The sequence below is a fragment of the Oryx dammah genome, unplaced genomic scaffold (genome assembly GCF_014754425.2).
Source record: "Oryx dammah isolate SB20612 unplaced genomic scaffold, SCBI_Odam_1.1 HiC_scaffold_27, whole genome shotgun sequence".
In the NCBI taxonomy this organism is placed as follows: Eukaryota; Metazoa; Chordata; class Mammalia; order Artiodactyla; family Bovidae; genus Oryx; species Oryx dammah.
The window spans coordinates 8,815,672-8,887,139 of record NW_024070211.1 but is presented as its reverse complement, the minus strand read 5'-3'; the positions used below and the strand labels follow the sequence as shown (position 1 = coordinate 8,887,139).

Here is a 71,468-nt window from a genome sequence, read left to right as displayed (position 1 = left end):
TGTCCCATCACAGCAGGATGCAGAAGCCAAGTGCCGCTGGCCATAACTGCGTGGAAACTGATGGCACCGATGCTGACAATCATCATCGTAATCGCCAGCGCTCACTGGGCCCTGACTGTGTGTCCCAGACTGTGACCAGGGCTTTACATGCAGCATCTCATTTGCTGTTCACAGTAAGCCCATGAGGTCAGATGGTATTAGCCTCAGTTCATGTATGAGGAAACAGGGTCGTAGAGAAATTATTCGATCCAGCTCTCCCAGAAAGAATTTGACAAAACTGGAATTCAGGCATCAAAATCCAAACTCTTAATCACTAGGCCCCATGGCCTAATAGGTAACCTTGGTTTTGCCTCATAGGTAGCCCTTCTCTTTAAAAGGACTTCCCAGCAGGGCAGTGGTAAAGAATCTGCCTGCTAGTGCAGGAGACACAGATTTGATTCCCTGGGTCGGGAAGATCCTCTGGAGGAGGAGATGGCAATCCATTCCAATATTCGCGCCTGGAAAATTCCATGGACAGAGAAGCTTGGCAGGCTACAGTCCATGGGGTCGCATAGAGACAGACATAACTAACCACACACACACCCCTTAAACTCTCAGGTTATAAGGAATGTGATTTAATGAGATTGAATCAAGAAGGTTAAACTCCCCAGCAATTTCTTTGTGACTTGCATTGAGATTTAATGACATCCTTAGTGTTACTGAGAAGCAGATTTGGGAGAGAACTGAGCTTTGCCAAGAACTGTGGGCCAGGTGCTCTGTTGATTTGCAAGATGAGGAAAGCAGTTCAGGGTCGAAGAACATGATTTGAAATCAGACAGCACCAACGCTATTAGTCCTGTGACTTTTTGCTAATTTGTTAACTTTTACAAGCTTCAACTTCCTCATTTGTAAAATGGGAATTCCGATAGTATTTTAGGGTTGTTGTAATAGTTAAATAATGTATGTTAAGTGCTTAACACAGTGTCTATATTAAGGGCTTAATCACGTTAGCCATGAGGACTTCCCTGATGGTCCACTGGCTAAGACGCCACGCTCCCAATGCAGGGGTCCCAGGTTTGATCCCTGGTCAGGGAACTAGACCCCACATGGCACACTAACAGTACATGGCACAACTAAGACCCTGCCCAGCCAAATAAATAATTTTTTTAAGTTAGCTATCATGACTATTGTTTATTTGGTCCTTCTTACGTACCTGTAAGTTTAGGGAGCATCTATCCTTGTGCTGAATGGCCCAAGATGGTCCTGGTCTAATTCTCATTCCAGCTTCAGTTTCAGTGAGCTCCCTGCTAACTGCCCCACTGTCATGGGAGGGTGGAACTGGATGAAGAGAGTTTTCCCATTCTCTCCGCTCTGATCTCCCTGCTCCTCACCTCAAAAACAAAAATTCACACCACAGTTGTAGTTTTGCGGTTTTCTTCACCACTAGGGAGAGTCTACACTCTTAGGTTCTGGTTTGAGTTTTAGTTTCATACCTGATCATCCAAACACAGACACCTAAGCAGCAGATGTAAACCGAAGGTCTGGGAGACTCAGAGAAGGTCTGTGTAAAGGGTGGGAAAGGGAGAAGGACGGGGGCATAGGGAGTTGGTTGAGAGGCTAGTTGGTGGATTTTTGTCTGCTGCCTTTGAGACTGAGGTCAGGGAGTTAAAGTGTCCTGTGACCTCCCCAGGAGAAATTCCCAGGCCTGAGGATGTCCTGCGAATGACCTGTCCACAACTCTCACCCTTACAGCCAGGTCCTCTCGTTTCTCCCTTTGCCATGATCCTCACGCCCAGCACATCTTCCTCACTTCACTTGAGTCTAGTCCCTCCATCAACTCACCCTGGAATCATTTTTACAGTCTCCCGGACTCAAACTTCTCTCTTCCTTTGCATTCTGCTGCCAGATCTGCCTGAAACACCACTGTGTAACACCACCAGCCTGCAAGGGTGGTCTGACGGAAAGATGACAAAACTGATTGCCCAGAGCCCCGGGTTCTTGTCCCCGCCTCTCTCTCACTCTGACCCGTGTGCGTGCTTCCCTTTCATGCTTCAGTTTCCCTGTCAGTTGGAATATGGGCTGGTGGTCAAGTCTCCATCACTTGAGTTGCCAAGAATCTTTGGGACTCCTTTTTCTCTGTAGAATTGCGTCTCCTCCCCTCACTATTCTTGCCCCACCTCTTCGGTTCTCTGCTTCTGGCTGTGCCGCCTTTTTCCTCGGTTCCCTTAATATGCCTACCCATCCCCCAAACAAACATGTGTGCCCCTTCTCACAATGTTTTCTTGCTTGCGGGGCCTTCCCAGTCTCCCATCTGTATATCCAAACACCTGTTCTTCCTTGAGGCTCATTTCGAGTTCCACTTTGCCTGCAAGAGCCTTCTTGATTAGATTCGGTCAACATCTGATCTCTTGGCCTCCTGCTCCCCAGAAGACACAGATTCTGGGCCAAAGTTAGTATTACACTTTACTACATTATTCCCAGAGCAGGACCCATCTGTTGGGTGGAAAAGCATCTGCCTGTTGACTGACACGGGGAGCAGGGATCACTGTCCCCGCCTCAGAATCCCCCCATCAGCAGGCTTCCTGTTCCCCATCCAGACGGGAACAGCTGGCACGCGCCCACCCTCAGATGTCTCCAGCTGCCCCTGCTTCCTTTTTTGAGGGGCAGAGGGGTTTCCCAGATCCCAGCTGTGGGGCCCAGGGCAGAGTCAGTGACGGCGTAGCCAAAGACAGGTGGAGTGAACTGAGATACACGGACATGTAGCATTTGAGAGTTAAAAAAGAGGCCCAAACTGAGCACGCATCTCACCAATGTGGAAAATGAGGGAAAGTAGTTTGACAGCTTATTTTTCCATCTTGCTTTCATCTAAAAAAAGAAGCTGCTCAGAAATGCAGCCCTCCTCAGCCTGCTAAGCCAGATGGTCCCTAGATGCTCAGCCTGCCAAGTGTGCATATATAATTATTCATTTTCATGGAATCACACCCAAGTCTGAATTCAGACACTGACACGTTTTTTTGCCATATGATCTGGAGCCAGGAAACCCTTCAGAGCCTTTCTTTTTCTGTAAAATGGGGTCACTAGTGTCTGCCTTGCCCACCTCAGGACTTGAGGGGCTGAGAGGGTTTTGGTGTAAGAGCACTTTGTAACTTATAAAGCACAAGTATATGTTGCCATTAATAATAAAAGGGCCACTATTTAATGAGCACTTGTTTTGTGCCGGATATTGTGCTAAGTGTTTTACATACATTGTATTGTTTAATCCTAATAGCATTCCTATAATGAAGTGCATGTCACCCCATACAACAAATCAGGAAAGTGAAGTTCAGAAGAATTTGCTAACCCAGCCACAGTCACCCAGCCTGTAAGTTAAGTGCAAGAGCTAGGAACCTAAACCCTTTGTTTCCAAAGTCCATGCTCTTAATATCTGTTCATTCCTATCTAAAAAAAGAAAGCAGTTCTTTACCCTGTGGAACCTAAAATACCCCATAACTTGATCTCCAGTAAATGTCTTAAGCAATTGGGTCATACAAAGAGTCATTTCTGTTGAAGACCTAGCTGAGTCCTAACAATACATCTTGAATTGCTCTTCTAGCAGTAGCAGTAACCTGGTTCTATCCATCCATCCATCCATCCACCTCATATAAAGTTGACAGCTCAGGGAACAAATTCATTAGTACTGTGCTCTGTAAACAATGGAGCCAACCAGCTGGCAGAAAAAAATTTTTTTAAGTCTCTCACCCTCACTTTGTAGATTCATGATTTTCAGCTGTAGGTGCATGTCAGAATCACTTGGAACTATATAAAAATACTGATGCCCTGGTCCAGAGACCCAGAGAAGCTGGTTCAGAAGGTCTAAGCTGGGAACCCAGAGAAGGCAATGGCACCCCACTCCAGCACTCTTGCCTGGAAAATCCGATGGACGGAGGAGCCTGGTGGGCTGCAGTCCATGGGGTCGCTGAGAGTTGGACACGACTGAGCGACTTCACTTCACTTTTCACTTTCCTGCATTGGAGAAGAAAATGGCAACCCACTCCAGTGTTCTTGCCTGGAGAATCCCAGGGACGGGGGAGCCTGGTCGGCTGCTGTCTATGGGGTTGCACAGAGTCAGACACGATTGAAGTGACTTGGCAGCAGCAAGGTGGGAACCAGGGGTGTGTATGTGTGTGTGTGTGTATGTGTGTGTTAGAGAAAGTAAATTCAGGGTTATTTCTGATACACGAGAGTTTTGAAAACCCTGGCTATGGTTTAACACTATTAGCCTATTTTATCTTCTTTTGTGGATCAGGAGTAATAGTTAACTGAAAATAAGCATTGTTAAATTTTAGAATTGGAAGAGTCCTTAGTCCAAGAGGAAACCGAAGCTCAGAGAAGTTCAGCAGGTAGTTGACAGACTAGAATTAAAATCCAGATTTTCTGACTTCCAGTCTAGTGCTTTAGATATATACCCATGGGTGCCAGAGTTTTGTTGAATTTTTCAGAAAATCATCAGGACCCATCCGCCATGACATCCATGATTTCCGGTCAGCATACCTTGGAGTTTCTGTCGGGAAGAATCCTGGGCTAAACTTGGGTAGCAGTTCTCATGTATGTTCTTTTATTCTGTACGTGCTTACTGGAGCCTGCACTGCGGCTGCCCCTTTCCTCCTGGGATGGAATACAGTAGACAAAAAAGGCAAGTCACAGGTAGGCCCTGTGTGCTGAGTGCTATGATGTGGCTGGGGAGAGAGAGGGTGTCAGACTCAGCAGCGGCACACGGGGTTCAATTCAACTTCAGCAGAGAAGCTAAAAAGACTTCACAGAGTGTCATATACCTGAGCTTGGTGTTTGAATAAGTTATCTATTGCTGTATAATAAATTACCCCCAAATTTAGCAGCTTAGAACAACAAACATCTCACAATTTAGGATTCAGGGATTCCAAAATGGCTTAGCTGGGTGGCTCGAGCTTAAGATCTTTCATGAGGCTGTAGTCAAGATGTCAGCTGGGATTTCCATCATCTGAAGGCTTGACTGGGATCAAAGAATCAAGCTGGCTCACTCACATGGCTGTTGGCGGGAGGCTTCAGTTCCTTACCACGTGGAGCTCTCCATAGGGCTGCTGAAGACATGCTAGCTGGCTTCTCTGAAAGCAAGTGATCCAAGAGAGGGGTAGGGGGAAGTTGTGATGTCTTGGATGACCCATCCTTGGAAGTCATACTCCATCATTATCCACAATATCGTTATCACACAGGTCAGGACTATTCAGCATGGGAGGGGAGCCACACAAGGGCAGGGATACAAGGTGGGGGTAATTGGGGGCCATCTTGGAGGCTGACTGCCCTGCTATTGAAGATGAATGGATTTTTCCAGATAGACAAGAAGAAACAGAGGAAATTATTCCGGTCAGAGGAAGCAACACATAAAGGCACAAAAATGCAAATAGTAGAACAGAGCATGCTCAGGTCATTCTAATTGGCTTGGAGAAAACAGGCGATATAGGGATATAGGGAAGCTTACTGGAGAAATCAGAGAAGGCCTTCTATGCCAAGTGAAGGAGTTAGGCCTTTATTGGGTGGGCCAGGGGTTTTCACATATTTCTGCATACTGGACTATTGTGAGGAAATTTTAAAACTTCCAGTGCCCAAGCTGTACCCATATCAATTCAGTAAGAATCTCTGGGAGTGGACCTGGACACCAGCAGTCCCTAAAATTTCTCACATGATTCCAATATGCAGTCAAGGCCGAGAAGCAGTGAGGTAGGCAATGTGAAGTAACGGAGAAGCTTGTTACAGGAGAGTCATGTTCTCAGATTTCCAGTATCTTCTCAGTGATGAGGAAATGTAGCTGTACCTTCCTCCTCTGATCACCTCGGAGATGAAATATGAAAACTAGAAAGACCCTATCATCAGTGCTCGCCCCCTCAGTCAGGTATTATATGTTTCATCGTCTCTATGACCAAAATTAAACAGAAATAGCTAAACTTGAGCAGTCCTAAATAAGTTCTCAGCATCCTAAATTGCCCACTTTTATAAACTTCCATACCTAACATTGATGACAACATTCTTGTATTACCATAATCACTCTGGAGGGTTTTTTTCCCCTTCGCTTAACCCTTATATATACATTTCTCTATTTCTGCATGGTTCTCATACCCAAGTCTGAGGCAGTGAATGTAAAGGTTAGGGTCTCGGCCCTCTGAATCAGGTGGACCTCTGGACTGAAGTCCTGCGGACCTCATTTATTAACTTGTTGAGTGACTTAACCTCTCAGGGCTTCAGCTAACTCATCTGAAAGATGGTGATAACGCCTCCCTCAGAAGATGCTTGAGGATGTTAGTTAGATGAGGTCATGTGTCAGGGCCTTTGCCTAGCACCTAGCAAAGAGTGGTCAATCAATGTTTGTTATTATTCAGTGTCTCAAATGGCATTTTAACATTCTGTCGCATCAACACCTCTCCCACCCCCAGGCCTGCTTAACGAGTGTTCTCTGTTGCCAGGGTATTTGAGCATTTCTAGTTGTTTTTGGCTGTAATATTATACTTTTTTTTTTTTTTTGGTATAAATTGGTGGAGTGTTTTTTAAAGTTATTTCCCTAACTTATTAGTATGGAAATGGAAGATTGGGTGGTGGAGTAACTTGTCAAACGGAAGTCATACTGCTTGTTGGTGGCTGAGCCAGGACTAGGGCCCAGGTCTCAGACACCCCAAGGATTAACCTTTCCACCCAGCCCCCATACTCACTGGAGACTTGAAAACTGGCCCTTCTTGGCTTCCCTTCTCCACGCGGAATAAGTCAGCTCTCCCATTGTGTATTTTGACATCTCGTCTCCTACCCTTTCATCATCCTAGAGATCCCTCATCATCCCAGTATAATTGGAGCAGCTTCCCAGCTGGCCCCCTGGGCTGTGGGAGCAGACGATGACGGATGCTTCAGAGACCTGGGCTTGCCCCTTGGCGCCTCGGGATCTCTCTTAGTGGATGTGCTGTCGGCCTGGGATGGGGATCCTGTCTGGCTCAGACACATCCCTCCCTCCTTCCTGGACCGCTCTCTGACTTCATTAAATCCAGCTTCCCAGAACAGTAGAGCTTAAAGGGACCAGAGGGACCGTTCTCTAACCTAGTTTCTGTTATTTAAAAAAAAAAATGAGGAACAGGCTCGGTGATACCAGGTTGATCAGTGGCAGATCTGGGGCTGGGACCTGAGCCTCCTGACTCCCAGTCTGGTGCTGAGGAGAGGGTACTGGAGCTGGGCGGGCCTGGGTGTGAGTCCCAACTGCGTGAGCTGGGGCAAGTGGGTTAAATGATCCTGAATTTCCTTTTCTGTAAAATAGCCACACCCAGCTTGGGGATGTTACGAAGTTTAAATGAGATAAGGAATGCAGAGTATAGAGCACTGTGCTCAGTAAATGGTAGTTACTAGGTAGAGAGTGGTTTAGAGTTTGGGCTTTGGAATCAGAGAATGTCTGTGATGGATAGGGAAGCCCGGCATGCTGCAGTCCATGGGGTCGCAAAGAGTAGGACACGACTCAGCGACTGAACTGAACTGAACTGATTCACATCCTAGACACACACTTATAAGCGGTGTGATCTTGGATGACGTGGTTTAATGAGATCTTTTTTTAAATTAATTTACTTTTGGCTTTTGGTCTTTGTTGCTGTGCGAAGGCTTTCTCTATTCGCCGCAAGTGGAGGCGCCTGTTTTGTGGTGCGTTGGCTTCTCATTGTAGTGGCTTCTCCTGTTGTGGATCTTCCCAGACTAGGGATCGAACCCATGTCCCCTGCACTGGCAGATGGATTCTTAACCACTGGACCACCGGGAAGTCCTAACAAGATCTTAATTAACAAGAGCTAGTATTTACTGAATTTTCTTGTTCCAGGCAATATGCCAAATGCCTTAGATATATTATTTCATGTCACTTTCCCAACAATTTTTTGAGATAGGTAACATCAATATCCAGATTTTATGAATGAAGATACTGCGGCATGAATCAATTAATTTTCTGATTATTCTCTAGTTTGAATTCTTTTCTGCCAAACACACCCCCCTTCTCTTCCTCAGTGCCTAAGGATTTTCTCCTGCTTTTGAGCCTTGTAACAGGCTTTAATCCCTGAAATAACCCTTTCCCCCTTCTCTTTACTGCATTCTGTTCCTCCTCTCTTTGTAGCTTTGCTACTGGCTCTCCTCCTCCAAGAATCCTACCCTGCAAACCTCACATCAGCCAGCCCAGCACCTTCTCTCTCCTGTCTGCCGGCAGCTCTAGATCTATTTCTCTCGTTTGTTAGTTTCACTTTTCTTGGTGTGTATCTCCGTTTGTTAGTTTTACTTTCCTTGGTGTGTATGTCCGATCCAGGAGCTTGGGGTGCACTCTGGTTCCTCCTTAACACAAAACACTTCCCAGGGGACAAGTATCCCTGACAAATGCAAGTCAACCAACATCATACCTGCTTGTGTCCCTCCTGGACCAGGAGCTGGGTGCTATCCTGACCCTTTAAGCCAGGCTGATCAATAACACACGACTTACTCCTGCTCCATAAAAGTGAGACTCAGGGGACTTCCCTGGTGACCCAGTGGTTAGGGACCCACCTGCCAATGCAGGGGACTTGAGTTCGATCCCTGGTCTGGGAACTAAGATCCCACATTTTGTGGGACATCTAATCTCAACTGCACCACAGCTACTGAAGCCCATATGCCCTAGAGCCTGTGCTCTGCGACAAGAGAAGCCACCGAGGAGCCCGTGTTCCACAGCTAGAGAAAGCCCTGTGCTGCAAGAGGACCCAGCACAGCTGTCAGTAAGTAAATACATGAGAGACTAAAAAAAAATGGGACTCAGATTTCACACCCAAAGTGTACAAGCCTGAAAACATGAGTGCCGGAGCACTGGACCTCTCACACCCTGCTGTGGGACAGCCGTGAGCTGGTGAGTTGGAATACAGAGCCCCAGATGGTCATATCCTCCAACCAACAAGCCTACCCCTAGGCGTACGCCTAAAGAAACCCTTGCTCACTCATGCACATGTGCAAGGAAACACACACACAAATGGTTCCTGCAGTGTATAAATATTTCCTCACAGCTAAAGCTATTGTTTCCCAGAAAGTTCCAGCTAGAGTTTTTAAGAATAATGAAAATATCGAATGGTTTAAAGTCACACTCTGTGAAATTTTTTCTTGTGGTAAAATATATGTAACATAAAATTTACCATTTAAACCATTTTTAAGTGTACAGTTCTATGCTATTAAGTACTTTCAGGTTGTTGTACAACCCTAAAATCACGTTTTTTTGATGAGCATATGTTTAAATATCTAGATGGCAGACACTTATAAGTTAGGAAACATTAAATAACTAATATTTTAATTCATCTTAGCATTTAGCAGCCTCTTTTTTCCTGTTGACATAATAGATATGTATCATTTTTTTCTCTCTAACCTTTTTTCTTTTATTTTTTCCAACTTTTAAATTATGAAAAAAAATTAAAATGGAGGGAAAAGTTAAAATAATAATACAAGGACACCTGCAAATTCACCACCTGGGTTTAATAATTTGGAGGCTGTTCTTCATGCAGTTTATGAAATGCCACCTTCATAGGTCTCTAAGGCTGGTTCCCCTGTTTCCTGTCTCCCACTCAAGTCCCATTTTGTTTGGGGATTCCCTTTTCATTTTGCTAGAGTATGAGTACTTTTTTGAAATGAAGCATGAGAGGGAAACTCCTAGGACCTCAGTCTTATGTATGCTAAATGAATTTGAATTCTAGGTTCAAATTCATTTTTTCCCTCAGAACTTTGAAGACCTCATCCGTTTTTTGTCTTCCAGGATTTAGTCTTGTGGCTAAGAGATCTGATGTCAATCTAACTCTTGATCCTTTATTTCTAGAACCTTTGGAGGCTGACCTTTATCCTCCAAAGTCAGATGCTTCACTAATACATATCCAGTTATGCATCTCTTTTTGATCGAAAGACATTTATGAATGAAGGACTTGGTTAATCAACCCTAATCAAACCTAAGCCTTGGTTTAGGTTTCTCCTGAGGCATCTAAGTTTTCCTTTCACAGACGCTCTCTTTCCTGATTGTGGGCTCTGATAAGGGGCCTGGGCTTGTCAATAAGCAGGCTTCTCTTTAGCAGTCTTGGGATCTCCATAAGTGCCAAAATAAAGAGTGAAAAGTGTTAGGGGTCTGTTTGTTGCCACTGACAGAAAACAGACTTGATCCAGGTTAAGCAAAAAGAATTTCTCGACTTAGGAAGTTTGAAGTGGGATTGCCGACTGCATGGTGGCAAGATGGCTGCCAGCAGCCCAGAATCGCCTCATCTTTATAGTCCATAATCCCAGAGGGAGACCCTGGAGATGTCCTCTCCAGGCACCTTATTGTTAGACCCCGTGGGAGGAGGTTGCCTCTGCTTGGATTCTGTAACCTCTTCTTGGACCAGTCACTGTGGACAGGAGTTAGGTGCTGAAATTGGCCAGGCCTGAGCCATGGCCCCCTCTGATGCCCGGGGCAGGCATGGCACTGGGACTGACTGTTTACAGAACCATGTGGGATGGCAGAAGGGCCGGGAACCCTCTAAGGGCAAAGTTCCAGGCAGATAGACTACCCATATCCTCATAAGAATTCCAGGGTATTTCATTCCCAGATGGCATCATCTCTTTCTCTTCCAGGACCTCTGGCTTTTTCACCTGGAAATCCTCCCTAAGATCTCTCACTTTATTTAGAAAGTACTTCCAGTCCCTTTGGCAGATTTTCCAGCAGCCATTCAACTGTGGATGCTTTGATGCAGCCCTATATTTATATGAGGAAATTTATCCTAAAATTAAACCATTAAATTTATATGTCTTTTTTACTTTCAAGTGGTACATGCTAAGCAGACATCTTCAGTTCCACTCTGAGCCCCACCCAGTGCCAGCCTTTGCCTCTGGAAATCCGGGATGGTAAGGGGCTCAGTGACATGATAGGAATTAGGAATGGAGTCAAGGTTAATGAAGGTATGAAAGTCAGGGGTAGGGTGAGCATCAGAGAGAAAGGAAGGATTGGATTTGTCTTTTATAAGCTACTTGATAACTTTCTAAACGGTAATTTTATATTTTGACTCAGTTCTATCAGAATATCTCCCATATCAAATTGGCTTTGCCAAACTGCTCTGCTTTGAAGCACAGTTGGCCTGAGACTCAGATGGCTGACTCCCAGGCCAATACTCTTATCAGATAGGGCACGGTGTCCTGGCCAATTGGGTGTGGGCCAGGGCCGGACAGATTCCAGGCTCTGCCCTCATTTGTCTCCCACAGGTCACTGCCTAAGCAGTTGGCTAGAGCAGAGGCTCCACCCATCCTTTGTCTCACTTTCCACACTCCCTTCCTCTCCCTCCAGGGTTCCAGATCTGGAAAGTGAGTGTGGACTGGGCTGCTTCCACCCCCAGCCCCAAGTCTCAGCCCTGCCACTCAGTCTCTTGGCCTCTTTTGTCTTTGATAAACATCCATATCCTCATAAGATATGAGGATGCCCTCACTTTCTCGTTTTCCTGCTGGACCCAGTTTAGGCTTGGGAGCTGCAGAGCCTGTAAGACTTCCTCTAAACTGCGCTGGGTGGCTGGGAAAAGAGGCCACAGCCCCCTGGATCCCCGGACCCCTGATGTAAACAGAGCAGTTACCTCCCCTGGGATCGGTCCCTCTTCACCATAGAGTCTCAACCTTGAGTTGCTATTTTTATCAGGTTATTTTTTTGCTTTGATTTTCCTTTGTTTTTCCCCCCATGTTTTTTTTCCCACATCCCACTCCACCCCATATCCTATTCCTGATTAAATGATGCTGTCTGAGTTAGCTCAGGCTGCTGTAATAAAGTACTATAGACTGAAAGGCTTAAACAACAAACGTATTTCTCATAGTTCTGGAGGCTGGAAGTCCAAGATAAAGGTGGTTTGATTCTGGATGAGGGACCCTTCCTGTCTTGCAGACAGTTGCTTTCTCACTGTGTTCTGTCTGTCTTCTTATTCCTATAAAGCCACTAATCCCATCATGAGGACCCCACACTCATGGCCCCATGTAAACCTGATTACCTCCCAAAGGCAGTACTTTCAACTACTAGCACGTTGGGAGTTAAGGCTTCGACGTGAATTTGGAGGGAGGATACATTCAATCCAGTCAATCCTCAAGGAAATCAACCTTGAATATTCATTGGATGGACAGATGCTAGAGCTGAAGCTACAATACTTTGGCCACGTGATACGAAGAGCCAACTCATTAGAAAAGACCCTAATGCTAGGAAGATTGAAGGCAAAAGGAGAAGAGGGCAACAGAAAATGAGATGGTTAAATAGCATCACAATGTTGGACCCAGTTTAGCTGCAGAGCCTGTAAGACTTCCTCTAAACTACGCTGGGTGGCTGAGAAAAGAGGCTGCAGCCCCCTGGATCCCTGGACCCCTGGTATAAACAGAGCAATTGCCTCCCCTGGGAGCAGTCCCCCTTTATGATAGAGTCTCAACCTTGAGTCACTATTTTATCAAGCTTTTTTTTTTGCTTTGATTTTCATTTTCCTCTATGGGTTTTCTAACATCCCACCCTATTCAACGGACATGAATTTGAGCAAACTCTGGGAAATAGTGAAGGACAGAGGAGCCTGGTGTGCTGCAGTCCATGGGGTTACGAAGAATCGCTCATGACTTAATGACTGAACAGCACATTCAACCTACAATAGAGCTGATTATAGAAATATTTGAAAAATACACAAAAATAAAACAAGAAAAGCATAACCTAGTTTACCATCAAAAGGCAAATAGTGTTGGAAACATATTTCCATCAAGTATTCCTCAACATTTAGTTTAAAATATACATATATATCATACATAAAACTTTGCGTCTTATAACTTTGTGTTAAGTGCTAAGTTGCTTCAGTCATGTCCAACTCTTTGGACTGTAGCCCACCAGGCTCCTCTGTCCATAGCAGGCAAGAATACTGGAGTGGGTTGCCATGCCCGCCTCCAAGGGATCTTCTCTGACCCAGGGATCCAATCGATGTCACTTAAGTCTCCTGCATTGGCAGATGGGTTCTTTACCACTAGCGCCACCTGGGAAGCCCTATAAGCATTTTCCCATATTAAACAATCTTTACAATCATTTTATAATATTTCACTGCAGATGGTGACTGCAGCCATGAAATTAAAAGACGCTTACTCCTTGGAAGAAAAGTTATGACCAACCTAGATAGTATATTCAAAAGCAGAGACATTACTTTGCCGACTAAGGTCTGCCTAGTCAAGGCTATGGTTTTTCCTGTGGTCATGTATGGATGTGAGAGTTGGACTGTGAAGAAGGCTGAGCGCCGAAGAATTGATGCTTTTGAACTGTGGTGTTGGAGAAGACTCTTGAGAGTCCCTTGGACTGCAAGGAGATCCAACCAGTCCATTCTGAGGGAGATCAACCCTGGGATTTCTTTGGAAGGAATGATGCTAAAGCTGAAGCTCCAGTACTTTGGCCACCTCATGCAAAGAGTTGACTCATTGGAAAAGACTCTGATGCTGGGAGGGATTGAGGGCAGGAGGAGAAGGGGATGACCGAGGATGAGATGGCTGGATGGCATCATGGACTCGATGGACGTGAGTCTGGGTGAACTCCGGGAGATGGTGATGGACAGGGAGGCCTGGCGTGCTGTGATTCATGGGGTTGCAAAGAGTCGAACACGACTAAGCGACTGAACTGAACTGAACACCATCTTAAATGACTGAATAATAGTTTATAACTGTACCACAATTTGTGTAAGCTATCTCTTAATGCTGGATGCTGAAGTTGTTTTTACTCTTTTACTGTAAAAATGAATGTAATTTCTTATGATGGAACTATTTTATGTCTTGACTATGGTGGTGATCCCACAGATCTACATGTGATAAACTTCCATAAACACAAATGAGTGCACACAAAATAGTGAAATCTGAATAAAGTGTGTGGATTGTTTGAATAATTCCTTGATTGTGGTTACACAAGATATTACTGCCATAGACAGGATGTTTGTGTCTCCTCAAAATTCATATATTGAATCTAATCCCCAATATGATGGTGTTTGGAGGTGAGGCTTTTAGGAGATGATTAAGAGGATATTCAGGAGGTTGGGGCCCTCATGATGGGGATTAGTGCCCTTATAAAAAGGATACCAGGAGTTCTCCCTGCTCTTCCATTGTGTGAGAGCACAGTGAGAAAACAGCTGTCTATGAATCAAGAAAAACGGCCTTGATCTTGGACTTCCCAGTCTCCAGAACTGTAAGAAATCTGGTTTTAAAAAAACATTTATTTATTTCACTACACCAGGTCTTAGTTGCAGCATGCGGGATCTTTGATCTTCACTGTGACATGTAGGTTCTTTAGTTAACAGCATGTGGGATCTAGTTCCCTGATCAGGGATCAAACCCTGGTCCCTTGCATTGGGAGTGCAGTGTCTTAGCCACTGGACCACAAGGGAAGTCCCAAGTGTTTGTTTTTTAAATGACCCAAGTCTATAGTATTCCTGTTCTAGCGGCCTGAACAGACTGACACAGTTGTTGTTCAATCACCCAGTCGTGTCCAACACTTTGTGACCCCATGGACTGCAGCACACCAGGCCTCCCTGTCTCTCACCACCTCCTGGAGTTTGTTGAAGATCATGTCCATTGCATCAGTGATGCCATCCGGACATCTCATTCTCTGACACCCTCTTCTCCTCCTGCCCTCAATCTTTCCCAGCATCAGGGACTTTTCCAGTGAGTCAGTTGTTCACATCAGATGACCAAATTACTGGAGTTTCAGCTTCAGCATAGTCCTTCCAATGAATATTCAGGGTTGATTTCCTTTAAGATTGATTGATTTGATCTCCTTGCTGTCCAAGGGACTCTCAGAAGTCTTTTCCAGCACCACAGTTTGAAGGCACCAATTTTTTGGCTCCCCACCTTCTTTACGATTCAGCTCTCACAACCATATATGACCACTGGGAAGACCATAGCCTTGATTATACAGACCTTTGTTGGCCGAGTAATGTCTCTGCTTTTCAACACACTGTCTAGGTGTGTCATAGCTTTCCTGCCAAGAAGCAAACGTCTTCTGATTTCATGGCAGCAGTCACCTTCCACAGTGATCTTAGAGCCCAAGAAGAAGAAATCTGTCACTACTTCCACCTTTCCCCCTTCTATTGGCCATGCAGTAAATAAGTATTTGCCATGAGGCTGGATGCCATGATCTTAGTTTTTTAAATAGTTAGTTTAAAGTCAGCTCTTTCACTCTCCTTCACCCTCATCAAGAGGCTCTTTAGTTCTTTACTTTCTGCCATTTGAATGGTATTCATCCATTCTAATATCCAAACATATCTGAGGTTTCTCCCGCCTATCTTGATTTCAGCTTGTAACTCATCTAGCCCAACATTTCTCATGATGTGCTCAATGTATAGATACAAATACACTAGGGTATACAAAAACAAATAGGGTGACAGCAGACAGCCCCGTCATACCCCTTTCTCAATCTTGAACCAATCAGTGTTCCATACAGTGTTCTAACTGTTGTTTCTTGACCCATGTACAGGTTTCTCAGGAGACAGGTAAGATGGTCTGGTATTCCCATCACTAACAGCTTTCCACAGTTTGTCATGATCCACACAAAGGCTTTAGCGTAATTGATGAAACAGAGGTAGATGTTTTTCTGGAATTCCCTAGCTTTCTCTGTGACCCAGCAAATGTTGGCAATTAGATCTCTTGTTTCTCTTCCTTTTCTAAACCCAGCTTGGACATCTGGAAGTTCTTGGTTGCATAATGCTGAAGCCTAGCATGCAAGATTTTAAGCATGACCTTACTACCGTGGGAGATGAGTGTGATTGTCTGATGGCTAGCACTTTCTTCAGTACTACCCTTCTTGGGAATTGGGGTGAGGTTTGACCTTTTCCAGTCCTGTGGCCACTGCCGGGTCTTCCAGATGTGCTGACATATTGGATACAGCACCTTGATAGCATCATCCTTTAGGGTTTTGAATAGTTCTCCTGGAATTCCGTTGCACCCACTAACTTTATTAACAGCAGTGCTTCCTAAGGCCCACTTGACTTTGCTATCCAGAATGTCTAGCTCTGGATGACTGACCACACCATCATAGCAATCCGGCTTATTTGGGTCTTTTTTGTACAGTTTTTCTGTGTATTCTTTCCATCTCTTCTTGATCTCTTCGGCGTCTTCTAGGTCTCTACCATTTATGTCCTTTATTGTGCCCATCCTTGGGCAATATGTTCCGTTGATATCTCCAGTTTTCCTGAAGAGATCTCTAGTCTTTCCCCTTCTGTTGACTCCTTCTAGTTTTATACACTGTTCATTGAAGAAGTCCTTCTTGTATCTCTGTGCTGTTCTCCGGAAACCTGCGTTTAGTTGGATATGCCTTTCCCTTTCTCCCTGGCTTTTCATTTCTCTTCTTTCTTTAGCTATCTGTAAGGCCTCCTCAGATGACCCCTGTGCCTTCTGGCTTTTCTTTTCCTTTGGGATGGTTTTGTTTGTGGCCTCCGGTACAATATTATGGAGCTCCATCCATAGTTTTTCGGGCACTCTGTCTACCAGATCGAATTCCTTGAATCTATTTGTTACCTCCACTGCATATTCATAGGAGATTTGGTTTAAGCCATACCAGACTGGCCTAGGGGCTTTCTCCTCTTTCTTGAAGCCTGAATTTTGCTAGTGAAGCTGATGATCTAAACCACAGTCAGCTCCAGGTCTTGTTTTTGCTGACTGTATACGGCTTCTCCTCAGGCTTCCCTCGTAGCTCAGTCAGTAAAGAATCTGCCTGCAATGCAGGAGACCTGGGTTCGATCCCTGGACCAGGAAGGTCCCCTGGAGAAGGAAATGGCAATCCACTCCAGTATTCTTGCCTGGAGAATCCCATGGACAAAGGAGCCTGGCAGGCTACAGTCCACGGGGTCGCAAGAGTTGGACATGACTGAGCGACTAAACCGCCACCACAGTTTCTCCATCTTCAGCTACAAAGAATGTAATCAATTTGATTTTGGTATTGGCCATTTGGTGATGTCCATGTGTATAGTTCAGCATCTTAGCCACTGGACCACCAGGGGAGTCCCAAGTGTTCGTTTTTTAAACCACCCAAGTCTACGGTATTTTTGTTGTAGCAGCCCAAACACACTGACACAGTTACACATAGGGGTATATGGAATCTCTTAATGAGAGTCCCCTTGGACTGCAAGGAGATCCAACCAGTCCATTCTAAAGGAGATCAGCCCTGGTGTTCTTTGGAAGGAATGATGCTAAAGCTGAATCTCCAGTACTTTGGCCACCTCATGCGAAGAGTTGACTCATCGGAAAAGACTCTGATGCTGGGAGGGATTGGGGGCAGGAGGAGAAGGGGACGACAGAGGATGAGATGTCTGGATGGCATCACTGACTCGATGGACGTGAGTTTGAGTGAACTCCGGGAGATGGTGATGGACAGGGAGGCCTGGCGTGCTGCGATTCATAGGGTCGCAGAGTCGGACACAACTGAGCGACTGAAATGAACTGAACTGAACTGAACTGAATATTATTTCTTAAAACTGCATGTCAGTTAAAAAATTAACTTGAAATAAAAAGTTTCTGTAAATCCATTATGGTGGACCTCTTTTGTATGTACATGTATACATCACAACTCCTAGTTATTTCTTTAGGGTAGATTCCTAACAGAGAAATTACTCTAAAGAAAATTCAGAGCTCTCAATCATAGCACCCTGGGGTTTATTGGCTATCACACAAGAAGCCTTGTGGGCATAGAAAATTGATCTTTATGTTAGCAGAGGAGGAGTGGGTTAGCCATACTCATAGGCTGCTCTACAAATCCTGAATGCCTGTTCACTTATTTACAGTGAGAAATGTGAGTGGAAAGGACCAGGCCCTCCCTCTCTCTCCCTGTAGGCCTTCCAGAGGTAAAGCCATGTTCTAGTCAGAAGATTGATTGGCGATTGGATGCAGTTAGAGCAAGGGGAATTAGGTGACATGATGCAAATGTTAAAGATAGGACTGCTATCAGGCGTAAGGACTGCTGCACACATCTCCATAGTAAGGGCTAAACCATTGCCCAGGGACAGACAAATGGTTTTTTTTTTTTTTTTTCTGCACCATGTGACAGGCAGAATCTTAGTTTCCCAACTAGGGATTGAACCCATGCCCCCTACAGTGGAAGCACAGATTCTTAACCCCTGGACCACCAGGGAAGTCCCACAAATGGGTTTTTGGACCAGGGCACCTTCACTTAGTAGTGCTTGAATGGGGCCAGCCTATATTTGCCTCTGTAACTCTCCATTTCTGTGCTCCTGAGGTTTACTAACCCTGTTCTATATACTACATTGTCTCTTTATGTGTGTGAATATATTCTAGCAAGTTACAGCCAAATGTTGCTGGCCTGGGAGTCCATCTGTTTCTTTAAAACACTTGTCCTTAACTCCTGATTCAGTGGTCCTCTGGAAGGCGCCCATCCCCTCTGAAAGTATATGCAAGTATACTTGCATATATAAAGTATATAAAAGTTTTGAGTGTATGGTCAAATGTACATTTTTCTGGAGGGAGAGTTTGCTGTGTTTATTGGATTATCAAGAAATGATATTAATTTAATAGTAAATATCAGGTGGCCCCCAGGGTCCAGGCTTTACATACATTATGTATGAGGGTTTTACATACATTATTTCATATAATCCCTCCTGAGGTTAAGAAACTTTTCCCCAAGCTATCAGTTTTGGCAAGTTAAAGAACTACAGCTTTAGAGTGACTTCACTGAATTGCCTGGTGGTCCAGTAGTTAGGACTCAGAGCTTTCACTGCTGTGGCCTGGCTTGGATTCCTGGCTGGGGAGCTAAGATCCTGTAAGCCATGTGGCATGGCGGAAAAAAAAAAAAATTGACTTTGTAAATCTCTTCTCTGTTACAGTCAATGTCTGTGCTGCAGGGAAGTCTTATATGCAACCCCCCGCCCCATTTTATCTTCCTAAATGAAGAAGAAAGTTACTGGCAACGAATGAGCATACACATGATCCATGCCAAACAAAGCTGTGGAATGGCTTTGTTAATTCTTCCTAGAGACTGAGCTCCGTTGTCTGCCCAGCATCTCTAATTACCTGTTTTATTTTCTCATACACAGATCCCTGTGTGCACTCAAATTAACTTGTGAACTAGCACCTCGTATCTGCATCTCACCCACTTTGACAGCTTGGATGTCAGCTCCTCATATAAATGCCCTTTCTTTTAAAATGCAAGCCTGCTGTCTGTTTTTTCTCCCTTTTAGTCTGTCAGAATCTAGAACCTTCAGGTTTTCTAAAGGACCACTGGGGTTGCTCTTTATCAAAAGCAGAGGGCATCGGTGCCAGCATTCCAGTAGAAAGTCAGGCAAGAGGTTATTCCACATTCACTTATTCACTGAATAATTCATTCATTTTTCCAGACACTGTTCCTTGACACACTGGGACTATGGATAAAAGTCTTTGACTTCATAGAGCCTAGGTTGTAAGGGGAAGAACATAGACAATAAACAAATAAACAAGTAAAGTTATAGTAAGCCAGATGCTTTTAAGTGCTGATGGCTCAGACGGTAAAGAATCCGCCTGCAATGCAGAAGACCTGGGTTCCATCCCTGGTTTGGGAAGATCCCCTAGAGAAGGAAAAGGCAACCCACTCCAGTTTTCTTGCTTGGAGAATCCCATGGACACAGGCCCCTGGCAGGCTAAAGTTCATGGGGTTGCAAAGAGCTGGACACGACTGAATGACTAACACAAGCCAGATGCTTTTAAGTGCTAAGATGAGAAATAAAATGGGGGCGGGGCATAAAGAGCACCAGGGAGAAGGCAGCGCATGTTTACTTCAGGAGTCAGGGAAGGTCTCACTGAGAAGTGGCTGTTGAATAGAGATCTCTGTGGTGTAGCAGAGAGAACAGGGGTTTGGGGGTCAGACAGGCCTAAGTTCAGATCTTGGCTCTGTACTTTCAATTGTGTGACCTTGGGCTAGACCCTCACCCTGAGCTTTAGTCTCTCCATTTACGGCAATGCAAGTAAAATGCCTACTTTATGAGGATGTTGGAATGCGATAATATATATAAAGTATCTGGCATCAAAACCATACATGGGAAACACTGTCATAGCTTTTGCTACATGACCAGGAGGGTCCTTATAGTCCAGGATTCTCTTATTTTTGGACTGTGTTACTTGGATCCAGAGGCCCAAGGGAAGGGACTAGAATCTCCTTCCCTTTCTGAGTTCAGCACCAGGATGGGGTCTACACCTTCTCCAGTGATGATTTAGGTGAAAGTCACTAGGCAGCAATTGGAACACTCCACTCTGAAAAGAGAGGCTCTTCCTTTTCCAGAAAGACTCCTCATATTTCTCTCTTCTCTCTCTGAGAAGGGTGTGGTCCATCCGGTTCACTGATTGCAAAAACCTGGGTTGATTCAACACACTTGATCTATTTTCATCTCTTTATCACTTGCTTAAAATAAGGAGCTCATTGCTATTCTGCCCACGGCTGCATCTAAATCATAACTGGGTTGAGTGTTCAATGCATTTTTCTCTCTTCTGTTAAGTACCCAAGACCTGTTCGTCTCTCACTGAAAACTCTCCTGTACCTGCAGCTAGCCAAAGCCGCCTTCCAAGCGGCCACCACCTCCTCTTTCTATGGCCACCATGTTGCACTCCTTGGTGGCAGTAGGAGGGCTTTGTGAGCCATTTGAATCTCTTGTTTCTCCTGCGAAGGCTTACATCATAAGTACCCTCTGGACTTAAGTCTCCACCCTTTTGACTCTTGTTATAATAGATAGAAATCAACAAAATGAGAAATTCAAGAAACTCCAAAAAGCAGTTTCATAAACATGAGTTAAAAGAGACTCTTGACTTCTAAAAAGAATGATATCATGCTCTAAATTCAGCCTGAAACTCTTGCTTTTTCATCTCTAACCTCCTCATGTCCAAGCTTTAATTCCTCCCACCTACCCCCTCTCCTCCTTCCCAGAAGGGTCAGTGTGATTGTCATCATTTTACAGACAATCACATCAGTCCCCCTGGGGAGGGAGTCAGTGATTTGATCCAGATTAGGATGCAAGGATTCCCTGAGGACAGACGGGAGCCTGAAGTGTCCCTTGACTTCCTCATCATTTTAATCACGATGAAGCTTTTCTTTTCCATCAGCCTTCATGCCCTTGTGATAAGAAATCCTTTCCCCCACCATTGCAGACATCAGGTATAAGGAAAGGAAAAGGAAAAGTGCTCAGCTATTGGGAAAACCAGGAGTAAGATCCCCAGATAGTACAGGGAAGAGAATCAGAGCCAGTCTCTGCCTCTCAGCTAGAGAAATGGCTCTATGAAGGAAGGGGTTTCCAGCAGTGGAGGTGGATAGCAGTGAGTCAACTACAAGAATGGCAAGAAGACAGACTCTAAAGCTAGCCAGCCTCTATCCAACCCTGATTCTGATATTTCCTAGCTTTCTTACCCTGGACAAGTTATTTTGCTCTCTGAGCCTCAGTTTCTACATCTGTAAAATGGGAATGATGATATTTTTACCTTGTAGAGTTGATACATAAGAAAGTGACTAGCACAGTGTTCAGTAAACAGTAGCTATGATTATTAAATGTTTACAGTGTGCTATGTACTGTACCAGTTCCTGGAAATAGTTGAGAAAGGTAGATTCTTCATCTCTGAGGAGTTTATTTTGTGGGTAGAACAGGCAAGTGAATATTTATCAAACAGTGCAAAGGAATGGCAGTGTCTATAGCTTTGGGATAAACCTCCTTGTCTCTAGGTGAAGTTGATTGTATGAAAACAGAGGCTGAACTCATGACCTTAATAATAGGAACATAAATAATAATAACAATAATAGCAGATGGGCTTCCCAGGTGGCTCAGTGGGTTAAGAATCTGCCTTGCAATGCAGGAGATGTGGGTTCAATGCCTGGGTTGGGAAAATTCCCTGGAAAAGGAGATGGCAACCCACTCTAGTATTCTTGCCTGGAGAATCACATGGACAGAGGAGCCTCTGGCAGGCTACAGTCCATGGGGTCACAAAGAGTAGGACGCGACTGAAGCATATAATAGCAGATAGCAACTGACCATTTCCAGGGAGAGGGTATAAAATGTCACAGTGGCCAGATATTTCATTTTATCCTCAGCAAGGCCTTAAACAGTTGAGTAACTGAAGAAGTTAGTGTGGCTTTTCCTATAATCGCCCTGTGAAGCAGACACATGCCACTTCTTAGGAAACTGGGGCTCAGAGAAAGTAAATGACATATCCAAGATCAAATAGCTAGTAAGTGGAAACCCCAAGACTGGACCCAGCTCTGCTGGCTCTGAGCCCAGCGCTTCCATCATTTCAGATGCCTCTTTCCTTGGGCTGTGGATTAGGGCTTTGGCTAAGAAGGAAGGCTTCCCTCAAAGGACCAAAGGATCCTTGGCCTCAAGTACTCTTTCTTTTCCTGATGTCCCTTTTCATGTGGGAGGTCACAGGAACATGGGGAAGCCAGGGGTGGCGGTGGAATGAGCCCCAGCTCCAGAGTCAGAAGGTCGTAACTCTCCTATGTCTCTGGGCCATCTGTCCCGTGACCTTGAGCAAATTACTGTATCTCTCAGCATCCTGGGGTCCTTGTCTATCAGAGGGTGTCCTATTCCTCCCCCTGCCTAATTCTTGGGTATGGTGAGAATCAAAGTAACGAGTGATGTCAGAAATGCTTTGAGGGCATTAAAAACTTGCTGACAAATGCAAAGTATGATTCTAAACCTCTTCATACAAAAGTGAGGACTGGTGGCCTTCAGACTGTTTCTTTTATTCATTCACTCAACGATGGAAAAATGTCTGTTGAATACTTCCTTTGTGCCAGATACTGTGGTGAGTATGGGGACCCAAGGAAATCCCCAGGCTTTGAGGAATTTGAAGGGAGAAAAGACAGATCTAAAAAAATAATTAGCACATAGTTGTGAGGGCTTTTAAAGAGATGACCACAATTGGGGAAACCGTTTACTCAGCTGTCCAGAAGTGCTATGAAGTTTAGAGAGGGGTACCATGAGCAACAATTAGAGCCAGAGAAGGTCCCCCAGTGGGAAGATGAAAAGGAAGGTACTAGAGTTGGGGGTGGAGGGGGTTGTGCAGGAGAAACCAGATGCACAAGGCATGCGGGAGTATGTGAGTAGTTTAGCACTTCCTACTCCAGGGGATCTTCTAGACCCAGGGATTGAACCTGCATCTCTGGAGTCTCCTGCATTGGCAGGCAGATTCCTGTCCTCTAGGAAGCTTGTAGCCAGGGTATCAGAGTACAGATAGGAAAAGATATCTGTCTAATTAAACATGGCCTTGGGGGAAGCCAGGCAAATTAGGAAGTTAGGCAAATACTACTATGTCAAAGTGAAAGTCGCTCAGTTGTGTCCAACTCTTTGCAACCCCATGCACTATACAGTCCATGGACTTCTCCAGGCCAGAATACTGGAGTGGGTAGCCTTTCCCTTCTCCGTGGGATTTTCCCAACCAATGGATCGAATCCAGGTCTCCATCATTGCAGGCGGATTCTTTACCAGCTGAGCCACAAGGGAAGCCCAAGAATATTGGAGTGGGTAGCCTATCCCTTCTCCAGCAGATCTATGTCAAAGGGAGAGGTCTATAAAGCTCTGAATACCTGCCTGACCCTCTGTGACCTTCTGAGAAAGGTTATCATCAAGGTATTTTATATTTCAGTATTGTTAGAGCCGGAAAGGCCACAGTAGGACTCCTGGATCCAGCTGTAGGTCTACAAAGAGCAGCGAGGAGCCTAAGGGAATGGAAAGGAGTCGGATGGGGGGAAACAATAGAATGGGAAAGTCTAGAGATCTCTTCAAGAAAATTATAGATACCAGGGGAACATTTCATGCAAAGACAGGCTCAATAACGGACAGAAATTGTATGGACTAACAGAAGCAGAAGATATTATGAAGAGGTGGCAAGAATACACAGAAGAACTATACACAAAAGATCTTCAAGACCCAGATACTCATGATGGTATGGTCACTCACCTAGAGCTAAACATCCTGGAATATGAAGTCAAGTAGGCCTTAGGAAGCATCACTATGAACAAAGCTAGTGGCGGTGATGGAATTCCAGCTGAGCTGTTTCAAATCCTAAAAGATGATGCTGCAAAAGTGTTGCACTCAGTACGTCGGCAAATTTGGAAAACTCAGCAGTGGCCACGGGACTGGAAAAGGGCAGTTTTCATTCCAATCCCAAGGAAAGGCAGTGCCAAAGAATGCTCAAACTACTGCACAATGGCACTCATCTCACATGCTAGTAAAGTAATGCTCAAAATTCTCCAAGCCAGGCTTTAACAGTAAGTGAACCATTAACTTCCAGATGTTCAGGCTGGTTTTAGAAAAGAGAGGAACCAGAGATCAAATTGCCAACATCCGTTGGATATCGAAAAAGCAAGATAGTTCCAGAAAAACATCTATTTCTGCTTTATTGATTATGCCAAAGCCTTTGACTATGTTCAGTTCAGTTCAGTCGCTCAGTCGTGTCCAACTCTTTGAGACCCCATGAATTGCAGCACGCCAGGCCTCCCTGTCCATCACCAATCCCCAGAGTTCACTCAGACTCACGTCCATCGAGTCAGTGATGCCATCCAGCCATCTCATCCTCTGTCGTCCCCTTATCCTGCCCCCAATCCCTCCCAGCATCAGAGTCTTTTCCAATGAGTCAACTCTTTGCCTGAGGTGGATCACAACAAACTGTGGAAAATTCTGAAAGAGATGGGAATACCAGACCACCTGACCTGCCTCTCGAGAAATCTGTATGCAGGTCAGGAAGCAGCAGTTAGAACTAAACATGGAACAGCAGACTGGTTCCAAATAGGAAAAGGAGTACATCAAGGCTGTATATTGTCACCTTGCTTATTTAACTTCTATGCAGAGTACATCATGAGAAACACTGGGCTGATGATGAAGCACAAACTGGAATCAAGATTGCCAGGAGAAATATCAATAACCTCAGATATGCAGATGACACCACCCTTATGGCAGAAAGTGAAGAAGAACTAAAGAACCTCTTGATGAAAGTGAAAGAGGAGAGTGAAAAAGTTGGCTTAAAACTCAACATTCAGAAAACTAAAATCATGGCATCCGGTCCGATCGCTTCATGGCAAATAGATGGGGAAACAGTGGAAACAGTGAGAGACTTAATTTTTTGGACTCCAAAATCACTGCAGATGGTGACTGCAGCCATGAAATTAAAAGACGCTTACTCCTTGGAAGAAAAGTTATGACCAACTTAGACAGCATATTAAAAAGCAGAGATGTTACTTTGCCAACAAAGGCCCATGCAGTCAAAGCTATAGTTTTTCCAGTAGTCTTGTATGGATGTGAGAGTTGGACTATAAAGAAAGCTGAGTGCCAAAGAATTGATGCTTTTGAACTGTGGTGTTGGAGAAAAGTCTTGACAGTCCCTTGGACTGCAAGGAGATCCAACTAGTCCATTCTAAAGGAAATCAGTCCTGAATATTCATTGGAAGGACTGATCCTAAAGCTGAAGCTGCAATATTTTGGCCACCTGATGCGAAGAACTGACATATTTGAAAAGACCCTGATACTGGGAAAGATTGAAGGCAGGAGGAGAAGGGGAAGACAGAGGATGAGATGGTTGGATGGCATCACCGACTCAATGGGTATGAGTTTGAGTAAACTCTGGGAGTTGGTGATCGACAGGGAGGCCTGGCGTGCTGCAGTCCATGGAGTGAGAGAGAGTCACACTGAACTGAGCCACTGAACTGAACTGAGGATGGGGGAACCTCGGTGCAAGTGACCTCGCCCCCTAAGCCATCTGTTGCGAATCCCTCCCTACTAGCAGCCCAGGGCAACTAGGGAGAGGGACGGGGGCCTTTGAACGACAAATTACCAGCATTTACAAGCCCATTGGGCCTAAGGCTGCGTTTCCTCTCTTCAAGGGGATGAGGTTTATAAAGGGGTGCGCTTTTTCTAGTTGGCCCAGGGTGCCTCCCACGCAATGGCTAGAGGATGCTGTTGGAGGCTCCTGGGAGTGGCAATGGACCGGCTTCCAGAAAGACACACTAAAACCCAGCTCCGAGGTAAGCTCTAGAGCCTGGACACTGGCAAATCAGTCTTTTGGCCTGGTTGCCATGGAGACAGACAGGCAGCAGCTGCGCGGGAAGAGGGAACAGCAGCTTCCCCGACATCCAGGATTGAGACAGCCCTGGTGGGGGAGGGGCTCGGCACCGCCCTTTCTCCCCCAGATACAGAGGCTCCTGTCTGCCCCCCAACGTCCGAGACTCCCAGGATCTGGTGAGTTGCCAGGGTCACAAAGGGAGACGTGGCAGTTCTGGCGCCTCAAGCCTCGATTTTCTGCTTCCAGGCCAGCGCCCTCCCGCTGCCCTGCTCAGCTTTTGGAGCAAACAGATCTTCCGGCGCTGAGCTCCTGGGCCCCGGGAGGGTTCCCAAGCTCCCGCCTTGGAGGTGACAAGTCACTGGAGGTGAATCCCAGAGTGTTGGCCACCGGAGGCCAATTTGGCCCCGTGCTCTGTCGCAGTCTCCCCGGAAAACCTGGCAGGGGGCTCTGACCAGCCATTGTCTGGGAAGGGAGGTCGAAGCTGAGCCCAGAGGCAACTCGGTAAATGATGGGGTTTATTGTTCCCGCATTCGATGCTACACTGATATCATTAATTTGTGGCTTCAAGCCCTGTCCTCCCTTGCCTGGCTCCTGTGGGTTATCTCTGGAGACTGAAGGTGGGAGACAAGGGGCCTGGGATCCAGGTTGCCCGAGTCCCCTTTCCCAGCCGAGCTGCCAGAAGGCTGTGGCTCAGCATCTCAGGTTCCCCGTCTCTGGTAAGAGGAGAAAGGAGGCTGAGGTCCTGGTGTCATCCGGGGCTTTGGGCTCCTGGGCGTTGCATGTCAGCAAGGAGGTCACCTGAGAACAGAGCCTTAGCATAGAGGAAGAACAGAGAGCTGGGGAAATGCAGAGGCTACTGCCGAACAGGCAGGCTTTTGATGTTGCTGCTATAATTATGAAGGTAGTTCACATGTGGGTGTAATTACAGAAAAAAGCTCACTGTATATAGAGTAAATTGAGAAAATGACCCATCACCTTAAATCCCAGTCCCTCATCCCTGCTGGAAAGTACTGATAATTTTGTTGTGTATCTTTTCAGACTTTCTCTATGCTTATATGTATCCTCCTATGTTATTACTGTTTTCTAACCACACAAATGATATGAGAACACATTTATAAAAGATGCAAATACCACAGATATACGTTGAGTCAAAAGCAAAGATAGTCTTTTAGTGTATTCCCTTTGCCAGAGAGAGCTATTGTTAACAATTTAATGCCCTTCATACATTAATGTCCAAACTCACAGAGCTTCAGCTTTTCTTTTTTGAGCATAAATGCAGTCACAGCATCCATGTTGTTCTGCAAGTTGCTTTCCCTGCTATGATAATATGTTACCCTGCAGATTTTTGCATGTTGGTTTACCTACCCCATTCTCCATAACTGCTACTTAATATTCTGCATATGGATGTTCTGTACTTGTTGAAGTCGTCTCCTTCCATAAACTCTTGAGTTGTCTACCATCTTTTGTGATTAATAACACTTTGCAAACTTGTTCATCGATTTATGCAGGGTTTATTTCTAGAAGTAGAATTTGTGGGTTACTGTGTATGTCTTTAATTTTTCTAAGTACTATGAGGTTTTATTCTTAAGTTTTTGTTTTGTTTTTTAAAGGCCATTAAAGGCATAGATGCCCACTTCAAAAAAGTGGAAAGGTATAAAAAGCTATCTGGGGGAACAAAATCACTTATAGTCCCTCCACACAGCAGTCCTGACTGTTCACTTTTTGGCAATTATTGTCTATGCCTGCTTTTGTTACAGCAATGAGAGCATATTGCATAGCTAATTTTCTACCTGGCTTAAAAAAAAAAAAACTTAACAGTAATAAGCATCTTCCTATGTCACTAAGATATTATTGCAGACATCCTTTTTATGATTTCATGATAGTATTATATGTACACACCATAATTTTCTTTTCTCCATTGTTGGACTTCTAAGTTGCCTACATTTTTTCACTATGATAACACCTCAGTGAATATCTTTTTGCATAAATCTTTGTCTGAAATCTGATCGTTTCCTTAAGCTAGATTCTCAGAAGGAGAATTACTGGGTCTAGAGATAGGAATTTTGCTGAATCTGTTGTTTTTTAAATTGAATTTTGAATTGCTAATATGTGCACATGATACAAAATTCCAAAAGTACTAACGATTACACAATGGAAAAAAAACGTGTCTCTCAGTTGTGGTTTTCCTTCTTACAAGCAACAATATCACCTGTCTTTTTGTGTATCTTTCTTAGGAAAAAATATATATATATGTACATGTATGTATATATATATTCTTTTTTTCATATAAAAACAGTAGCACATCATATACATACTTTTTCTCTTTTCACTTAAAATTTCTTGATGATTGTTCCACATGTAAAATAGAAAACTGCCTTATTTTCTAGAAATGGTGCATAGAATTGCCTTAAATGGGTGTGCCGTGGTTAAACGAGTCAATTCTATTGGTACGTTTTTAGATGTCTCCCATCTGTTGCTATTCGAGCAGTGCAGTAATGAACGTCCTCACATATATGCCGTTTTGTCCATGTGTTGCTGTATCCATCTGTAGAATAGAGTCCTTTGGGTGGAATTGCTGGGTCACAGGGAATATGCATTTTACATCTTGATAGCTATGGCTGTCTCTATAGAGGGTGACCATTTCTTCACTGAAGGGCGTGGACAGTTTTTTAAAACCCTTGATTCAAATGGCCAAACTGCTTTCCTGAAAAGTGTTACCTGTTTCTACTCTCACCAGCAATACGGTGCCCTGTTCATTCCTCCCACTCAGTAAAAAGAGTATGGTGATGTTTGCAGTGTTCTCATTTTTTTTTTTTTCCCAAAAGGATCTGTGTAAGATCATTAAAAGTGAGCAAATAATTACTTTTTTAAATAAAAACACAGGATCTGGAAGAAATTTCTAATCCCAGTGTTGCCCCTCTATAGGTGCGACCCCGGGGAAATTCCTCATCTGCTTTGAACCTGTCCTAAGAGTTGTCATGGGGAGGAAATGAGCTAATACACTTAGTACAGTGCTTGGCACATAGCAAGGTCTCAAAAGGTGGTAGCTAAGAAGAAAATTTTAAAGGGGAAAAAAAAAAGCCAGCCCTCCAAGTAATCCCAACAGGGAGAGGAAGGGAGCCTTCCAGGCTCTTGAAGTGACTTGGGCGGTGCCAGCTTTGTTCTTTTCTCAAATTGTCCCACTGCTCTTTCCTGCCTTGGGGAGGAAAAAGGAAACCAGGCCACCAGCTCCTGGGGAGACACAACCCCACACCAGGACCGGCCCTTAGGAAAGGCTTGGGGTCTGGGACCTCACCCAGCTTCACCGGACTCCACTCGGAGGGGCCTAGGCAGAGTTTAGTCGTCGCCCTCCCTGGAGGTCCCTGCTGCAGAGCTGACACCCTGATCGGAGCTGACACCCTGATCGGAGGAGACTGGGAAGAGAGAAGTGTAGGTCCAGCCTTCCTTGTCTCCCGCAAAGCTAACGGCGGGCGGCGGCTGCCTGTGCTCCGGGATGTACCCTTTCGGAGCAGCCCCGGTGGGCGCGGCTGGGAGGTCCGCGGGAAATCTCCGTCGTGCCGCTCTCGCCCCCTGCCAGCCCCTCCGGGCGCCGGCTGGAGGTGCTGCAAGGGTCTGGGAGGTGTCGCCAGGGCTAGTACTGGATGCTGCGGTCCAGCTCGGATGCAGGACGGCCACGGGGGGGACCCCCACTCCCAGCGAGGCTCGGCCGACCCTCCTCCCAGAACAGAGCCACTGCCTTGAAAAATCAGCTGCTGGAGACGCCATTTCTGGTCCCACCCTGTGTCGGCCGAGTAAGAGCCAATCACCACCCTGGGTGCAGCTCTGAAAGCCGCAGGTTGCAACTGCTTCGGGTGGGAGCGCGGATCTGCTGGGTGAAGCCATTTTCTGGGAGGAATTTGCAATCATTTTACTCGCGGTATAATCACCATGTTGAGAATTTTAGTCATCCTGTCCCCCCATCCCCCCACCCCCTTACACTGGGATCTTTTCTGAATTTTCCATGGAGAGCTGACAAGGGGCAATACAAAGTGGTGCAAAATGTGTGTCTTGGGTGCCAGTTGAAGTGGGCTCTAGTCTTGGGCCTGTCCTTAACCTGCTCGGTAATTGCGAGAAAGCAGTACAGCCCCGGACTTCATTCTTCTCATTTTAAAAAATGCAGAGAAGGAATAAAAGCAGACCATATCAAGGACTGGTGAGGCTGTGGGGAAATCCATTCTCTCCATTTGTCCTTATCTAGTAAAACTGAAAATATTCATGCCCTGTGCCCTGACAATTCTTTTTCTTGGTTTCTACCCTGGAGAAATACTTGCACATGTATTCAAGAAGGCTGTCCATTGCAGGATCATACCTAATAAGAAACCAGTGAAACAGCTCAATGACCATCAATAGAGAAAGTACAAATAAAATAGGGCCCATATTCATAATGAGTAACTATATTGCAGTTAGAAGGAATAACTTAGATCTATACATGCAGAGACATGGATAGAGCTCAAAATTAAATGAAATTTAATAATAATATTAAATGAAAGCAAAGTTATAGAATAATGCATATAATGCGATTTTTGCAACATTTCAGAACTGTGGATTTTCTATATCTTCAAACATATGTAAAAAAAATATTTTTTTAAAAATGAAAGGACTGTAAGATACACTCAAGAGTGACTTTCTCTGGGGAGGAGGGGCAGGGAGTTGGGAGAGTCAGAAGAGGTGAACAGGAACTTCAACTTTCTTTGTAACTCCTAATTTTTTCTTAAAAAAAAAAGACACTGCATTCCTACCTTAAGGAATTTTAAACTGCACAGTCATAAAGAAAATACTGGAAACAAATGTCAAAATGTAAATGATGGTTAATTCTAGGTGCTGGGAAATATGAGTAACTGTTATTTTCTTCTTTGTACTTTTGGGGGTTTGCTTTCGTGTTTTTTGTTTTTTTTTTTAATGCAGGGATATTTGTACACGGGTGTCCATAGCACCATTATTCACAATAGCCCAAAGGTGGAAGCAATCCAAATGTCCATTAGTGGATGAATGGATAAACAAAATGTTGCAATGGAATATTTAACTCTGCCTTAAAAAGGAAGTAATTGCTGACATATGCTACAACACGGATGAGCCTTGAGGACATCATGCTTAGTGAAATCATGCATCCACAAAAAGAGAAGTAGTGTATGATTTTGCTTATGTGAGGTACCAGGTAGTCGGGGCTGGGGGAGAGGAGAGCATTATTGTTTAACAGGGGTAGAGTTTCAGATGTACAAGAGTTTGGGGCATGGATGGTGCTGATGATGGTTTCCCAGGTGGCTCTGTGGTAAAGAATCTGCCTGCAATGTAGGAGAGTCAGGTTTGATCCCTGGGGGCGGGGGCGGGGGCCGGGGGAGGGGGCCGGGGGAAGATCCCCTGGAGGAGGAAACAGCAACCCACTCCAGTGTTCTTTCCTGGAAAATCCCATGGACAGAGGAGCCCGGTGGGCTACAGTCCATGGGGTCACAAAAGAGTTGGACACGACTTAGCAACTAAACAACAACAACAAATGGGGCCGATGCTTGCACAACAGTATACGTGTATTTATTTATTTATTGGCTGTGCCACAAGGCTTGCAGGATCTTAGTTCTCTGACCAGGGATGAACCCAGAGCCATGGCAGTGAAAGCACTTGATCCTAAACACTGGACCTCCAGGTAATTCCAAATACATGTATTTAGTACCACTGAACTGTACACTTAAAATGGGTAAAATGGTAAATTTTATGTTATGTGTATTTTAACAGAATAAAAAACTGTTAAAAAAATAGTAGAAGACGATTGTATTTAATAAAATCCTGCTATTAAACAGTCCATCAATCTAGTACCATACATCATCAAATATAAGATGGCAACTGCAGAATGCACCATTATTTTATGTAATACCAAGAAAGAAAAACCGGTACCAATTAGACTCTAATATCAACTGATTAACACATTCTATTAACACATTCTATTCCAAAGATGGTAGTTTTTAAAGTGCCTCTTAGATTCAAAAGAATATGGTAAGCAGTTTATACACTAAATGATCACCTTTTAAAATCCACCTGCAAAGTTCAGGTTGGTTGGGTTTTTTTTCATTTGGTTGTGCTGGGTCTAGTTGTTGTGTGTGGGATCTAGTCTTAACCACTTAACCAAGAGGGAAATCCCTGAATTGGTTTTTAATTGTAGCACACCTGTCCTTTGTTTTTTGAACAGATTGTGTTTGCAAATCATCTCAGACAAATAAATGGTGACTTGTCTACCTAAAAAAGAGAAAGAAAAAAAAGCAGTGATGGGGTTCAAGAGTGACTCTGTGTGTGTGTGTGTGCATGCTAAATGGCTTCAGTCATGTCCCACTCTTTGCTACCCTATGGACTGTAGCTCTCCAGGCTCCTCTGTCCATGGGATTCTCTAGGCAAGAATACTGAAGTGAGTTGCCATGCCCTTCTCCAGGGGATCTTCCCAACCCAGGGATTGAACCAATGTCTCTTATGTCTCCCTGAATTGGCAGATGGGTTCTTTACCACTAGTGCCACCTGGGAAGCCCAAGAGTGTCTGTGTGACCCATGAAATCCCCAAGGTCAACCGTGGCAAGGATTATGAGAAAGTGGAGTTGCCCAGTGGGTGTGGTAATGTAGATGTCATTGGAGATCTTGGCAAGAACAGTGTCTGTAGACAGAGGTGGAGCATGAGTCTGCATGAGGAGGGTTTGAAGAGTCGGAGACAGCAACAAAGACAGCCTTTTTGGAGAGCCTTGTTATAGGGGTGAGCAGAGAAATAGGGGATTCTGGAAGGAGTCATCAGAGAGTTTAAGGCAGGATGAATTGCAGCCTGGAAACATACTAATGAAGGGGAGACTGATGTGGGAGAGCGACGTGACACAGCGTGGGTCCCAGGTCCTCTTTTTTGTACCCCTACCCCTCCTCTTTCTCCAGCTTTGTTTCCCTGGGTTTTCTCTGACTTTCTTCTCCTTACCCTACTCTCCCTTCTTGTAATGAGCCACTGTAATCAATCTTAAGATTATCAACCCTGAATATTCATTGGAATGGCTGATGCTGAAGCTGAAGCTTCAATACTTTGGCCACCTGATGCGAAGAGCCAACTCATTAGAAAAGACCCTGATGCTGGGAAAGATTGAAGGCAGGAGAACTAGGGGATGACAGAGGATGAGATGGTTGGATGGCATCACTGATTCAATGGACACGAGTTTGAGCAAACTCCAAGAGATGGTGAAGGATGGGGAAGCCTGGCATGCTGCAGTCCTTGGGGTCAAAAAGAGTCGGACACAACTGAGCAACTGAACAGCAACATAGTCAACCTTATCTCTGTGAGCATGCAGCACAACAATTTGCTCTTCCTGGAAAGATTTGCCAAGTTATCCTGACCTTTCTTCATGTAAAACATTCAGGCCATTAAAATAGGATCTTTTCTGTCCTGGATGAGTATTTGTTGACTCAAGAAGACTCTTGAGAGTCCCTTGGACTGCAAGGAGATCAAACCAGTCAATCCTAAAGGAAATCAACCCTGAATATTCATTGGAAGGACTGACATGGAAGCTGAAGCTCCAAACTTTGGCCTCCTAATGTGAAGAGCCGACTCATTGGAAAAGATCCTGATGCTGGGAAAGATTGAAGGCAGTAGGAGAAGGGGACGACAGGGGATGAGATGGTTGGATGTTGACACTGACTCAATGGACATGAGTTTGAGCCAGCTCTGGGAGATGGTGAAGGACAGAGAAGCCTGACGTGATGCAGTCCATGGGGTCACATGACTTAGTGACTGAACAACAGCAATAACGATAGGCCCCAGTAGCCTCTTCTTCTGCCAGTTGTCAATACCACCAATATAGTTTGTCTTTTCTTTGGTGTGTATCTTATGAACCCAGCTGGACTGTAAGAACCTTAAGGACAGGGACTCCACGTGATGTTTCTTCGGGTCCCCCATGATACTAATTGCCTGTGCAGAGTATTCGTTTACTCCTTATTTACTGCGTACTTGCTGCGGGCTGGGATCTGTGCAAGATGATCCAGATCAACAGTCCCTACCCTCAAAGAGTTCGTGGTCCAGACAGGAGGCAAACAGATAATCAAATAATAGCAAATCAAATGTCAAGTGCTGTACTAGAGAAATGTAGGGTGCAGTGGAGGCTTAGAGAAGGAAGAGGTTAACTCCTCGGGAATGAACAGGGAAGCTTTTGCTGGGGAAATGGGAGTGGGTGGCACTTGAAAGACGGCCAGGAGTTTTCCGCTGGACTGGAGGAGAGAAGGCATCAGCAGAGGGAGGACGCAGAGTCGCAGAGGTGTGGAACAGCACACGTGTTTGGAGAAGGGCAGGTCTTTTGATGTGGCGGTACGGTGGGTGGGGAAAACAGTGGTAGGAAAAGATCCTGGAGAGACGGGAAAAAGTGGACTGGGGAGAGCCTCGTGTGCCAGGCTAGGGAACTTGGCCATACACCCGGGGTTAAGGGGAAGGACGGGATCAGACTTTTAGAGAGAACCCTGCGGTAACAGTGGACTAGAGGTTCCCTTGCTTTTGGCAGTCGTGGTTTTAGAAACAGTTTGTGTGTGAGCTAAGTCGTTTCAGTGGTGCCCGACTTTTTGTGACCATGTGGACTGGAGCCCTACAGGTTCCTCTGACTATGGGATTCTCCAGGCAAGAATAACGGGGCTGGGTTGCCATGCCCTCCTCCCGGGGGTCTGCCTGACCCAGGGATCCAATTCGCGTCTCTTACCTCTCTTGTGTTGACAGGCGGGTTCTTTACCTAGGAAGCCCCTAGAAACAGTTTACTTATATTTAATTAGGTACTGATATTTAAAAATCAGGAAATTTCACAAGAAAGCCTACATTCCAGCTTCTTGAGCCACACATTGTTCTAGGATAGACTTCAGCCAAAGCTGTTATGGAAGCTGTTATGAATTGACTTGGATCCCCGCCTCCCACCAAAATGTTGAATTCTTACCTGTAACCTTGAATGTGACCTTATTTGTAAATTGGGTCTGTTCAGATAACCAGGAGAAGATAAGGTCATCAGGGTAGACCCTCTTTTTTTTTTTTTTGGCTGCACTGGTTCTTTGGTGCATAGCTCTAGCTTTCTTTAGTTGCCTGGGGCATCTCTTGTTGCAGAGCAAGTGAGCTCAGGCTACAGTTGTTGTGGCACCTGGCCTTATTTACCCTGCACACATGGGATCTTAGTCCCCAGACCAGGGATCGAACCCCTATCCCCTGCATTGGAAGGTGGATTCTTAAGCACTGGACCACCAGGGAAGCCCCCAGGGGAGTCCTTAATCCAGTACAACTGGTGTCCTTATATAAAGGGGAAATTTGGACAGACAAATGCACATAGAAGAAGACATGAGGATGTGGGTTTGGGGAGGGGGCTGCTATCTATAAGCCAAGCAACAGCTGAGGCTGCCAGAAGCAGAAGAGAGCGTGGCGGATTCTCCCTCCCATCCCTCTGAAGTAACCTGCCTGCTGTCGTCTAGATTTTGGATTTTTGGGCCCTGGAACCATGAGAGACAATACATTTCTGTTGCTTGGGCGACCCGATTTGTGGCACCCTGTAAGGCAACCCCACGAAAGTAGTACACCCCATTCCTCCCCCTTAGATGGGCCCCCCATCCTCCAGTGGTTTGAGTTGTTGCTCTTGTTGGGAATGGATTCGAGGTAGGGGGCAGACTGAAGCCCATCCAGGCGGTGGTCTGCGGTGACCCAAGTCAAGTGGCAGGAAGGGGGCAGTCATGAGCCCACCGCGGTGCTGGTGCTCACTGACTGATGTAAGGGCTTAGCAATAAGCCCAGAAGAGCTGGAGATCTGCTCTGAATTCCAGAGACACGGGCTCTTCTTTCACTCATGTCTTTTCTCTTACACAGCATCCCACCCTCCTCCATCTGACACCCCAGCCACACCCCCCTCTTCCAGGCTCGAATACTACTCCGTGAACACGTTCTCCCGGCCTCCTCTGGGTGGGTGTGATTCAGCAGCCTTGGTTTCAACTTCCTGTGACAGCTGTAACCTCTGTTCTCACTGAATTGCTAAGATTGCTGATAAATGCCAACTGCTTGGAAGTTTTTATAAGTAACTGGGAACGTGTTTTGTGCCAGTCCACGGGAAAATGGGCTATGGAATGGCCCAGAAATTTAATGAATTAAAACTAATGCTGTTTTTAGGCTCATGTGTGTCCATTCAAGAAAAAGACTGGTTCTCAGATGAAAATCATTCTTCCAGCCATTTCCCTGTTCGAAACCCCAGCAGCCCAACAGAGGGCGAGTGCTGCTAGCTCACCATCCCCACGCCATCTTTCTTGCTCACATTTTGATTATTTGGAAAAGGATTCAAAGAAACTTAGAAAGCAATCCAACCCCCATCCCCCCACCCCAGCCTCACCAGTAAAAGAAATGTCAACGGCTAAGGAAATAAGATGCTACATGCAAGGTGGTATCCTGAATAGGATCCTGGAACACAGAAAGGCAAGGTTGCCCAGTAGGCAACCAGGGAATCCAGGTAAAGCCGGTCACTTAGTTAACAGTATTGTGCCAGATTTCATCTTTTGGTTTGGATAAATGTACCATGATTATGTAAAATGTTAACCTAGCAGGGAGCTGGCTGAAAGGTCTGTGGGAACTGGGTGTACTACCTTTGCAACTCTCTGGAAATCTAAAATGATTTCAAATTTAAAAGTTTAAAAAAGTTAAATATATATTTTATAAATATATTTAAATGTCTCTGTGATAGTTGGTGCAGAATATATATATATATACTTAGTTTTATGCTGTTTGCCCCTCAGCCCTAAGTGTGGTTCAATGGCCAAAAAGACATCAACCAGATGGTTAATATTTGGTGAGTTCATGGCACTATAGGGATACAAAGACAAAACCACATAAAATCTTGCCCTGAAGACGCTTACTCTCTACTGAGGAAGACAAACATACATATGGATAGCTACAATACAGGACAGTGTATGGGGATCAGAAAGATTGATCAAGACCTTGAAGGTGGAGAGAATTTCAATACAGACAAAAGCCAAGCACTCAAGGCTGAGAGTTGCTGTCAGCAAAACACACAGGAGTGTGACATTTTAGGAAGTGACTCCATGGACTGTAACCTGCCAGGCTCCTCTGTCCGTGGGATTCTCCAGGCAAGATTACTGGAGTGGGTTGCCATTCCCTTCTCCAGGGGATCTTCCTGACCCAGGGATTGAACCTGGGTCTCCTGCTTTACAGGCAGATTCTTTACTGTCTGAGCCGCCAGGGGAGCCCTACAACAAGAGAGACACAACAATGAGAACCGCATCTAGGGAGTAACCCTACCCCCCTGCAACTGGAGAAAATCCATGCACAGTAACGAAGACCCAGTGAAGCAAAAAATAAATATTTTTAAAAAGTAAAGCACAGTTTCAGATTTCTGCTGTGACTTGAGTTAGTTGTGTGACCTTGGACAAATGTCTAAAGTTCTCTGTATGGCTTTTCTCCCCCATTGTAAAATAGTAGGGTTAGGCTAATAAAACAGTTTAGAGTGACAGCTAAAAGCCTAGACTTGGAACCAGACTGCAAAACCTCTGTGCTCCCCTGTGGCATGGTTAGTCACATGACTTAAATCTCTTTTCGGGCCTGCTGCTAGCATTTGTTAGACCCAAGGCAGTAGTATAAAAGGGAAGCCCACATATCTTATGTCTAAGTATTTAAGAGTTATAAGTCAAGCTAACAAACAGCTTTTAAAAAAATATATGTTTTACCCTTGTACTGAGTTGGCCAGTACAATTTGGTATAGCAAAATTGCCTGGTGTAACAGGCAAATTTGGCCTTGGAGTACAGAAAAAAGCAAGGCAAAGGCAAATAGAGTTTTGCCAAGAGAACACACTGGTCATAGCCAACACCCTCTTCCAACAACACAAGAGAAGACTCTACACATGGACATCACCAGACGGTCAACACCGAAACCAGACTGATTATATCCTTTGCAGCCAAAGGTGGAGAAGCTCTACAGTCAGCAAAAACAAGACTGGGAGCTGACTGTGGTTCAGATCATGAACTCTTTATTGCCAAATTCAGACTTAAATTGAAGAAAGTAGGGAAAACCACTAGACTATTCAGGTATGACCTAAATCAAATCTCTTATGATTATACAGTGGAAGTGAGAAATAGATTTAAGGGACTAGATCTGATAGACAGAGTGCCTGATGAACTATAGTTGGAGGTTTGTGACATTATGAAGGAGACAAGGATCAAGACCATCCCCAAGACAAAGAAATGGAAAAAAGCAAAATGGCTGTCTGAGGAGGCTTTACAAATAGCTGTGAAAAGAAGAGAAGCGAAAAGCAAAGGAAAAAAGGAAAGATATGCCCATCTGAATGCAGAGTTCCAAAAAATATCAAGGAGAGATTTTAAAAAAGCCTTCCTCAGTGATCAATGCAAAGAAATAGAGGAAAACAATAGAATGGGAAAGACTAGAGATCTCTTCAAGAAAATTAGGGATACCAAGGGAACATTTCCTGCAAAGATGGGCTCAATAAAGGACAGAAATGGTATGGACCTAACAGAAGCAGAAGATATTAAGAAGAGGTGGCAAGAATACATGGAAGAACTGTACAAAAAAAGATCTTCACAACCCAGATAAACATGATGGTGTGATCACTCACCTAGAGCCAGACATCTTGGACTGTGAAGTCAAGTGGGCCTTAGGAAGCATCACTATGAACAAAGCTAGTGGAGGTGATGGAATTCCAGCTGAGCTGTTTCAAATCCTAAAAAATGATGCTGTGAAAGTGGTGCACTCAATATGCCAGCAAATTTAGAAAACTCAGCAGTGGCCACAGGACTGGAAAAGGTTAGTTTTCATTCCAACCCAAAGAAAGGCAATGCCAAAGAATGCTCAAACTACTGCACAACTGTACTCATCTCACATGCTAGTAAAGTAATGCTCAAAATTCTCCAAGCCAGGCTTCAACAGTAAGTGAACCGTGAACTTCCAGATGTTCAAGCTGGTTTTAGAAAAGAGAGGAACCAGAGATCAATTTGCCAATATCTGTTGGATCATCAGTAAAGCAAGAGAGTTCCAGAAAAACATCTCTTTCTGCTTTATTGACTATGCCAAAGCCTTTGACTGTGTGGATCACAAGAAACTGTGGAAAATTCTGAAAGAGATGGGAATACCAGACCACCTAACCTGCCTCCTGAGAAATCTGTATGCAGGTCAAGAAGCAACAGTTAGAACTGGACATGGAACAACAGACTGGTTCCAAATAGGAAAAGGAGTACGTCAAGGCTGTATATTGTCACCCTGCGTATTTGACTTATATGCAGAGTACATCATGAGAAATGCTGGGCTGGATTAAGATTGCCAGGAGCAATATCAATAACCTCAGATATGCAGATGACACCACCTTTATGGCAGAAAGTGAAGAAGAACTAAAGAGCCTCTTGATGAAAGTGAAAGAGGAGAGTGAAAAAGTTGGCTTAAAGCTTAACATTCAGAAAACCAAGATCATGGCATCCGGTCCCATCAGTTCATGGCAAATAGATGGGGAAACAATGGAAATAGTGGCAGACTTCATTTTTTTAAAGGGCTCCAAAATCACTGCAGATGGTGACTGCAGCCATGAAATTAAAAGACGCTTACTCCTTGGAAGGAAAGTTATGACCAACCTAGACAGCATATTAAAAAACAGAGACATTACTTTGCCAACAAAGGCCCATGTAGTCAAAGCTATAGTTTTTCCAGTAGTCTTGTATGGATGTGAGAGTTGGACTATAAAGAAAGCTGAGCACCAAACAATTGATGCTTTTGAATTGTGGTGTTGGAGAAGACTCTTGAGAGTCCCTTGGACTGCAAGGAGATCCAACCAGTCCATCCTAAAGGAAATAAGTCCTGAATATTCATTGGAAGGACTGATGTTGAAGCTGAAATTCTAATACTTTGGCCACCTGATGCGAAGAACTGACTCATTTGAAAAGACCCTGATGCTGGGAAAGATTGAAGGCAGGAGGAGAAGGGGCAGACAGAGGATGAGATGGTTGGATGGCATCACCGACTCAATGGACATGAGTTTGAATAAACTCCAGGAGTTGGTGATGGACAGGGAAGCCTGGCATGCTGCAGTCCATGGGATCTAAAAGAGTCAGACACGACTGAGTGATTCAACTGAACTGAACTGAGCTGGCCAAAAATTTCATTCGAGTTTTCCCATAAGGTGGTATGGAAAGATCCAACCGAACTTTTTGGCCAACCCAATACTTTGACAAATATACCTCCAAAGTAACCTATAAACCGGGGTTTGAACTGAGAATTCTTGAATTCCTTGGAGTTCCAGGTCAGAATGTGGCTGAGCTAGATCCCTTCTCTTCCTATTTATGGCTCCTGTATGCACCTTCCACACCCAGACCTCATGGCCAGAGTGTACCCACACCCCTTATGAGTAGCCAGCCCTGGGTATAGGGTGTACTAAATGACAGGGAAATTTGCCCTTGGGAGGACAGAGCTGGGGAAGGGGTTGGTACAGTTGCTGAAAGTGGACCCTGGCTATTTGGACAGGGAGTTCTGGAGTCCTGGTTCTCACAGTGTAGTCTAGAAGAATGCCCATGCTCAGAGTAGGCATGGCTCCTTGGACCCAGGGGACTCCTTGCCTATGAAAATGTGCACAGCAGGAAGCGGGTCAGAGTGAAGCCCTTGGGAGTGCAGAGCCTAGGACAAGGACCCTGTTGACATGTCTAGGAAGATGCTGTCTCTTTGGGCCTCAGTTATTTTCAGAGGGACCCACTCACTAGGATTTGCCCAAGGCTTTCATGGTTGTAGCACTGAAAGTCCTGAATTCTAGGAAAAACCCTTAGTCCCAGGCAAGCTGGGACAACTGGTTACCCTCTCTTCCTCATCTTTACAATTCAAGTTAATAAATCTCATAAGATTGTTGTGGGGGTTAGCATGAGTTAACAAACTTGGAGTGTTTAGACCAGTACCTACCGTGTGGTAAGTGGTCTATGAGTATGTTAAGGCTATAAACATTTTTTTTCAAATTTTTTTTATTGTAGTAAAACGTAACATAAAAAGTACCATCGTGACCATTTTAAAGTATACAGTTCAGTGATATTAAATACATTCATAATGTTATGCAACCATCACCACCATCCATCTCCATAACTCTTTTCATCTTAGGAAACTGAAACTCTATCCTCATTAAACAGTATCCCTCATTCACTCTTCTCCACCAGCTCCTGGCAGAGGTATTCCCAGAACTGTACTTGCTGGAACATAGAATATGTCTGCTTTTTTTTGGGGGGGTGGGGGGGTGGGGGGTGCTGTGCCAGGTCTTCATTGCCGTGCATGGGCTTTCTCTAGTTGCTGTGAGCAGGAGTTATTCTTCATTGCAGTGCACAGGCGTCTCATTGCAGTGGTTTCTCTTGAGGAGCACAGGCTCTGAAGCACGGGCTTCAGTAGTTGCTGTACGTGGGCTCAGTAGTTGTGGAGCACTGGCTTTCGTTGCTCTGCGGCACGTGGAATCTTCCTGGACCGGGGGTCAGACCTGCGTCCTCTGCACTGGCAGGCGGATTCCAGTGCACGATAGTTCCCTTTTTAATTTGAGAGTGACCCTCCATGCTGTGTTCCACAGCAACTGTGCCATCCTATATTCTCACCAACAGTGCACAAACGTTTCAGTTTCTCTACACCCTCACCAACACTTGCTATTTACTGGATTTTTTATAGTAGTCATCCTAATTTTGATTTGCATTTACCTAATGACTGGAGAAGGCAATGGCACCCCACTCCAGTACTCTTGCCTGGAAAATCCCATGGATGGAGGAGCCTGGTAGGCTGCAGTCCATGGGGTCACTGAGAGTTGGACACGACTGAGCGACTTCACTTTCACTTTTTACTTTCATGCATTGCAGAAGGAAATGGCAACCCACTCCAGTGTTCTTGCCTAGAGAATCCCAGGGACGGGGGAGCCTGGTGGGCTGCCGTCTATGGGGTCACACAGAGTCAGACACGACTGAAGCGACTTAGCAGTAGCAGCAATGACTAGTGATACTGCTTATCTGCATTTTGTATATCTTTTTTTGGAGGAATGTTTATTCAAATACTTTGCCCATTTTCTTTTTGCTTATTTTTAATAAAAATGTCATTGAGGTATAACTGACAACTAACATTATGTTAGTTTTAAGTATACAACATCATGATTTGGATGTTTGTATGTAGCAAAGTCATTACCAGAATAACATCTAATTAATATCTGTCACTCTGTACATCACAGAATTTTGTCTTCTTGTGATGAGAACTTTTTAAGATTTACTTTCTTAGCAACTTTCAATTGTGCAATGCAATATTATTAACTATAGGCGCAATGCTGTATATCTCCGTGACTTATTTACTTTACAGCTGAAAGTTTATAACTTTTGACCCCTTTCACCCATTTCACCCACTCACCCCACCCACTCTACTCCAGCATCTACCAAGCTTTTTCTGTATCTATGAGCTTGTCTCTTTTTTTTGGGGGGGGGGGTTGTTTTAGATTCTATGTACAAGTAAGATCATAGGGAATTTGTCTTTCTTTGTCTGACTTATTTCACTTAGCATAATGCCCTCAGTTCAGTTCAGTTCAGTTCAGTCGCTCAGTCGCGTCCGACTCTTTGCTACCCCATGAATTGCAGCACGCCAGGCCTCCCTGTCCATCACCATCTCCCGGAGTTCACTCAGACTCACGTCCATTGAGTCAGTGATGCCGTCCAGCCATCTCATCCTCTGTCGTCCCCTTCTCCTCCTGCCCCCAATCCCTCCCAGCATCAGAGTCTTTTCCAATGAATCAACTCTTCGCATGAGGTGGCCAAAGTACTGGAGTTTCAGCTTTAGCATCATTCCTTCCAAAGAACACCCAGGGCTGATCTCCTTTAGAATGCACTGGGTAGATCTCCTTGCAGTCCAAGGGACTCTCAAGAGTCTTCTCCAACACCACAGTTCAAAAGCGTCAATTCTTCGGTGCTCAGCTTTCTTCACAGTCCAACTCTCACATCCATACATGACCACAGGAAAACCATAGCCTTGACTAGACAGACCTTTGTTGGCAAAGTAATGTCTCTGCCCTCAATGTGATATTAATGCCTTATCAGATATATAATTTGAAAATATTTTCTTACATTCTATGGGTTGCCTTTTTACTCTGTTGATAATGTATTTTGACGCATAAAATTTTTAATTTTCTCAAAGTTCAACTTGTCTGTGTTTTTCTTTTGCTGGCTGGTGTCACATCTAAGAAATCATTGCTAAATCCAGTGTTATGAAGCTTTTTTCCTATGTTTTCTTCTAAGAGTTTTATAGTTTTAGGTTTTATATTTAGATCTTTGATCGATTTTGAGTTAATTTTTTTGTATGTGATGTGAGGTAAGAGTTCAGCTTCATTTCTTTGCATGAGGCCATCCAGTTTCCCAGCACTATTAGTTGAAAAGACTGTCCTTTCCCCCACTGAATGGATCTTAGCACTCTTGTCAAAAATCATTTGACCATATATGCAAGGGTTTATTTCTAGGCTCGATACTCTGTTCTATTGGTCTATATGTTTATCTTTATGCCAGTACCACATTGTGTTGATTCCTGTAACTTTGCTGCAAGTTTCAAAATCAAGCTTTATTCTTTTAGTTACTATCATTTAAAATATTCCATTGTATTAGAAGGGCTTCTCTTGTGGCTCAACTAGGTAAACAATCTGCCTGCAATGCGGGAGACCTGGGTTCAATCCCTGGGTTGGGAAGATCCCCTGGAGAAGGGAAAGGCTACCCGCTCCAGTATTCTGGCCTGGAGAGTTCCATGGTCCATGGGGTCACAAAGAGTCAGACACAACTATTATGCCAGTACCACACTGTTTTGATTCCTATAACTTTGCTGCAAGTTTCAAAATCAAGAAGTATGAGTCCTCCAGCTTCATTCTTTTAGTTACTATCATTTTAAATGTTCCATTGTATTAGAAAATGCTGTTTCTGTAAGTGGAAGCTTACAGAAAGAGGGGAGAGTTGACTGTGTCTTTTTGAGGGGCCTGGGTCTTGTTGCTGTGCACAGGCTCTCTATAGTTGGGGAAGGCGGGGACTACTCTCTCGTTACAGGGTGCGGGCTTCTGCCTGTGGTGGCTTCTCTTGTTGCAGAGCATGGGCTCTATGTGCATGGCCTTCAGTAGTTGTGGTGCAAAGGCTTTATTGCCCCGAGGCACGTGGGATCTTCCTGGACCAGGGATCAAATCCATGTCCCTTGCATTGGCAGGTGGATTCCCAACTACTGGACCATCAGGGAAGTCCATTTGTGTGTGTGTGTTTTTAAAAAATTTTGGTTGTGCTGGGTCTTCATTGTGGTACATGGGCTTTCTCTAGTGGTGGCATCTGGGAGCTTCTCTCTAGTTGCAGTGTGCAGGCTTACTTGCTCTGCAGCATGCAGGATCTTAATTCCTTGACCAGGGTTCAAACCTCCATTCCCTGCATTGGGAGGCGAATTCTTAACCACTGAACCATCAGGAAAGTCCTGGAAGAGTTGAATTTGACTGAAGTTTTAGGCCTGAAGGGTGAGAGCATAGCAAAGCCTCTAACAGAATGGAGAAATGAAATGTGGTTGGTGGGAAGATGCTAGTTCAGTGTGGGGGTCATATCGAAGTTGAGGGCTTTATGGAGCATCCATGAGGAGGTGTCCTTTAGGTAGCTGGAAATGTTTCTTTAGAGTTCAGGGGAGAGATGGCAGCTCAAGAAGGCATCCCCATAAAAGGAATCATTAGCAGATGGCATGGGCTTAGATAAGAGGGATGAAGCTTAGAACATAGAGTGAGAAGATGGCAGGGGCAGTGACATCTTGGCCCCATTCCACTCACACATTTAATATGTGTGTACTTTACCATATTTTGTTGAGTCGGAAATCCCCTTTATTTTTAAGATGTTATTTTATGTGCCACTAAGAAAATATGCTGTCAGCAATTCTGAAATGGTATTCATGGACTATGAGCACACTGATTTTAAAGATACACAAATGCGGGGACAACATACATCTTAGAAATGATTTAATAAGATATGTGCCAGCCACTGTGCCAGGCATCATGGAGGGGGAGTGGGATACAGCTATGAAAAAGAGCCTGCCTTCAAAAAGCTTCCAATCGCATGATGACACGTGCAGATACTCTACCACAAGACAGACTCTGATACAGTGTAGGCACCAGAGCTGCTCTAAGATCAGTTGCTGCTTATCAAGTATTTATAGGCATTATTAACACAGACAAAACTGACAGCATGTCTTTCTCGGAATTTCTAGTCCTCCCCCTCCTTTTCCCTAATGCCTGAAATTTCTGGGGACAAAACCTTTCAAATCATTTTTGAATGAATTGAGATAATGAACTAAAATACCACATGGTAGGTGTTGAACTGGTACAACTCCTATGAAAGGCAGTTTGGCACTATCCAAATTACAAATGTGTTTGTCCTTTGACCTAGCAATACTACTCTAGGAATATATCTTTCAGATATACTTCAGTCGCTCAGTCGTATCCGACTCTTTGTGACCCCATCGACTGTGGCACATCAGACTTCCCTGTTCATCACCAACTCCCAGAGCTTACTCAAATTCATGTCCACCGAGTTGGTGATGCCTTCCAACCATCTCATCCTCTGTCGTCCCCTTCTCCTCCCACCTTCAATCTTCCCAGCATCAGGGTCTTTTCCAATGAGTCAGTTCTTCCCATCAGGTGGCCACAGTGTTGGAGTTTCAGCTATACTTACCCCTCAGATATAGCTTGTTCATTACAGCATTGTTTGAAATAGCAAATATTAACCTAAGGGCCATGGACAGGGCACTGGTTAACTGGATTATGGAGCATTCATACATTGGATCCCAGATCCAGGAAATGCTTGATATATGACTATGGAAAAGATCCCTGATATGTGTTCTTAAGTGAAAAAACATTAAGTGCAGAACAGTTACAATAGACTGACATTTTCTTATGAAGGGGGGATTAAGACTACGTGGCTACAAATTTGCTAACATACATGTAAGCAAAATTGCTTATGTGAAGAAAACCCTAGGATACACAAGAAACTAGTAACAATGGTTAAAATAGGGGAAGGGTAAGTAGAGGATTTGGCAGATGGGGATAGATGAGGGAGGGAAGGAGAAGGAATTTTCATACTTTATTTCTCAACTGTGTGAATGTGTTTGTTTATTCAAAATATTCAATTAATTGAATTTTTAAAAATATTCCATGGGAAAAGAGTTAACCCAGAGACTATGATTTCTACCCAAAGGAGAAAGTCTACTAGTCATCATTCATTCCTTTATTCAGTAACCGATAGCAATCAAGAAACTTCTCTAGCAATAATGGTTAACAAGTCTTAGCACTGAGAGGGGCCAGGCATCGTGCTAAGCACTTTCACATACATTATCTGACTTAATCCTCACCACCTCTGCTGGTGCAGGTGTCGAGCATCACAGAAGTGGAAGCTGAGGATGAGCGAGGTGGTTCTTGCCTAAAGTCATCTGCAACCATCCAGGCCCCACCCTCCAGGGCCAGGTTCCGTTCTGGGCAGGTATGATGGATACCAGAGACACAACTTCTGCCTTCTTAGGCTTAGTTGTCTAGTGAGGGAGCCAAGCAAGGAAAATAGCAGATTCACAGAGAGGTTTTGAACAGGGAAGGGAGTGTTAGAGCATGATGCCTAAGGATTAGGGGACAAAGGGAACAGCGAGGCTGGGGACAAGGAGAAAACCTCTCCCACGACACCTTCGGCTAAGGACAGGCCCTGTAAACAGCAGTGGAACTCAGTGGCACCTCTGTGGGAGACAACCCTGCAGCCTCAGAACCAACAATGAACAAAGGCAGCCGGTGCTCTGTAAGAACAGAGCAGATCTGACAACAGCCCGACTTGTTTGATCAGCGTAGACATCCTTTTGGACTTTGAAGCCTGAAGGGCTCTCCTTTAGCTGTCTACACAGATCAAATAAGCTGGATGGCTGCCATATCTCAACTTCACTTTGTGTTAATCCATAGTCACAGCCAGCTCCCCAGCAATTCGACCAAACCATCTGAGCAGAGGCAAAAATAATTCTCATCAGCAAAGACAGATAATCCGAAGATGCAAATGTTAACTCCTTGCTGCCACTTCAGGAGGGAGTGGATTTTGAAGTTAGTTCTTGGAACCTTCCAAGAAGGGAGCTTCTGCCCCTTTCCAAAGTGAGATGGCAAAGCTGTTTTCTCTCTCACAGTTGAAAGCCCTTCTGATGCCAAAGCTCATTCATGAACACTCAGAAGAACTGACAATACATAGCTGTGGTCTAGCTCTCAGAAAGGCAGCCCCACCCTAAAGCCCCACCAAACCCTTTTATTCATAGGATCATTCTTGAGGAAACCCGACTCCAGTCTCCTCAGTCCTCAAGCAGCAGTGGGGATCTCAGGAAATCCTCATCATAGAGACCGTCAGGACCAAAAATATAACAACAAACCCAGAAGCCAAGTGGCATCGTTAAAAAAGATGAAAAATCTACATGAATTCTAACATCTTCTTTCCTAGCCATGGTTTCCATGGAAATAGACATCTGCTCTAGGGAGAAAGAAAAGGTGGGGGGGGGGGTGGGGGGGGGATCGGTACAAGTGCTTTAAAATAATCAGCGTTTTGAAAGATTTATTTTTTTTTCTGTCATAACATGAATAGTCAGAAAGGTGAGATTTTTGTGGCAATTTCTTGTATTAAAAAAAAAAAAATGCATCAAATGGGTGGGACCTTCCTCTGCAAACCTCCAGATCAAGTACAAAGACTTCTAGATAAAGCGTGGTTCAGGGTCTAACAGACTTCTCAGCCTTGGGTTTCTTGCTTGTGTGTGTTGCTTATTAATCTGTCACTTTGCAGTGAGGTCTCTTATCCCGACTCCCCTCCAGTCTTCCTGATGATTTCTGAGATTTCGCTCAGAAAACTGACAGATGGAAACACCCGATTGTTTGGCGTTTAAGTTTGGTCTGAGAAGGAGAAGGTTCTCAGGGCTCAGAATCTGAATTATTGCTGGTCCTGCTCACATGCTAAGGGAAAACCACTAAGATTGGGGGCGGGGGAGAGGCCGACCCCACACAAGGGCAATTGTTGGAGAAAATGCTGCAACAAGCATATTTCAAGCAACAGTGTATTGCTAATTGTTTGCTTTGCGTGGTGTTCTGCTGCTTGTATAATCCAGTTTTCCTTGTTTCAAGCACCTATGAATTATATTTAACTCCTGCCTATCCATAGTAAATAGCAGAACATGGGGAGTCTTTAAATTAGGACTCCTGCTCCATCAAAGTAGGTCATGTTTGTTTCTTGGTTTAGGGGAGGTGGAGCCCGTCGAGCAGTAAAATGACCGTGTCCTTCTACCTTGTCAGTATCTCAAGGCAGGTGCTTTGGTGTAATGACCACCACCAAGGACAGAGCTTTGGTCGGGGGAATGGGAGAAGGGGCTTGGGAACCATGTTCATTTTATTTTTCCTCTGGTCTTTCTGTGTTTAAGAATGAGGTCAGCCGTTCTAAGATAGCCAGAGTCACAGCAATTTTGTGTTTCTGCTGTGCATCTGATCTATCCAGGGCAGGGGGAACCGTGACCTTGTGGCTTCTTTTGTTTTGATTCTTTATAATGACCCAGCACCGATGTGGGAGCACGTGCTTCAAGAACAAAAGCAACACTTAACTGCAGTCTGTGTAGTCTAGAACTGCAATTGAGCTTCCTTCCCTATCGTCCGGTAAAAGGCTTGGCAGAACAGATGGAGTCCGCATTTAAGCCCAGTGACTTCGTTAGACCAGAGGAGATCGAATTCCAGAGCCTTTTGCTTTTCCCCCACAGGTCTCTATAGAGGATCACCAGTTGGGGGTCCCTAAGACGGTAGGGAGAACGCACACAATGAGTTAAGGGCCACGCCCGTGCCCTGTTGGGGCAGAGTGTCACAATACAGGTGACAGGTGGAGGCATGAAGTGGCATTGTCCCGTCACAAGGGCTTGGGCGTCTTAGGTGGCTGCACCGAGGGGGCCCCGGAAGGGCAATGCGCTGTTCCAAGGGAGGGCTGCCCTTGGGGTGTGATGTAGGGCAAGGGGCTCCACAGAGGTGGAGTCCAGGGGGCCCACTGTCTTGAGAGGTGGAAAGGGACCTTGCCCCACCCTTTTCCTAAGAAGGGGAGAACTGGCTCAAACCCAGGCGGGGGCTCACCGCATCACCCCCTTCCCCTGCCAGATGACCGTCCCGGTCCCCCCAGCTCACACCTGGAGAACCCCCCGCCCCAAAGCAGCCCTCACCCCTGGCATTGTCCGCCCGTCCCACCAGCCTGAACTACACTTCCCGAGGTGCTCCGGGGTCCCCAGGGGCGGGGTCCACTTGGGCTGGGGGTGGCGATGGGAAGGGGTCGGCACGTGCCGCCGCTCTCAGCCAATGCGGAGCCCGGCGGGGAGGTCACGTGCCGCTGTTTGGCGCTTTTGTGCGCGCCCGGGTCTGTTGGTGCTCAGAGTGTGGCCAGGCGGCACGGACGGAGCAGGTGGGTGTGGGACTCTCGGGAGGAGGCGGTGGCGGCCGGCCGGGGACAGTGAGAGGGACGCGGCCAGCGGGAGGGGCCGGCCCTGGGGCAGCGACCCCCTGCTGGAGGCCGGCGGGCGGGGCCGCGGGCCGTAAAGGGGCTGGAGGGCGGGGTGGGGGGTCGTTCCGCTTTGTGTTTGGCTCGGGCGGAGCCTCGGCTTTGTCCCTGGCTCCCTGGGGGCGCGGCTGTGGTGGGGAGGGGGTGCGGCCAGCTGGGCGAGCCCGCGGAGGTAGCCCCGAGATGCCCTCGAGGAGACAATAGGGGGCGTAGGCCCACCCTCCCCCGCCCCCCTGCAGGCGCGGCCCCCGCTGGGGTCCCCATTGTTTGAAGGGGCGGGGCGGCGCCCCCAGGGAGCGACCTGAGGGCCAGACTGCGGGGCCGGAAAGGGCAGCGCCCCCGCCCAGTGTTCGTGAGGTGCCCACGGAAGGCTGACACCCCCACGAGAGCTGTCCAGTCCTCTCGGCTCAGGAGCGCGGACGGCTTTGGGTGGCGGACGACTGGGAGCGAAGGAAAGAGGTGGCGAGCCGATGGCGGGTACCCCACGGTTTCCTCCGGAGTACTAGCACCTCCCGGCCAGCTGCGGTGGGGCTGGAGGCGGGGGGGCGGGGGCCCGCCTCAAGGTGTTTTTGGCGGGAGTTGATGGGGGGCTAGTCCGCGCGGGGAGAGCCCGGGGTGGGCGGGGTTACCCGGATGGGACCGTTAGCCCCTCCCACCCCTCCCCTTCCCACGCGCGCGGGCTCCGGGGTGTTGAGAGTTCGGGGAGATTCGAAAAGGCGCGGGGAGGAAGGGGCGGGGCCCGGGGCCGGAGTGCAGGGCGGGCTCTGATTGGCCGGGGGGCGGCCTGCCGCTATTCCTCTCCCGGACCAGGGCCACGCCCATCCTGGGTCTGGTGCGGGGAGTCTCATGCTCGTCCGACGGGCTTGGACCGTTTCCCTGCTTCGGATTTTAAGTTCCCGCTGTTGAGAACTTGTATTCCTACGTGTTTGACACTAGACTTGGGTCTGCAGGAATTATGACCTTTGAAAAGATGAAGGGATGTAGAGGTTTTTTTTTTTCGTGGAAAAATACTGCACAAGGCAGCAAATAGGTGTAACCTAAGACCTAAAGCTTCATAAAATTGTTGATAATTCATGTTAACCCGCTGTTGAATGAGGACCTTAAACCGCAGGAACAATAGGAGTGAGACATTATTGGTTAATACTAGTTTGGGCGTTTTGTTTTCCACATGGCAGACACAGACAAAGCAGGGGTGGGTATTTCTCGTTTGCACAATGAGTGGTAGGCAGTGTTAAGATGGCTCCGGTCTCACTAGGCGTCGAATTTGCACTATCTTCTCACCAGGGGGAGAATATACTGAGGGGCGGGGACCTTGTGATTTAAATCCCTGTCTAATTTTAAAAATCTTAAGTATATTTCGAACGGGCAAGCTCAGTTAACCTCTTCTACAACCAACATGCTATTCAATTCAGGTTTCCCAGTGTTTGAGTATTTTATAGATTTTTAAATAATTTTGTAATTAATGTCATTTAATTTCACAGTAGTGGGGGTTTTTTTGACATTGATTTATATGGATGTGATTTGAGATCCCTTTGAATCGATGACATGGAAATGCAAAGAAATTGATTGCATGCTTCTGAAAATCGTTTTCAGGGTTCTTGCCAGTGAATCGTGTAGAGTACACTGCCAGTCTCTTGTCCTCTCTTCACCATGGCTTCTTCTGGTAGGTGATCTATTTGGGAAAGCTGAAATTGTGATGGACTTCTAATTTTAGAATAGGAGATGTCTCAGGTCTTAAGCCATCTTAATTTGGCACTTGTTTTTTAGTCTTACCCAAAAAAATGTTACTTTATAAATTGGAGAGCAGTTAAAGCAGAAAAATTACCACTTGAATGTACTGAGAGTACATAGTTAATTGTTTCATTATTGGACGATTTGGTTTGGTCTAAAGCAAAATGTGGAGTTTTGCATGTTTTTGTTCTGTTCAGGGAAATGATTGTCAAATACTGATGTCTCAGAATGGTATTTATCAATCCAAAAATGTTGAGCTTTGCTTTTCTGGGACATGGTATTTAGATAATAATTTCTTGCCTGTAAACACAGCTGTTCCACCAGCCCTCATTCTATTCATTAAATTGATTTGGTTTTTAGAAAACAATAGAACAGTTTATTAGAATAGGAAAAACTCCATTTTTCTGAATATGTTATAAATATGATCAAATCCAGATATCCAGGTGAAGGAACTGGAGAAGCGTGCCTCAGGCCAGGCTTTTGAGCTGATTCTCAGCCCTCGATCAAAAGAATCTGTCCCAGAATTTCCCCTTTCCCCTCCTAAGAAGAAGGATCTTTCCCTGGAGGAAATTCAGAAGAAATTAGAAGCTGCAGAAGAAAGACGCAAGGTAAACACCAATTTACAGAAAACCAGATATTTATTAATGTAACGTGGCCAGTCTGTTTTATAAGAGGAGGAAAACAGATTTGTAGCTAGGTGGTGACTGTAACTATGAAAATTAAAGTGCCAGTAGCGGGGAGAGAATACCAGCCATCATTTATTGAGCTCCTATTGTGTACCATCTCCTTTACTTATGTAGTTCTCCTTTTCTACCTTGACCCTAGAGGGTAGGTGTTGTCTGAGATACTGGATTAGAAAATGTTCTCAGGAACGTTAAATCATTTTCCTGAGTCATACAGTTAGTACTGGAGCTAGAGTTTAAGCCCAGTTCTGTCTGAAACCAAAATTCATACTTTTCATGCTTTCTTTTTGGAAAATAGATTGTTGATTCATTTTTTTGTGTCTTACGGTTTTGGGGTTTGGTTTTTTAAGTTTGTGTGTAAGTCTGTGGTTTTTTAATTTTTGTTTTGTTTTTTGAGAGCAGTACAATAAAAACATTTTAAATTGCTAGTGACATGATTGTGTTGCTCAGCTGTCATACTGGTATCATGGTAGCTTTTATCTAGTATTTCTATTTTAAAGTAGGTATCTTTAAAAAGAACTAATCAGAAAAGTCAGCAAATATTAATATGCTTGTTATAGAAAAACTGGGAACCACAGAAGTTTATAAATAAGTTAGAAAATTCATATCCTACTTCGCAGAAATATAACTATTTATAACATTTTGGTGTATTTCTCTCTTCAGGTCCTTCTAGTTGTTAAGAATTATACATAAATTCTCATTTAGTCCCTCTTTCTAGCAACTCTTGATTGGGGTGCATGGGTCTAATTTTAAAATTAGAGAAATGAAGGCACAAAAAGGTGAAGTGGTAAATGTGCCTGCAGCCAGCGCAGTTTGGTGCTTCGAAGTCTGGTACCTTTAACCCCACACGTGCACTTTGGGGCCCTGTTGAAGTTTGGTGCTTTGAAGTCTGGTACCTTTAACCCCACACGTGCACTTTGGGGCCCTGTTGCGCTGCCGTAGCATGTGCTGGGCACGTTTCAGTGCCACCTGTGTTCTGTACTGACCCACTGCCAACAGTAAATTACCTCCCCAGGAAGAGTGGCTGTATTTGCAACAGTGTTTCAGCTCCTACCTGCTCTTCTATTTAGTCCAAGTTGATGGATTTCATGTCGTTTGAGTTCATGGAGGAGATGCAGCTGAAGGCAGGACAGAGGATGTTTTTTAAGGAATCAACACTGGCTGTGTAGTCATTAGCCAGAGCTTTTCATAGTTATTGGCTAAATATAGTGAGACTTATCGTGACTGGGATTTTGAAGAAGAGAATTAACAGAACCAATGGCAGATGCTCTGAAGTTTTCCTGCAAGTTGATGCTTCCAAACACATCGGAATCTGGTAATAAGCTATTCTGAGTCTGTTGAAGGAGGCACACCATGGTAACAGCGCTCCACTGGTCTCGAAGTTAATGCAGTATCCATAGAAAAACGCGAATAAGCTTTTCCTTAAAACAAATCCTTTGGCTTAAATAGTAATCTGGATGTTTAGTCTTAAATTTTCTATGATATCTGTGGGTTTTCTTTTTTATCAGTATGGTTGCATTTTTTACAATGAACTCATTTCCTTTAGGTAGCCTTTGAAGTTAAAAAATCAAGATTCTTTACAATTAAGTGCCATTTCTAAGTATATATCACTCAAATCATCTTGATACCATTAAGTGGTAAATCTTACCAAGATTTCCTTAAGGAATAATTGGGCAAGAATCTCTGAACAAATATGGGCAGTTTCCCAAAGTAAATAAAAACACTAGAAAATATAATTTTTACAGTATTCTGATACGGATAATTCAGGTCCTGACTTCAGTATTATTTAAAGAGATCTGACTTTCTATCTTCAGTCCTCTCAATTAATAATTTCTTCTGTGATTTGACCTGATGCTATATAACATTTCAGAGAGCCTAGCTTACTAAACTTTTTTCCAGTCCCATGAAGCTGAGGTCTTGAAGCAGCTTGCTGAGAAACGGGAGCACGAGAAAGAAGTGCTTCAGAAGGCGATAGAGGAGAACAACAACTTCAGTAAAATGGCGGAAGAGAAGCTGACCCACAAGATGGAGGCCAACAAAGAGAACCGGGAGGCGCAGATGGCCGCCAAGCTGGAGCGCCTGCGGGAGAAGGTCGGTGCCCCGGCCCCGGGCGCGCGGGAGCCGGCGTGGGATGCGCCTCTGAGGCGGCATGAGCCCTGCCTCGATCACGCGTGCCTGGTGTCTTTGTCATCCATTTTGCGGTTAACAAGTTAAATCAGAGATGTCTTCTTTTAAATTAAGGAATATTCACTAATTTGCAGCACAATTGCATGTTCTTGGGAAGAGCAGTAGAAGGCTGAATCATTAGGTTCGATGAGTGACCTAGGAAGTTTGAAGATGATGACTTAGAACTCTAATTATGTGATTCCCATAATATACATAATAATAGTATATTATTATACATGTCATATAATGTGTGTACTAATGCTTATTTGGGCCTCTTGGGGGCATGACCTTGCAGGCTTTTTTACTTGACTGGTGGTATATACTATTTCTTCACAGGACAAGCACATTGAAGAAGTGCGGAAGAACAAAGAATCCAAAGATCCTGCTGATGAGACTGAAGCCGACTAATTTGTTCTGGGAACTGACTTTCTCCCCCTCCCCTTCCTAAATATCCAAAGACTGTACTGGCCGGTGTCATTTTACTTTTGCCCTCCTGACAAATATCCTAGAAGCTGATGTAGGACTGTATAGGTAGATGCAGACGGTGTGATGTTGTTTTAGGGGCTAAAGGGGAGAAATGGAAAGTGTTTTACTCTTTTTCTAAAGTGCTGAAGTCTTTCTAATGTAGCTATTTTTCTTGTTGCGTCTTTCCTACTTCAGCACACCTGGTGTGCTGGGTGATGGCTAGTACCGTATTGGCTCCGTGAAAACATGTCTGTGAAAAGAGTATGTAGTGGCTTCTTTCAAATTGTTAGATGCTGAATATCTGTTCACTTTTAAATCCCAATTCTGTCCCGATCTTACAGACGCTACTGTACTTGAATGGTTAATAAAACTGCACAGTGCTGTTGGTGGCAGTGACTTCTTTCTGTCCAGGTAATAAGTTGTCCAGTGATAGGGACCCTCCTAGTTTGTGTTTGTTCCAGATGGGGCCTCGAGGCTGGTGGGAACACCCCGCGCACACATCGCTTTGAGTTCTCTGCCCTGGAGTTTCTTGCTCCGGAGTTGTTTGCATTGTCTTCTTCCACAATCGTCACTTTGTTGTGATGCCTCGGCCCAGATCAGCTGTTATGATAGTCTTTCAGATGTTTATTTGCAAACAAGCATTTTTTGTTTTCTGTGTCCCCATTAAGAAGGCAGACTGAAGGCGCAAATGGTGTTTCTAGAGAACAGTTTAGAGAAACCTTAAGATCCTAGTTAGAGGTATTGGATGCTTTATTTGCTTTATGTTACAGGCTGGGGTTGGGGGTGAATCCTAACACTTGCCTGCCTTAGGAACCATTTCTCAGGAATCAAAAGATTAGTAAAACTTTCTTTACCCCTCTAGCAACCCCTGTGAACTGATAGAGGGAACCTTATTCTCTGGAGCAGCATTGACTTGGGTGGTGAAGGTTGATGGTTGCTTTGTCTTGCATCCAGAGGCTACAGTGTTTACAGTTTTCACCGGCTTGCCTCTGAATTCTGGAAAGCCTTTGGCAGCTTTCCTAGGCTATTTGGGAAATAGCCTTAATTACATATGATTATTTGCTTCTCAGACTAACTGCAGAAAAGCTCTTGGAAGCCACACACCTCCAGTGAAAGAGTTCCCAGGATGACTGCTAATACTGCAGTGGGGTCAGCATGTTGCCACACTTAGGCTTCTGCAGCTCTTGATTTGGGTTTTATCAAACTTACAGGGATAGCCTATCAACCTTCCTGTGTTGTTAGGATTAAAAGAATATGTGTGTGTACAGCAGAGCACACTTAAAACTGTATTTAGTATATATTTAGCGCTAAGAAAATGATAACCATTTTTAACCAGAGGCTAGTGAGGGAGCTAATAAGTTTATATTGAGTTGCAAATGACTGTACAGCTTTTAAGTGCCTTGAATTGACTTAAAAATTTATAAGGTGATCAGTTGTACGAGTTTTGAAAGATTGAATTTAAAGAGTCATGGCTGTATAGGGCAAACAGGAAAAAGATCAAGTGTAGTTCAGTATGATGGCAATATCTAAACACAGAGGCCGAAGTGAAGCTTGTGTGCAGAAATGCACCGCTGTCCGTCTTCGATCTGTCCTGTAGTAGGTATTAGAGGTTTGTGTGGGTGAGATGGTACCCATGGGAGCCTTTAAAGTACCAGTTCTGAGTAGCTTGGATATAAAGATGGCCTGAAAGTAGAAATTCATCAGAGTTATGATACTAGATGTCCTACAGAGAGCAGTAGGTTTTTGTTCCCGTGGGACATGTGGGGAACGGAACAGAGATCAGGAAAAAGAAGAGGGTCTAAGATGCGCCTGAGAAGGGATCCCCTAGTTGGTTACAGCCAACCCTGTGGTGGCCCTGACTTAGTGTCAAAAGTTGCCACCTTGTGATAGCAGTTGTCACAGGGTACTGAAGGAGATCCATCTTAGCCATAAAATCAGAAGCCCTGGCTTTTCTATTTTACCTCTGACCTTCGGAGAGGTACTAGTCCTGGGCCTCAGTTTTCTCAAACATAAAAAGATTGAATTAGGTTAAATAATTGCCATTCAAATTCTTTGCCTGTGACTTGGCAGGAGGGCTTCCCAGATGGCTTAGTGGTAAAGAATCCACCTGCCAATGCAGGAGACTCAGGTTCCATCCCTTGGAGGAGGAAATGGCAACCCACTCCAGTATTCTCGACTGGAGAATCCCATGGACAGAGGAACCTGTCCCCGGGGGTCTCAAAGAGTTGGGCATGACTGAGCAACTGAGCGTACACATACATGCACAGCTTGGAGGAAAGGAGGAGTGGGTATCCAGGAGCTCCTGGGGAGTGTCCAGAGTCCTGGGGATTGTCCAGAGTCCTGGGCCGGAGGACTCGGTCCTGTCTTCAGAGTGAGCCAGGCCAGCCTCTCCTGGCAGCTCCTCTGTCAGAGGTCAGAAATGGTTTGACTGCAGCCTGGGGGCTGTCGCCATAGAGCACACTGTGTTTCCTTTGACTTGAGTGGAAAATGAGGTGCATCCCTTCCTCTTGAGGCTTTTGTACTTGGATGTGGTGATTAGCCTCAGCAGAAAGGAGGGGCTTGAGGGATGGGAAGAAAGCCCTTAAATCCACATTTAACAGCTAGAACGTGCCCAACTTTGATCTATGTGCTAGCAACGCAAAGATGAAATGGGCTCCCCGCACGTCTTGTGTTTACGCCTGAAGCGGGTGGAGGGTTGTGGAACGCCTTGGTGAGAATATGGCCTCAATCCCATGCTTATATTCAGCCAAGTGTGTTTCAGTGGAGGGTGTAACCACAGGATTCGGTGGTCTGGGAAGCTTAATAGAGAAGAGAAGACTTGAGCCAGTCCTCTGAGAAATCAGATAATGGACTTGATAACACTTCACTGACTGGGAGGTTTTTGCAGAAACTAATCAGCGATTTGTTATATAAGTGAATTTTGAAACACTGGTCAATAACGTTCGGTTAACAAAGGACATTAATATGTCTCTGGTGAGTAAGTTGTTAACATGTAGTTTATGAGGACCTGCCATGGTTACTGGCTCACGGCAGGCTCTCAGAGATCCCCTTTCTATTCCCTTTATCCTGAGCAGTGGGGGCTTCAGAACACAGAACAGGCGTGTTCAGTGAACATAGGCATTCTGAGGAAGAGAATGGAGGCGTGGGCAGGGTGAATTGGAGAGGGAAGGTGACGGAGACCACAGTGGGAGGCTGCGGAAGCACCACGGGGGTGAGGTGATGAGCCTCTGAGCTGGATGGTGCCACTGGGCTCTGGAGACACCGCACCAAGGAACTGGGAGACTTTCTGCTGACCGTGGGCAACGAGAGGAGAAATAAACCACTCCAGGGCTGTCTGGGGAGTGGTGTTCTGGGGAGTGGTGTTGCTGGTCCGAGGCTACTGTGGGGTGACCAGTTCCTTTTGGGTGTTTGATGTTGTCTCCTCAGGTCCAAACGTGAGGTGGCTGCTGCTACAGGACAGAGAAGTAAACAGGTCTAGGAGGGCGAGGTAACGCCCACAGGTCTCAGCTCGTCAGGGTCTAACTGGGGCACTGAGTCCAGGCCCTTCCTGGGAAGGGGGCTGCTCTGGCATTTCGGCATCCCCTCTGCCCCGGATTCAGCCAGTGCTGCCGCCCTCAAAAAGGCCATGAGTGGCGATCTGTTACTCTAAGGAAGAAAGATTGCAGCCCCACCTGCCAGCCCTTTATAAAGGTGTTGCGTCTGTTATCCTCCCCATGAAGAATTTCAATTTCCAGTGATGTGTTAGCACCGCTTTGCCCTCCCTTTGGCCACCTTACTGTTAGTTGGGTTTCTGAATCACTGTTGAAAGTGATTTGCTTGTGAACAAGAACATAAGGCCAGGCTCCTTAGGGAGGAGCTTCTCGCTTTGAATGGGAGGTTGGATTAGGTACCCTGGAAATTGCCTTCCATGTTCAAGCCTAATTCCAGGTCCTCTCTACCTGATTAGATCAGGGATCCTATCTTGGCCATTGAGGGTTCCTCCACTGAGCTGACCTTGAAGGTACCAGAAGCATTATTGGTACTTGAGTCTCTTGCCTTCTGCCTTCCTCCCTCTTTGCCCAGGTCAAGTAGAAGGTCCACAGTGTCCCAGTGGGTGAGGTCCCTGCCAGTGGAAGCTAGCATTCTGCACTTTGGTGGCACAAGGAAGGTTTTCTGACTCGTTTTGTACAGGCACCCAGATTTGTAATACTTAATTGTAGAATTTGATGAGCTCTGAGATGCGGCAGTCTCAGTGGGAGGGGCTCTGGCCAATGGTGGGAAAGGCCTAGCCTTCTCCCAGTGAGATCAAGGGCAGTACCTTCCTTGGGCACCAAATCCTCCCAGGGGCAAGTGCGGGAGATTACCCAGATGCCCATGGCTGCCACAGCAGAATGGAGAGCACACGGGGGACTGAGCCCTGGGGGTGCAGCGGTCCCTGGGCCCAGACTTCCAACCTGTGGCCTCACACCTATCGGGGGAGAAGCTTCTGGGATTGGGGAGGGGCTTGATGGGGTTCTCTGAGAAGCCTAGGCTCCCTCTTAACACGCTCTTTACAGCTCTCCCTACTTCGTGGCTGTGACTAATAATTATTTGCATGATCTCAGGGGATCCCCAAGACAATCCTATGACATTATCATGCCCATTTCACAGGTAGGAAAGGAGGCCACTGAGACAGATTAGGGTATTTGCCAGAAATGACATAGCTGACCAAGGGTGGAATCAGGAATCCAACCCCAACCTTGCGCTATACCGCAGCTCCTCATGTTTCACAATGAATTCATTATCGTGATTATTTGTTTCAACTGTGTGTCTCCAGTTAGAAGGAAGCATTCCGTCAGAGCGGAAGCTGTGCCTGTCACGTCACTGGGTCTCCAGCACTGAGCCTGGCGCGTGGTGGGAGCTTAATGTGTGCTGAATTAGATGACTATGAGTGGGTGGTGACTCCTCTGGGGCACCTGAGTTGTTCCTATCCTGTGTGGACCCGTGGGGAGTCAACCCGATTTTCTAGAAACAAAGGCTGGCTCTGTCCTGGCTTTGCAGACGGGCCTTGAAGGTGCCCAGTCCTTAACATCCTTCTCAGATTCAAGATTCGAACGCACCAACTGCTCCCCTGCAGCCAGAGGCAGTCCACAGGCTTGTTGGCTTCACTCTGTGCCGTGCTTTAAATTTTTAAAAATTAGTTGACAATTAATTACAGTTGAAAATGTGATTTCAGGCTTATCTTCAAAAACCAGAAAATCCTGCAACCCTGTCTGTGCTCACAGTCCCACCCAGAGGCGATCAGCGCGCTCTGAGCAGCTGCTGCCCCCTTGAGGCGCACTTGCACACTACAGCCTCTGTGCCTCTGGCCCGCCCACTTATGTCCTTACGGATGGCAGGCCTCGGATACACATTTAGGCGAGTTTGCAGGGTTTTCTTTTTTTGGCCACCGTGGCATGTGGGAGCTTAGTTCCCCAACCAGGGATTGAACCTGTGCCCCACGCATTGGAAGCACAGAATCTTAATCACTGGACAGCAGGAAAGTCCCTTCAGTTCTTGACATAAATGATAGCCATTTTATCAGTTCATCAGATTTTTTTTTAAGTCAAAAGTCCAACTGGTACAAAAGGATAGATGAAAGTGACACTCCCTTCTAACGTCCTCCAGGCTGGAGGTCCCTGTGTTCCCTTCTTCAGACATGCTGCAGCACTGTGATCACGGCCACCAAACCACTCGCTGGCACCTCTCACGAGCCAGACACCAACTGGGCATCAGAGTCACATGGCACTTTTTCAAATGCAGAGACTCAGGACGCTCGTCAGACCTTTGCAGATAGACTCTAAAATTGGAGCCCAGGTGTCCAGATGTTTAAAAAACCCACAGTGTTTTCTTTTGCTCTGCCAAGCAGACCATTGTACTCTGACAACGCTCCAAATAGAGGTTCCACTCTGCAGTCCCCACAGCCTGGTGGAGATGTGCCCAGAGGCCCACCATCAAGGCAGCTGAGCTGCTCAGAGCTGTGCAGACTATACCCTGGACAGGAGCATCTAACCAAGACCTGAAATCTAGCCAAGCCCTCAAACCAAGGCCCACCCCACCCCAGAGGAGTAGGCACCGCTATCAGACTTTCCATGTCAACCATTCAATGAGAATACGTGCAGGGGGACTGTGCTACGATGCAGGGACACAGCTGAGGGCTCCTCGGTTCTGCTCTGAGCCCAGGATGACTTCTCTTAGCAGGTGGCGCTTGGCCAAGTTTGCTATAGGGGTTAGAAGCAAAGAGGGCGCATCTTCACTCCTCTCGTGCAGTTCCCCCCACTCCTTCCCCTACCTCACAGTTGCCTATGCTCATCAGGGGCCACCAGCAGGCACACTTTATCTGTAATGCACATCAAGAAGACCCTGTGAGACAGACTAGGGTGGAAGGAGGGGTCCAGGCATAAGTCAGATCAGTGGCCTGGGGCTGCTTGGGGTTGACTGGCTTGGTATCCAGAAGTTTCGGCTTGAGAAGCAGCGGGTACAGAAATGTTCCTTCTGGAAGGTCTCCTGAGAGACTGCAAAACCAGAGTCCACCTCTGAGCAGCCTGAATCAGTTCTATCAAAGAGCAGCCCTGGGATTGCTACCAGTCCATAAAACGTTACTGGTCTGCAATGAGATAAGAACAGAAATTGAAAGTAAGCATTTAGGAACTTTTATAACAGTCTTACAAGGTCTGTTGAAGACTATCCAAGTTGAGGCCAGCATTTTTCTTTTTTTTTTCTTCATCAAAAAATTTTTATTGTAAAATATACATAACATAAAATGTACCATACTGATCATTTTAAGTCTACATTGCAGTGGCATTAAGAACATTCACCATGTTCTGTAACCATTACCACTATCGAGTATATTTAATTTCATAAAAAATTAAGTTCTTAAAATCTTTTTTTTTTTTTAGTTGGAGAAGCCCTGATCTAAATCTTGACCTGTGGGCTCCCCAAAGCCTTGAAGATTTGGGGGAAATTGAAGGGCTTAATTTATTGTTTAGTTTTGCTTCCCCAGACTGTTGAGATTTGCCCCAGAGAGTGATGGGGGCTGAGGCCCGGGCTCCCTGGGCTGGAGATGTGGGGGGATGGGCGCCACCCTGGAAGGGAGAGGAGGCGGCATTGTGCTGCCCCGCCAGGGCAGGACGAGGGGCTCTCCCTGGGCACGGCTGCCCAGTGCTCCGGGGGCAGGATGGCCAGATGAGAGCTGCGGGGTGTCTGGCAGGCCTTCCTCCTGACTCAGCTGGGGAAGGCTGTTCAGAATTCTAAGAATGTCAGCTCCAGCTGGAAGGTGGAGTGACCAGTGCCTACCCTCCTTATTCAGAGGAAGAGCTTGAGGCTGGAGAGAAAGGATTGCCCAAGGTTGCTGCTGCTGCTGCTGCTAAGTCGCTTCAGTCGTGTCCGACTCTGTGCGACCCCATAGACGGCAGCCCACAAGCTCCCCCGTCCCTGGGATTCTCCAGGCAAGAACACTGGAGTGGGTTGCCATTTCCTTCTCCAATGCATGAAAGTGAAAAGTGAAAGTGAAGTCGCTCAGTCGTGTACGACCCTCAGCGACGCTATGGACTGCAGCCTACCAGACTCCTCCATCCGTGGGATTTTCCAGGCAAGAGTGCTGGAGTGGGGTGCCATTGCCTTCTCCATTGCCCAAGGTTACAGCCACTTAGTTTTGGTTCCAAATCCAGGCCTTTCGATTCCCAGGCAGAAGCGAGATGCAGCTTTTTGGAATCACGCAGAATGGAGCCCTGTTAGCTCTTCAGGGGCCGGGGGCTTCTGTGCCCTCACCTGTGAAATGAGGATAATCCCTCGCAGGACAGATGAGCATTAAGTCTGTGCTGGGTTAAGTGAAGCGCCTAGCGCAGGGCATGGGCAGGAACAAGTCAGTCCCCTGCCCCTCCCTGTCCCTTCTTGCCCAGTGACCCTCTTCTCAGTCTGCCATTTTCCCTCACTGTGGCCGAGGGGACAGAGGACAGCGGAGAACAGGAAACATAAACCACTGCACTGGCCCACCTGCGCAACTCCTCCCCAGCTTGCCATCCCTCCACGCGTGGCTCTTGTGCTGACTCTGGGCATCTTAGAGACATTTTTGTTCCTTCTGGGGCTCAGAACATTTGTAAAAGGAGAGTGTTGAACCAGAAGAACTCAAAAGTCAGTTTCAGGGAGTGGGTACTACAGTTTTGGGTGCTTTATATTTCTGTATCTTTTGTGGGAGAGTCAAACTCCCAGCGGGCCAGACTGGGCTGCCCCTGGTTTACAGCTGCCTGCCTCTTTTGATTGTCATCTTTCTCTCTCTGTATTTTCTGACCCTTTCTGACTCTTTCCTATCTCTCTTTCCTCCTTTTGTGGTTAAGGAATTTTGAGCATGTACTATTTGCTCCACACTGTATAAGCGTTTTGCATATTCCATCTTACGGAATCCTTAATAATAAATACTACTATTCCATTTCCATGGGAGGAAACTGAGGTTCAGGGGGCTTCCAGTCACTGACCCCAGAGCTGGTTAGTGGCTGAGCCAGCAGGGGGCGCTCTCAACATTATTTCCCAGATGGTGAGGTCATCCTCTGGCCAGAATAGAGCAGGCTCCATATGGTGTCTGCCTGTGCTCATCTCCTCCCTCCGGTTTTCCCCAAACAGGCTCTCACTCCCACTCTAGAGACACTCTGCCTGGCAGGATCACTTGGGCAGTCAGTTCAGTTCAATCGCTCACTTGTGTCCAACTCTTTGCAACCCCATGGACTGCAGCAGGCCAGGCCTCCTTGTCCATCGACAACTCCGGGAGTTTACTCAAACTCATGTCCATTGAGTTGGTGATGCCATCCAACCATCTCATCCTCTGTCGTTCCCTTCTCCTCCTGCCTTCAGTCTTTCCCAGCATCAGGGTCTTTTCCAGTGAGTCAGTTCTTCACAACAGGTGGCCAAAGTATTGGAGTTTCAGCTTCAACATCAGTCCTTCCAATGAATATTCAGGACTGATTTCCTTTAGGATAGACTGGTTGGATCTCCTTGCAGTCCAAGGGGCTCTCAAGAGTCTTCTCCAACACCACAGTTCAAAAGCATCAATTCTTTGGCGTTCAGCTTTCTTTATAGTCCAACTGTCACATCCATACATGACTACTGGAAAACCATAGCCTTGACTAGATGGACCTTTGTTAACAAAGTAATGTCTCTGCTTTTTAATATGCTGTCTAGGTTGGAAGTCAGTGGGAAGGGTTTGGATGTTGGTGGAAAGATGGTCACTCACTGCTTCTTGTTTCTGACTTGAATCTCGGGTTATCACGTTCCCTACCCTCTATCTCCTCCTCTCCTTCCTCTTTAGATGTCTAAAGAGCTGAAAGATCCTCTAAGGGAACACTCAAACAAACCTCTCCATTTATTCATTCATTTATTCACTGAACAAATACTGAATCCTCTGCCATGCCAGGCAGTCTTAGGCCTTATGGATATGGCTGCACACAAGGCAAACGGGGTCCCTGCCCTCAAAAGCTTACATTCTGGTGGAGGAGAAAGACAATAGGAGAGCTTATGAGGAGTGCACAGAGAAAATGAAAGGGGTGATGTCATAGGCAGTGACCCGTGGCAGAGGGTGAGGAGCCTCCTCGTATGGATGGGCAGGGGATAGTGCATTCCTGGCACATGAAACAGCTCGTGTGAAGGTCCAAAGGCAAGAGCCCACAGGTGTGAGGAAAGGGCGTGCAAGAGGTCTGCTCAGCTAGATAGGGTTAGGGTGAGCAAGAGGGTCTGCTGCAGGGAGGCAGTCAGGGGCCAGCCATGCAAGCCTGTGGGCCAGGGTGTGGGGGTGCAGTATATATATTCTGTGTAATGTGAAGCCTCTAAGGGCTCTAGGGATGTGATGGGGTTATGTCTGTAAAGGAGCCTTAAACCACTGTGAAGAAGAGAATGGATGTAAAGTGATCAGGAGTGCGGGAGGGAGAGAGGAGGGGAGTTTGGCCTAAGGTGGGGTCAGCAGGCTGGAGAGGCGAAGTTGGGTTCCGGATCTGTGTCACAGTGGAGACAGCAGGACCCTGATGGGCTGGATGTGGGCCGGGGAGTAAGGGATGACCCCTGAGTGCTTCACTTGGGCCGCTGAGTGGAGGGGTCATCTACTCCAGTGAAGAAGTTTGGAGATGGAACATACATGGGGGCTGTGGGCTGGGAAGCAGCGATGAGTCCATCTAGCCATCGCAGCAGGCCTTGCTGACTGCTTGTCAGTACCCATTCTCCTTCCTTGTAACAGAAAGCTGGTGAACTTTTCTTTAAGTACCGATCTTTTGCCCTTTTCCCGTCCTCCCCCTTCCTGCCTGGAATGGAAACATCACACTAGAGGTACAGTATCCACCTTGTGCCCATGAGGGTAAAAGCCGTATGATAAGATGGCTGGAGCCAAGTGGTAGATGGAGCCTGAGGCTGTGGTTACAGTCACGAGCTCACACACCAGTCTCGGACTGCCTGCCCCCGAGTTCTTGTGCTGTGAAAGAAGTTATTCCTTTTCCTTGTTCAAGCCACTGTTTTGTGGCTTTTCACTGTGAGTCACTGAATACAACTAGAGCTAATAGAGTCATGTTGAGTTTAAACACACACAGCCCAGGAGGAGGACAGGTAATTAATATGCATCATAGTGTGATGGATGTTAGTTATCAGAGGAGTCAACAGAAACACAGAAAAGGGAACCAAGTCAGACTGGTGTAACGGAGATCAGTCAGGGAGGGCTTCCTGGAGGAGTCCACATCTGAGCTGAGGATTAGAGAAGTAGGGGTTGAGCAGTTAAAAAAAAAAGCAGCAATGAGTGTTTCAGACAAAGGAGCAGCATGAGAGAGGCGAGGTGGCAATGTGAGGGTGACTGGACCACAGATGGAGGGCCACGAGGGAGGCAGAGGTCCGGGAAGCCATGCAAGGTGTTGTCAGTCAGGACAAGGGGTTTGGGCTTGACTGGGGAGCCACCAATGGATGGCAAGCAGCGTGGGTCCAGGTCAGACCTGTCTGGGCACCCCATAAACACGTGTTGATGGAATGAGCCAGTGGAGGCAGGGATGATGACTGTGGGCTTCCATGCAGGGAGGGGGCGGTTGAATGACCGGACAGCGGAAGGACAAGCCAGGCAGACACCTGGATGCCAGACCACCGCTTCTCTCACCCCCTCTTCCATGACTCCCCCGGCCAGACCAGCACCATCACTCTCCAGGATCCTTCGGGGAGCCTCCACACCAGCCCCCCGCAACTGCTGCCCCAGCCCCTCTACAGTGCGTCCTCCAGGGCAGCCCATGGCCCCTGGCGTCAGACTCTTCATCCCGGTGCTCTGCCCAACGCCTTTGCCACCTCAGCTGCATCCGCATGGAAGAAGCCGCTGCTGTCTGGCCCTTCACCCTCACATGCAAAGCTGGCTTTAGCAGGAATGATGCCCCCAGAGCGTTGCGATGAACATGGGACAGATACATAAGCGATGAACTTAGAGCAAGAGAACCGTCCTGACCCTGAAGGGCTCCCTCGACCTGGGCTGACAAGGAGGAAGATCCAGCATCATCCCCTGTCCCATGGCTTCACATTGCTCTCAAGCTCTGAGACCAAGAGAGAAAATGACCCAGGTCAGGCATGGGATGTCCAACATCCCCTCGCAGGTGCTACTGCCCAGGTGGTACCCTCCCGGGAGCCCCTGTCCAGGCCACCAGGATGGCCGCAGGCTCCGGAGCAGTACCAGCCACATGGGGCCCGGAGTGAGCACTAGTCCCGCCCCCGCCAGCGTCTGGGCTTGATTGCCAGTGACTCGGGAGACACCTCATAGAGGCTCTGACAAGAAGAGGCTACGACTTCACTCTCACAGCTGGGAGGGAAATGGTGCTTGATGTGGGGGAGAGCAGCGAGTGGGGGCACTGAGTTGGACCCAGGGCAGGAGACAGGCCTGCTGTGTCCTCGACCTCCTTCCTGGAGAAGGGCTGAGCTTCTGATGGAAAGGAGGTTGCCCTTGGTAATGCGAGGTCCAGTTGCTTGGCAGGAAACCCTCTGATCCCGTCACCTACTCTTCCCCAGCTGTCCTCAACATGCCAGCCAAGGACCTGCTTCAGGGCTTTTGTACCGAAGTCCCCTCTTATCTGTGGGGGATATGTTCCAAGACCCCCGGTGGAGGCTTGAAACCTCAGTATGGAACCCTATCTACACAGCTGATGTTTTATCTTTTATCCTACATATACATACCAACATATGATAAAGTATAACTTATCAGTTAGACATCATAAGAGATTAACAACAGTAAAAATAAAGTAGAACAATTATGGGCTTCCCAGGTGGCTTGGTGGTGAAGAATCCGCGTGCCAGAGTAAGGAACACCAGTTTGCTCCCTGGGTGAGGAAGACCCACTGTAGGAGGAAATGGCAACCTATTCTAATATTCTGGCCTGGGAAATCCCATGGACAGGGGAGCTTGGCGGGCTACAGTCCATGGGGTCCCAAAGAGTCGGACACGGCTTAGCTTCTAAACAATAACAAGAACAATTATAACAATATAGTATAATAAGTTATGTGAATCGTTGTTTCTCTCTCAAAAGTTCCTTTTGTACAAATTTAATGCCTTTTCCATATTTTGTGCCTGTGCCATGGGGTGTGTAGGACCTTAGTTCCCCAACAAGGGATCAAACCTGTGCCCCTTGCACTGGAAGTACAGAGTCTTAACCTCTGGGCTGCCAGGCAAGTCCCATGCCTTTTTCTTATTAATTAAGCATTTATCATGTACAGTACCCATAACTTTTGCAATTTGAGGCACGATGGCAAAACTAGCACAAATTTCTTTACCTTCGTCACAATTTCATGGAGAGAATATCCAGTCACCCTCAGCATAGAATTTTTTCTTTCTTTCCTTAAGCCCACAACTTTCACCCTTTCAGTTAAAGGAAGCACTTGTATCTTTGGCATATCTGAATTGTTAGCATCACTACTCTTGCGCTTTGGGGCCATTACTACGTAAAATAATGGTGACTTGAACACAAACACTGCATCACCCAACAATCTTTCTATAACCCAAGTGGCTACTGAGTGAGTAACTGGCAGGATGTGCTGGACAAAGGGATGATTCTAGGCCTGGCCAGGACCCAGAACCTCACATGATTTAAAACGTATGAGTTGTTTATTTTTGTCATTTGTTATTAAAAAATTTTTTTTTTTACAAATTTATCTGGTTGGTCATGGTTGTGATGGGAAACGGGAAAGGGAAACCATGGATAATCGGCAACTGTTGTACTTGCTGTTTCTTGGTAATCTCACAAATGTTGCTTTACCCACAGCAAGGCCTTCTCTGGTCACCCTCCCTAAAACAGCCACTCCCTGCCCCTAGCACCACAGTCTTTTCTTTACCTTCCCTCACTGTACTCACAGCATTCATGCTTATTATCAGCCCCCTGTTAGGAGACAGGTGTTTGTCCTGTCCTGAGTCTGTCCTGTCCTAAGTCCTTGGCTCCTGGAATGGGGCCCAGAACACAGTAGGTTTTGCTGTTCAGTTGCTCAGTCATGTACGACTTTTCCGACCCCATGGACTACAGCACACCAGGCTTCCCCGTCCTTCATCTCCTGGAGCTTGCTCAAACTCATGTCCATTGCGTCGATGATGCCATCCAACCACCTCGTCTTCTGTGATCCTCTTCTGCCTTCGATCTTTCCCAGCATCAGGGAGTCAGTCTTCACATCAGGTGGCCGAAGTATTGGAGTTTCAATTCAGCACTGATTTCCTTTAGGATTGACTGGTTTGATCTCCTTGCTGTCCAAGGGACTCTCAAGAGTCTTCTCCAACACCACAGTTCAAAAGCATCAATTCTTTGGTGATCAGCCTTCTTTATGGTCCAGCTCTCACATCCATACATGACTTCTGGGAAAACCATAGCTTTGATTATATGGACCTTTGTTGGCAAAGTAATGTTTCTGCTTTTTAATATGCTGTCTAGATTTGTTATAGCTTTTCCTCTAAGGAGCAAGCATCTTTTAATTTCATGGCTGCAGTCACCATCTGCCATGATTTTGGAGCCCAAGGAAATAAAGTCTGTCACTGTTTCCATTGTATCCCATCTAGTTGCCATGGAGTGATGGGACCGGATGCCATGATTCATTGTTTTTAATGTTGAGTTTTAAGCCAGCTTTTTTACTCTCCTCTTTCACCTTCATCAAGAGGTTCTTTGGTTTGTCTTTGCTTTCTGCCACAGTGGTGTCATCTACATATATAAGGTTATTGATATTTCTCCTAGAAATCTTGATTCCAGTTTGTGCTTCATCTAGCCCAGCATTTCATATGATGTACTCTGCATATAAGTTAAGTAAGTAGGGTGATTGAAGGCAGGAGGAAAAGGGGACGACAGAGGATGATATGGTTGGATGGCATTGCTGACTCGATGGACATGAGTTTGAGCAAGCTCCAGGAGTTGGTGATTGATAGGGAAGCCTGGCATGCTGCAGTCCATGGGGTCACGACTGAACTGACTGAACTGAACAGGGTGACAATCTACAGCCTTGATGTACTCCTTTCCCAATTTGGAACCAGTCCATTGTTCCGTGTCCAGTTCTAACTGTTGCTTCTTGACCTGCATATAGGTTTCTCGGGAGGCAGGTAAGGTGGTCTGGTATTCACATCTCTTTAAGAATTTTCCACAGTTTGTTGTGATTCACACAGTCAAAGGCTTTAGCATAGTCAATAAAGCAGCAGTAGATGTTTTTCTGAAATTCTCTGGCTTTTTTCTATGATCCAGTGGATGCTGGTGATTTGATCTCTGGTTTCTCTGCCTTTTCTAAATCCATCTCGAACATCTGGAAATTCTTGGTTCACGTACTGTTGAAGCCTAGTTTGGAGAATTTTGAGCATTACTTTGCTCGCGTGTGAGATGAGTGCAGTTGTGTGGGAGTTTGAACAGTCTTTGGCAGTATGGTGAATGCTGCAGGTGAGTTACTCCATAAACACTTGTTGCTGGAAGACGCCTGGGCCACTGATGGAGCCCGTATGGCCTATAACCAGGTGTATCCCTCCCCCCACCATTTTTGCCGTGAGTTCTCTGTGTCTCCAGCTGCAATGCACATGTCTCCCACCAGCTGTCAGAGGGAGAGTGGACATTTCCATTTGACACTGAGCCATATTCCCTGAGCTATAGGTGCTGAGAGGAAATTTCCATGAACCACCTCTAGCAGCCTGATGGAGTGGTCAGGGAGTCCAGGGAGGGGCCGTGGAGGATCTCTCTCATGGACCTCGTACCTGCCCAGGCCCAGCCTAGTATGCAGCAGCATCCTCTACAGATCTGCAGATTGGGCCTCTGTCTGGGGTTATCTCACACTAGCTCCAGCCTGCTGGGGTCTGGAGTGTCCTCCAACCCTGGAGCCAGAGGGACCCTTAGCCATCATCAAGTCAATCCCCACCTTTTCAAGATGGAGACACTGAGGCCCAGAGAGGGGAAGCAGTTTGTCTCAGGTCACACAGAAAGTTCATGGATTCAAACGCAGTTCTCTTATGCGTTTTTGCTTCTTTTCTCTTTTGTTCCTTCCCTCCCTCCCAGAGTCCTCCAGCTAATCTTTCCCAAGGGCCACTTTGGGCCAGCCCAGTGCCCTGGGCCCTGAACTCCCTGCCCTAGAACCCCAGGCCTTGAGGCCATAATATTGCCACTTCCTCTGGAGAGACCTCCAGTCACCCCTGTCCCTCCACCCCACATATCCTGTCCCTGCCACCAACTTTACAACCCGTTTGAATATCCTATTTCCCTAATTGCTTCTCATATCAATTCAATTAGAAAGTCTGGGGGTGGGGTCCAGTCATCAGAATTTTTTTTTTTAATCTCTCGGTGATTCCATTGCAGCAAAGTTTGGAAACCACTGTTTCGGCCTTGATTAATATCACCTCCCCCTCCTGTCCCTGGGTCCCTAGGTTGCAGATTACATGGTGATATTTATTTTTTCAATCGAGATCTACTCTGGGCGCATGGACCTGGGCCTCAGGCCAGATTTCAGCTGAGCAAACCTCGCCCCCTCCTGCTCCTGTTCTTTGCCCTACTCTGGGCTTCCAGTCTGACTAAACGGTGTGGTCTGACTTGTCTCACCACCAAATACTCATTAAATGTTTACTGTTAATGATGGCAGTGACTTCAGTCTGGCCAATAGGAACTTTGGTGTGGAAGAAAGAAAATGATTTTTGTGTCAGGCAAACTTGGGTTCTAATTCTGAATCTGTTTGCTCTTTCTGGGTCTTAGTTTACTTAGCTATGAAGGGAAGCTGCGCGAGGAGTGTGGAACGCCTACCCTGTCGTTTCTGTAAAGCTCAAAGATCCTGCTTGATAATATGGAGAGGGCCCAGCAGCTCTGGTATGTGGAGCTGCTGGGCTCCTATCTGCGGAGCAGCTAGGCTGCTCTTGCCCAGATGGTAGGGAAGCATAATGGTTTCTGTGGGTGGAAAGTGGAAAGGAAGGTGGCTGTGACCCTGCCCAGGGGCGCTTCCTCCCAGGGCGAGGCACCCACAGTGGAGAGGTGCAGGGGGGTGCCAAAACAGAAGAGTGGGGGTTCGAAGGGATCCACTGGACAGAGCCACCACCCTGCCCCGGATGCAGCATGAAGCTTTGGTAGGGCTTTCTCTTGGGAACCCACAAAAGCACCCCGTAAGGACAGAGTCTGCATTTAGGTACCAGCTGCCCAGAAGCACTAAACCCCAGTCACAACCACGCTAGACAAAGAAAACCTCCTCGACTTCCATCTCCTCCTCTGACTCATCAGGGACGGGAGCTTTGGACCCAAAGTTCAGCTCAGTCCAGTCGCTCAGTCGTGTCCGACTCTTTGCGACCCCATGAATCGCAGCACGCCAGGCCTCCCTGTCCATCACCAACTCCCGGAGTTCA

At 46.1% G+C, this 71,468-nt stretch overlaps 1 protein-coding gene across 3 annotated transcripts; it reads left to right on the top strand.

The window, feature by feature from the left end:
- Positions 1–25,882: 25,882 nt before the first annotated feature.
- On the top strand, positions 25,883–55,046 carry STMN1 (stathmin 1). 3 transcript variants are annotated; one of them, XM_040229692.1, is made up of 5 exons: positions 25,883–26,195; positions 51,199–51,268; positions 51,772–51,944; positions 53,919–54,110; positions 54,522–55,046. In XM_040229692.1, the coding sequence occupies exons 2-5, from the start codon at positions 51,256–51,258 to the stop codon at positions 54,591–54,593; spliced, it is 450 nt and encodes a 149-aa protein (XP_040085626.1). In that variant the 5' UTR covers positions 25,883–26,195; positions 51,199–51,255; the 3' UTR covers positions 54,594–55,046. The 3 variants fall into 3 exon arrangements, with proteins under 3 accessions (XP_040085626.1, XP_040085625.1, XP_040085627.1); XM_040229691.1 differs by lacking the exon at positions 25,883–26,195 and adding an exon at positions 49,378–49,509; XM_040229693.1 differs by lacking the exon at positions 25,883–26,195 and adding an exon at positions 49,484–49,557.
- Positions 55,047–71,468: the final 16,422 nt, after the last annotated feature.

Coding starts and splice junctions, on each gene's coding strand:
- STMN1 (XM_040229692.1), top strand. Junction 51,945..53,918: donor CTGCAGAAGAAAGACGCAAG/GTAAACACCAAT, acceptor ACTTTTTTCCAG/TCCCATGAAGCTGAGGTCTT. Junction 54,111..54,521: donor TGGAGCGCCTGCGGGAGAAG/GTCGGTGCCCCG, acceptor ATTTCTTCACAG/GACAAGCACATTGAAGAAGT.